Raw genomic sequence first — 60,948 nt, 5'->3', positions numbered from 1 at the left:
ATATCTTCCCTTTCTCGCTTGAGCAGTACAGTCCCCTGCAGAGGAGCGTACATCTTTGTACATCCCCGTACATCTTTGCTCTAGGCCTAAAGGCTGTGCCGGGCCCTGAGCAGAGCAGAGCACGGCAGCTTCAGGCATCACGTTTGCTGAAGGTGTCGCTTAGTGCGGTCCGCACTCGTCTCACACCCTAGTAACAACGTTGTACAGTTCCTCATAAACGTGTACTGTACAGAGTGAAAGAGCTGTGGCTGAGCTGTTGTTACTCTTGGAAGCTTCCAGTTAACAATAATAGCACTTACAATGGACTGGGGCAGATCTAGCAGGATGGACACTGACTGACCTTTAAACTCAATGAGCTTTTCAGTACCTCCCATTCCACTGCCAATTTTTGTCTATGGAGATGGTGGGTTGTTTTTTGTTTTTACACCTGTTAGCAATGGGTATGGCTGAAACACTTACATTTAATAATTAGGAGAGGTGTCCCGATACTTTTGTCCATATAGTATGCATATAAAAATTTACTGTCTGGATTTAGTTTACTTAAAAAAGTAGAAAGGTGTCGTCAGTATTGTAAGGGGTTTTTTTTCTACCTTTTTCTGATATAATTTATTTTCACATTCATACTATGAGTCCCTCTTAAATGATTACATCGGGAGTTATATTGCACACTTTGCTATGAATGTATCTATGTCAATTAGAAGAGGACGTTTGGCAATGAAGATTGACATACAGACTGTACTAATCCTGCACAAAGGTGGAAAGTTAAATAAATATATATAAATAAATATCTGACAGTAATAAAGAATTTAAAAAAACTGGTAATGTTAGCACCTTTTCATATTTCAAAATAATTAAATGCAGGCAAATATAATTTTATATTTTTGACACATGTAATTAATACTTACTTTTGTATGTATATATGTGATGAAAATGTAGGATTTGAAATATGGCTGTTAAGGTTGTAGTTTGGTTTGTATCAAGGGGATCTGGACACATTTTAATTATTCAATTGCCTTGATCTCAATTGGTGTTTAGTGTGGGTCATTATCTTTATAATAAGATCATGACAAGGTTGTTTTCATTACATCCCCGAAATTGTTACAAATAAATGTACATTGAAACTCAGGAATGCTTTTCTAGATGCATCTTTCTTATTTGTATACTTTCATTGTGGTATAATAAGATATTTCTGTGGATTTTACTACCATCTACCACTGATTTCCAAATACAACAGACAACATAAAACACATATATATGATAGTATACATAGTTGTATATTTGAATACATTGTATACGGAACAACATTTGAGTTTATACAGACATTTCAGAGGCTAATGTAAGATTACAAAGTATATTTCAGATCCAGTTCGAAAGAGCAAAAGGTAATTAAAATATCACTGGATTGGTTTCCTTTTACAAAAAAGTGCATTTATAACATAGGTATATAGATGATCACTCAGAACCTGCTTGGCAAATCACTTTTAAAATTAAAATATTTCCAGTTTAGTAAGTGTAAATGATTGATCTCAAGTTAATAACTAGTTCATAATCAAACTAATTGATGAAAAATAATTGATTCTGCAATTAGCAAACGAACATGTTCAGCTGTGTTTTTGAGCTGATACCAGATCAACTATAAAAAGAAGCTACTAAAAAAAAAAGAGTAGCATTTGTTACATTTGGTAATAGTACACATTGAAGTCAATACAAAGTCTTCCATCATATTCTTGAAAAGCAGTCGCTGTCCATTGTGTGGAGTATTAGTAAAGGAGGCTGGTCCAACACCAGCTTAAATATTATTTCCACACCCTGTTTTCAAAATAAAGGGTCCGTCTAATATCATGTAGTATTAGCATTAGAAATGGTACCCATTGTTCTGTAGGTATCTCAAAACAAAGCTTCAGCTTCTATCAAGAATCCAAAAAGGCTGTCGGGTGGTGAGCAAATCATTTATCGGTGACATTGTAGATGTTTGTTTGGACAATAACACTTATTCCCAGACTCGGCAATCACAAAAATCTTGCAGGAAGGGGATGTGCTGTTCTCCATTTCCTTTAATCCTGTAATGCGTCACATTGAGGTATATACTTGAACTACATAAACATCATGATGATCCACATTTAGTGAGGAATTGCATAGGCAAATTAAATGACAAGTCAAACACAAATGCTCTTATCTTGCCCTTTTTTTTAAGCAAATCACAATTGTTTTTAGGTTTCTAGAAGAAGCTTTGTACTGGTCATAAACATGCCACTACATGGGGTCCCTATTTCTGTGAGTCTTTGGATGTATAAAAAGCTGACTACTAGGTCTCTTGGACAACTTTGTGATCTTGGGGTGGGGCATTGGCTTTTTTTTGGTAACCCACCTTCTTCTCTAGGCCAGATTATCTATCAAGTTCCAAAGTATGGTCAAATATGAACAAGAAATCCATACAAGTTCTCTAAAACCAGACATTTTTTTCACAGCTAGTTTGAAAGAATTTGTGAATACAGCTGATGACTCTTCATACATATTTCACATAGTAAAGACTAACAATAGTTTATGTTCCCAAGGATCATGGGGATAATCTTGAAACACACTATTACTCGGAGAAAATTGGTATCGATTTTCTATGCACAGATTCCAGTGGGTTATGTTGTCCCTATTCGTAAAACTTAAAAGTGTTGATTACCAAATGAGGACAGACAAAATATTTATATATTAAACCATCTTTTTTTAGAGAGATCTGTGTTTTTTTTTTGTTAGAATTAAACTTCAATTATTTGGGAAACACTACATTGACAATTTGTAGAACCAGTGCAAATATATCATTAACCGTGATGAACAGAAGACAAAAAAAAAGGAAACATGGTGCCATGGAGTTACTTCTTCCGCATTAGTGTCACTCTGTCCATAGCTGGAATACAAACAAAAAATAAATTATTAATCTTTAAATGTACTTATGGTTCGGTAGGGCCCGGAACAGAATTTTGACACAAAAGGCATGTTGATGTAAGGGTTAATGGCTCACTATGATCCGCCCCCCAGTTATTCAACGTATAAAAGTATAATAGGAGCTTTAAACTAAAGGGATATTATGTAGAATTATGTATTTTGTTCTACAAGCAATGTAGAGATCATATTTTTGTAGAGGTCATGTATGTATTTTCATAGGAAGTAGTACAGAGATGGCCTATAGTATACTGATTCATGGGGTAAAAGCATTCTGCAGAGTTATGGAGCCTCATAATATCTGTTTTATTTTCTTTGTTTAAAACTGACCCATATTTAATTCAACAGAAATATATTAAAACTGTTTGGATAAGTTATAATATTTAGTACATTTGTATTCAATATTTAAAATTAAAATGTCTTATATGAAAAATGTGAAATGCCTAAATAAGCCTTACTTGGCTAATATTTTTTTAAAAAGCCAAGGGAAATACTTGTAATATACACAAACTGTTAAAAATAAATTGAACAATTACTTACACACAGTACATATTTTCTTTACGCAAATGGATTTCCAAATGGATCACCAAATGGATCAGACGTAGTTAACTGATTTATTTTCTAAAAATGGGAAATAGGAGCACATTTTTAATAGAAGAATTATAGCTAGTAATGCACCCATGCATATGGCAGTCACAATTGTACCAATATTAATCATTACAAAGACCCTAAACCCATACCACGGGTGCTGAATTTTCCTGGACACTCCGAAAACCCAGCAGATGCCTGTGCAATGCCCAAATCATTCATGTTATAGAAAACATTAAGCATGTGATGTCACGCTTGTGATGTCACACGCTCTCTCGGAATGGTATAAGTTTAGCTTTAACCTACACTGGTTCACCTTGCTCAAAATATAACAGCCTAAACTATGACAACATGTACCGTCCTACAACCTGTAATTTCATGGACTACAGTCAGGACGCTCCCAGCATGAGAATTTCCGGTTAATAGTTAATAGTTAAAAAAGCTATGGCTACTAAAGAAAAAAAAATAATATATATATATATATACTTACAGAAGTCTGCGAGGAGATATTGAAAGAATCTGATCCAAACGGGTTATCAAACAAGCTTTCTGTATGTTTGGACACTGGTAGCGATTGTATTCTTGGGGCAGGTCTTGGAGGTTCTATTAACAACCAGGTGAAAATAACTTAATCATTTAACATACATAAGCACATGTTTATCAGTTACTTCCTTCACTAAAGGTGATTGTTTAGTTTATGGCATAGGGTTTTCACCCACTGACAAAGTGTTTGAGAAGTGTGGTCCTATGCAAAGAATGAGACATCATGACATCATGTCTGGTGCCTTGGGTTTCTGCTGGTACACAACAAGACGTCAGCTGGATCGTTTTCACTAATATAGGTTAGCCGCTGGTTTTATATGTTAAGCTAGGCAGCAACACATTTCTGCCACTCAGCAGACAAATCTAAATTATTCACAGTGAATTTAACCATTTTCAAATACTTCAATGGGAATTATAAAAATTAGCGGAACTTGGCAGAAACTTTAGTCCCAACTCCTATTAATGAATATGTTCCACAGCAAAGTACTAGTAAATAAGTAACATTGTAATAGTTACCATCAGTTTTAGAAGAAAGCTGCTTAATGTCATAGTCATCATGATCAGCACTCTCTTGAGGAATTCCCACTTTGCTATTAAAGTAATCAGAAAATGCGCCAGATGTGTTGCCGTTGTTCTGCTGATGTCCTCCACGTCTTGCAGGAACAGCTGGGGGCTTTATCAATTGGTAGTCTTTAAACATTTCCTTCACATTTTTCTTTTCTTTTTCACCGAGTGGATCTAGAGCTGTAAAAGCGTCGCATTCTTTCTTAGGTGTCTCCTTCTGAGGTGCTGGTCTGGGTGGTGGTTGAGGAGGAGTTGCAAGAACCGAACCTGGTGGCATGAATCCAGAGGATAAAGTTGGTGGTGTTGGTGCAAACGTGTTGACCTGGAAAGGGTTGCCTTTGTTTTGAGGTTGAGGCCACCCCTGCGGCTGTAGTGATACTGGCTGATTCCATAAGGCTGTATTCTGCACGGGTGGTGGTGCTATAAAATTGGTTGGTTGATTCCAAGATCCCATGGCTGGTGGAGGTGCAAGAACGTTAGGAGGATTAAAAACAGTCTGCGCTCCAACAGCTGGGTTAGCAAGAGTGACGGTTGGTTGATTAAAACCTAAATGAGGGTTCCATTGTGTTTGAGATGAATGCACTGGTAGAGTACCTACAAATATGAAATAATAAATTGTAATATATTAATTGATGACTGTTACTCAAGGATTAATTAAAACATGCAATTTGTTTCCTGAATCTACAATGAATAAAACCTAACTATATGTTTAAATATTTTAAACGCAGTAAATCACTGGAAGAACACGACATATATATGGGAAATTAAGAATTATTTTAATCCTCGTTGTATTCCTTTCTTTTTAAATGGCAACTATCACATTACAGTTAACTCTTTGAAACAATCCACCATATAAAACCACCCATTACTTGCATTATTTTATTTAATATTCTCCTATTATTCTCCTGAAATGTTGGTGGTAATTATCACAATATCTTCAGCAAAGCAGACTTTTAAAATTATTGATGCATCAGCGCTATTCAATGATGGTATCATCACTGCAAAACATTAGCGGCCACTCTACAAAATTATAAAGAATTGGCTAGAGTTGTACTTTGTCCAATGATAAACCTGTAGATCAATTAACTAAACAAAACCCAATTTCGCTTAAAAAAAAAAAGTCTAGTATAAACTTATAAAACACAAAATCTAAATCAATGTGCTGTACTTACTGAGATTCCCAATGACATGTGCGGCAGGTAGGGTAGGTACACTAAATAGATCCAAAGGGTTAACCATCTTTGAGGATGTTTGGGTTGATAATGTTACAGATGAAACTGGTTCAGAATTGGTAACAGTGCTTGATGAAAAGAGGTCAGAGCCAAATATGTCATCAGATGAAGGCTAAATGTAAAAAAATATTTAATTATAACGAGTCGGCCAAAATGTAAATGCTGATAAAAGGGATCGATTCCTCGATAATTATAATATTTTATCAATACGTAAATTTATTGAAACAATAATAAATTAAGGACAACAAAATAAACCTCTCATTCAAATATAAAGTCCATGTTTGTAGGTAATAGGTTTAGTTTAAAGTATTAAGGCATTTTATTGGCAGAGCTGAATATACATCCATAAAAAAGCCACATGGGGTTAAATATATATATGGGACTTAAACTATTAACCAGTAGTTATACTTACCATGTATAAACATGTATGGAAGCATAAAATACAAAGGTAAAATATTGTTAGTTGGATTCGATTAAATACAGGGTATTAAAGACATTTAAGAAAAACATGTTTTTTGAAAACATTTTCTTGTTTGGTTCATTTTTTTTTAATTATTTAAAAAAAATAATGTAATTTTTGCCTTGTAACATGATCACAGCAGTGACAATTAGCCTTGTACAGTGTTAGTACAAACATGGCTTATCTGTTTCTAAATACCACAAGGATTCCAAGAGGTTGTAAACCCCTAGCTACATACTTAGTGCCAGATGATTAATCCCCCACTCTCCTTTCTGATTAGTGTCCAAAAATATATGGTTTGATGGAGTACATTGAATTGATAGAATTTAAAGAGGTCCCAAATAGGACATGAACGCAGGCTGAGCAAGGTAAATATTGGACTATTAGCACTGTCTAACCTACACAGATAAATCTTGGAATGCAAAATCTAAGGTCACAAGTCAAATTGTGTGTTTCTCTGTAGACCTATCTACGGTATCATCAGGGAATTCTCATACCACCTTATACTTTCACCCTTTATAGCCAAATGTTTACACAAATGTTTTTGCTCCAGGTTGTAGTAACACAGTTTCAAGAAACTTGCTGTTGCCATTCTAGTATTGGGTTGTAGTTAACGATGTCTCCTGCCAGAAGAGATGGGGCTAATACAGCGTGGGAATTTAAAGGCAACCGTGGAAGTCATAACTTTTATCGGAGTAATGTTTTGGCGAAACATACTTTAAAAGTAAGGGACCATTTCAGCTCATAGGAGCTCAGATCTGTGGAAGAATCTAGCATTATATACTGAATTTCTTCCAGAAGTTTCCTTCTTCTTATCCCCTGCAGAAAGGCTGCCTGAGCCAATCAACAAGAGTCTTGTTTTATCTTTTAAGGAATAAAGACCTTCAAACGCACTTATCAGATTGCAAGCTAAAATACATTAGTAAATTATACAAAATGATTTGCTTAAAAATTTTGCATTGCGCATGCTGTGTTCATATTACCGATATAACAGTACCATGCAAGTCTTTTAAATCAAATCACGAGAGCAAGATGTAAAAGAATGCAGAAATATGATCTTTTAGCCAAAATTATAGAATGGTTTTATGAAGAGAATGGATATTAAATCTAATGAGGAAAACTATATTGTACCAAGCAATGAATGCCTTCCCTCCTCATTTTATTATCTATTGTCTTCTGCTAAGTAACTAAAGGTCAGTTGCTGTGAGATCTAAAAGACATAAATTTTAAGGCTCATTTAATTAGCCACTTGCTTTATAACCAACGTGTCTCTCTCCCACAAAATCGCTGCAGCGTCTTCTTGTTTCCTTCCCTTGGTTCCCATCATTCCTTCATTTATTATTCTCTCTTTATCTATATCTTTCCTTTTCTATCATTACTACTTCTTCTAGGCTTACCTGGCACCCCAGTTTTGGCACACTTCAGATTGACTTTCTCTCAATAAGCCTATCTTCTCCATTCCTACACATTTGACCCTTCCCCCGCTATGAATTACAAATGGACAGACCCATAATTCTTTTTTGCGACAATTCTGCATAAGGCATAGCGAGACCTTCAAATTCCATTTTTACCAATTAATTTATGCATTATGCGCCGCAAACTCCCCCTTCCTCACCGGGTAACACACCATGACTGGCCCTTCCTAATGTAAATGGATAATGATCACTATAACTCATCTTGAGCTCATGCAACATGCAAGGAATGCATCAGTCAATAACTTTCTTATAAACTGACACCGATGTTCATTGTAAAGCTGCATTATGCTATAAAAAGTGTGTAAAATAAAAATGGGGAACATTTCAATCTTAATGTTGCCAACAAGACCTCCATTCCGAATATACCCATACGTAGTCTATGCTGATAATAATATTTACTTATTATACTACATCCATTGTTGCTGTACCTTCCTGTAATGCCCCATTAAATGAATTATTGTGTTATATGTTATATCTCTGTTAGGGAGTCGTTTATGGTCAGTAAAGCGAAGAAAAGGAGAAAAAATAAAGAAATTCACCTTCACACATCTCCTGCCTCTTCCAGGCTTGGTACTTTGCGGCGGAGGGCTAATAGCTATTGGATCACTTGATTGGGGACTGGTGGTATCTGCTTTGGGGCTGGGATTGCTTTCTGAGTTCCCTTGCATTCCATTTTGCAAATCCACTCCTTTGGGTGTGCATTCAGCAAAGGGATTTGCCCTGGGACTGATCAAGGAACCGTTCTGTCTTTGTTCTAGAACACCATTCTGAGTCCTTGTGTTATGAATTGACTGGTTTGCTTTAAAAGGCCACTGGTCTGAGCTTCCTTCTGACTTAGCAGAATGGTTAGAGATTTGGTCAAACTGCTGCCCAAATTCAATATCACTTGTTAGAGCATTATTGTTTCCCGAACCGTTCACTATAGTTACATTTTCACTCCTATGATTTACAGAGTTTGAACAATTAAGAGCAGAAGAGCAGGCTTTTTGATCTGGAGCGGTGAAAGGATCATCACTGAAGGGATCTGGATTAGGCAAAGGAAAAAAGCTGAGAGTGGCAGAAAACTGATTTTCAGGCGAGAAAGGTGACTGTGCTTTTGGATGAGGAAGAGAAGAACAAGCATTGATGACGCCATTCGATAAGAAGGGATTTCCTTTAACACAGTTCTGATTGGTGTCGATTTCAGTGTTAAGATCCACTAACAGGATATCATTATTTTCCTGTTTGCGTAAAGAGAAATTAAACAAATTGTTAACAAGAGTAGATGTGCAGAGATCAACACAATCATGACACAGAGCAATTTTCCTAAGTACGTTCCAATTTACCATTCAAAAAGCAGACTCTGACAGCAGGCTACATGCTAAAATGTAACATGAATTAGCCATAAATCCAGACGGCAAAGATAGCGCAATAAATAAAATAAATCTTCAGGATTCAGCCTGAGGAAATCAGAATACGGTAATAAGAACATTATTTCAACTGGGACTCAGTCATATTTATGTATCTTTTTAACACAACAGATACAAAAATGAAGCATGCTTTTATTTTTCAAAAAAGTGGTGGTTATGAAAATTATCATAATTGTCGCTATCGTCGAACCATTGGATAGTCTATAAAAACCCTTAAGATTTCAGTATTGAGCTCTTGGTTTAAAACCTAATTCTATAGCTAAATCCAGTAATACTGTTTCCAAACAGGAAAGTTAAATATTACAGCTAAAAATGTCCTTTGTACTGTTTGTTAACAGAGATTTGAGTAATTTTGAACAATATAACCTTGGGTGCTATTACCGGAACACAACTATATATTACACAATGACTAGTTTCCCTTAAATGACGCGACTCACTGTAAATTATCAATACCTAAAAGAGCATTGGCCACTAAAAATTTAATAAGTTTATCAAAGTATAATTGAAAAAATATATGCAATATTATACAGGTTATTCTAAAGACATTTCTGAATATTAGTTATCCTGGTATGTCCAGTAACCTCGTCATGTAAGAACACTTTATTTTTCACCCACTGTCTAGTATGACAAATATATTTATATATATATACACACTCAGTGGTCGCTTTATTGGGTACACCTTGCTAGTGCCGGGTTGGCAGAACTACCTTCATTCTTTGTGCCATACTTTCTACAAGGTGCTGGAAACATTCCTCAGAATTTGTTATCCATATGGACCAATGTACCGCTCCATTACATCCCAAAGGTGCTCAATTGTGCATGATTTGTTGACTGTGGAGGCCATTGGAGTCCAGTGAATTAATTGTCATGTTCAAGAAACCTGTTTCAGATGATGTGAGCTTTGTGACATGGTGCATTATCGTGCTGGAAGTAGCCATCAGAAGATGGGTACACTGTGGTCATAAAGGGATGGACATGGTCAGCAACAATACTTAGGTAGGCTCAATTGTTACTAAGGGGCCCAAAGTGTGCCAAGAAAATGTCCCCCACACCATTACACCACCACGAGTCTGAACCTTTGATACAAGGCAGGATGGATCCACACTTTCATGTTGTTTACACCAAAGTCTGACCCTGCCATCTGAATGTCGCAGCTGGAATCGAGACTCATCAGACCAGGCAACGTTCTTCCAGTCTTCCATTATCCAATTTTGTTGAGCCTGTGAGAATTGTAGTCTCAGTTTCCTGTTCTTAGCTGACAGGAGGGGTACCTGGTGAGGTCTTCTGCTGCTGTAGCCCATCTGCTTCAAGGTTCGACGTGTTCTGCGTTCAGAGATGGTATTCTGCATACCTTGGTTGGAACGAGTGGTTATTTGAGTTACTGGTGCCTTTCTGTAAATCTGGCATTTTCGTCCACAGAACTGACGCTCACTGGATATTTTCTCTTTTTCGGACCGTTCTCTGTAAACTCGAGAGATGGTTGTGCGTGAAAATCCCAGTAGATCAGCAGTTTCTGAAATACTCAGACCAGCCCATCTGGCACCAACAACCATGCCACGCTCAAAGTCACTTAAATCCACTTTCTTCAGCATTCTGATACTCGGTTTGAACTTCTACAGGCAAGTTGTCTACAGGCCTAAATGCATTGAGTTGCTGCCATGATTAGCTATTTGTGTTAATAAGCAACAGGTGTACCTAATAAAGTAGCCAGTGAGTGTGTTTATATATATATATATATATATATATATGTGTGTGTGTGTGTGTGTGTGTGTGTGTGTGTGTAAAATGACATATAGTGAGGTTAAATAAAAGATAAATTGGTTCCATAATAGAAGAGGAGATAAGGTTTTAAATTCTAGTATTTAGCACATAAAAACCACTTAACAAACTGACCCAAGTAAATAGAAGCATCAGTTTCGAAGAGTAGTTACCCAAATAACATAGAATTCTGAGGAGTTGAAATGATGTAAAATAGTGAATAAAAAAGAAATAAAGCCATAAAATTCCAGCTTTGTGGACTAAAAGAGTTTGTATGATGGGAGGACTCACTCTAGCCTACAGACATCCAAAAAAAAGAAGTCTGTAGGTTCTAGAAAGCAGTGAGTACACTTAATGCCACAAGAGGGCGTCACATGCACATAAGAACAAAATACATGTATGTGTAATAATTCAACTTATAGTGAACAGGTATACTGTAACACGGATGCTCGTAATGCACACCTGGACATTTTTAACATGTAGTTTCTCATGACACATGCCGATCAAAACCAACTTAGAACTTTCAAGGCAGGGTAACATTTCCACTTCATATGGGGTACAAGGTATCATGATCATTAAAAAACATATGTGTTTTCATTAAAATTACTTTTGTTTTATTTAAATTAATATCAAATGAAGTAGGTTGATGTTGATGTTTGCAACCCACCAGAGCAGTGAATAGAATGCACCTCATATAAAGCCATACGTACAACGCATAGGGTTCCTCTACCACTAGCAAGTCGTTAACAGTGAAGCAATCTGTACTTACCGTTGGACTGTTGAGGTCGGGAGGTGTGGACATATCACCAAACAAATTCATCTGGTCAACACCCTTTGGAAAAAAATAATCTGTTACCTACTGCGCCAGCGACGGAATTAGGAGAATGAGAATCTAGAGTGAGCACTCACGGCATCTTAACATCAATTTTTGGTTTCCTTTCAAAAGTTTACAAGTAACAGTACTGGATTTAATTTTATTGTGTTTCCAAAGCTGCTGGAATGTATAGATTGCACCCAATTTACAAAGAAATCGCAGTATATTTTAATGTGTACTTTCTATAGCAGAAACCATGAAGATCAATTAAAAGAGCGTGGTGAACAGTATTATGTTGAGTCAAGCTGTGGTTCTTTGGCCCCTATATCATGTTGTTGTGGGGTATTATATTTGTTGTGCCTCACCCTATATAAGGTTGAAGATAGGTATAATTTTCATTTAAAACCTGCCCCTCCCTGTCTATTTAAGAAGTAAAGTGGTGGCCTGGATAATCTAATGTCAATTCTCCGAGTGGGAGAAACGGTAAAAGGATTAGAAACGTCACCAATGGCAGTGAGCCTCTTATTGGAAGAACATAGGACCAGTTGCTACACAAGCGTGTATTCTGATGGCCCTGGGCATGATTAAAGACTTAACAATATTTGCTGGCTCCGGAACCAATAATTTAACTAGACTTAATGCAAAATCACATGTACAAAAATAAATCATTAGTTGTATATTATTTGTAGTCAGCGCTTCCACTACAAAGGGCAGAATGGCAATGACTGGCACTTTAAGGCCTAAGTGGGATGAGCGGCTGGTAGGGGCTTTTTATGATCACGGAGCATGCAGCCAGCGATATACAGCCGCTGGACACACACTGCATGGCTGGAGGGGCAGATGGGGTAAGTATGTAATGCTGTCAGCCACTGGTGTGCCAGATGACCAGTGTGGGCCTGACCGGTACTTACTTTCAATCTGGTTATATCTTACAGGAATTGTCTAAATAAATCTTTTATGTCATACCATGTGAGACAGCTTTTGGCATTGGTGCCATTGTAAATTCTATATAAACTAAAATTCTTACCCTTTTTATACATCAATCTTATGCAATGGTATGGCAAGAAATTAAAATAATTCTTGACATCAGAGAAGGGAATCTCCTCCACCGGTACATTTGCCATAATTATTACTGTAATTTTCACTCCATTACAATTTTTGAATAAATTAGAAAAATCCCCAGAGCTTGAAGTCTACTTATTTTAGTGATATGCCCTATAGGGAGCTGCCCCCAAATATCAAAAATGACATTTTCACGTATAATATAAGCTCTCTAGGAACAGAAACCATAAATATAACACAAGGTAGGCATGCTGTAATTAAATGAAATAAATAAAAAGATGGGAACAACAAAACTGCTAAAATAGATCTATATGCACGACTATCTATTAATACTCGGGTTCTCAAAATACAGTCTCCAAACATATGGATCTTTTACTGATGTAACAGGACGATCTATGAACAGAAGCCTATGTTTATCCACCCATAGTTAATTACAAATTCTCGTTATTGGCCTTTGAAGACTGGCATTTGAGACGTCCAACCGAGACATCGACATATATGCTGCATGAGATATGTAATTGGAAAGGAAAAAAAATGGAGGAGAAATATCATTTTAGCTCCATCCTAAAACATTAATAATAATCGAAATAATAATGGAAATGAGATTTTAAATGTCAGACCTGTGATACACAACGATACTTAGTGTAACAGTGACATAAAAAAAAAATTAAGATCAAACTTTTCTCTTTGATGTTTTTGTATGATTTTCAAGGAGCGCAATTTGGTTACATGTATACAGAATTAATGGCTCCTCTACGTTTACATTTAATTCACAGAATAGCGTGTCTGTGGCGCATGTACATCTAAGTAGGGCCTGGTAATCTGCATACCTGAGAACTTGTATGGGTGTGCTACCTAAAAGTCCTGCCCTAGGCCTGACCCCAGCCCCCCTAACACTTACCACCGTCTATCATGCTGGGCATAGGGATAGGACTTCATATCCCAGCGCGATGCATGCGCGGGGCGGAGGAAGGTCACTATGGATGCTGTTCTGGTTAGACACCTTAGTGTATTTCAGGTCGATTCCAAGGGAGATCCCTGATCTCCTCCAAGCAGCCCAAGGATAATTAGAGCTCCAATAGGGCAATCTGGCATCTGGTTATGCGGCAAAGAGGGTACTCCCCCCCTGGAACTGCCACCCTAGTCCCAAATTGACCTAGGTGAGAATCCACCACTGAGAGGTGGGACTAGCTGCGAATAGGGGTAGAACTAGACCAGATTACAAGGAATGTGGACATTTATAATGGAAATCTGGTGGGGAATGTATGTTTGTAAATCAAAAATTAATTAAATATTATTAACCAATTATTAAAGTGGTCTTCATATTAATTTAATGAGTTGGAACCTACCAGGACTACAAGTAATACGGAAATGATTGCTGAAACTCTAATCATCTAATTAACAAATTATAAATATATATTCTAAGATCAGGGAATTTCAACTTAACTAATATTTAAGTTTCTTTTATATTAGAATAGCTAATATTTTGCTATTCCTACGATGAAATGTTTATGGTGTTGTGTAAATGTTTGTGACAATTATCAAAGATTTTATAAACCTTTTCCTTCTGTTTATGTCACTGTTGCACTATAATGCTAAAAGACTTACCGACACTTAACTCCAGCCCTTAACAATCTTTGTTTTTGGTCTGACAAGGGAAGGAGAGATTCGAATTAAGTCAAGAAAGAGGGATGTGGGTGTTATAGAAAAATAAATGCACCCCGTTCGTAAGAAAAGAAACATAGAGCCATTCCCAATAAAGGCCAAGTACCAATTCTTGAGATGTAAGGCAATATTTATCAAGGCAAACGTGAACAAATCTGATCTGATATGGGCAACTCTTTCCTTGATAAATATGTCCGGTAGTACTTCATTTTTTATATGGCTATGTCTAGTCGTTGTTGATTTATTAACATATGTATTCTCTGCCAGCTGTTTTATTTTTATTGTACATGTTACTGGAATGTCGACAAGCTGTGTTTTTGCTTCTGTCAATAATGTTAGGAAATCCTCCAAACGTGCATAAAATTCCAGAATACGGGACATTTTAACTATGTGTAATTGTAGAGATGACCCATCATCTTCTGAGCAAGTAGATGTTATTTGGCTGATGAGTGAGAACCTAAGATTGGGAGGATAATAACAATGACGCGGGGGAAGAAAATGAAAGAACACGGGGAGCAGGCAGACGTGAACTGAAATGGGTAGATAAAAGAGGAAAGAATGTATAGGAGATTATAGGTTATACATATACCCACGGGAGAAAGGTAGACCTCAGGAGTCAACAGGAACAGGCTTAACTCCACCAGTCTACTTTCCAGTGTACCAGGAATGACTTGGACATGAACAGGTCATACCATGTTAAACTTTAGATGAGTTCTAAAGTGTTTTGGAGAACCTTTATGGTAAATAATACTTTCCTTTTTTGATAAAGCTGAAAGACTAAATCGTGTTATGCATTTAAAATATTTACATTTTTCTTACCAGTTTTAACTTGTCAACATCTTCATTAATGCTGAGCAGAGCATCGCCACCATTCTGTAGAACAGAGACACACTGTTACAAGGACATCAATATTCCAAGCCAAAATCTTTTTTATAGGAACACATCACCTATAGGAGTTCCACATAGGAATACATATACATATATGTTATTACATATAGTATATATATTATATAATATAGTATATAACATATAACAAGTCTGTTGTGATCAGGTGACATGGTCCTTTAAATAAAGAATCTGATAAGAATCATTTGTCTTATCTAGGCTATCTGTTTATTTCTTAAAAAACATGTAAAAACATCAAAATTGAGTGCTTAGAAATCCCTCATGTATTTAAATGCATCTATCACATCCCCTTTATTTAGTTTATGAGCACATTTTTGTGATGGTTTAGAAGGGATGATAATAATACCGACAAGTCTTACCTCTATTGGCTCACTACATTCATCATTCTATAAAAAAATAATAATAATGTCTCATAAATGGGTTAACGTTTCAATCAAAACCAAAAGCACGCCCCACATAATAAAAAACACCAGCTAAGAGTTTGAGAGATTAAATACTTTCTGTAATTGAAAAGGAGGCCCAGGTAGTCGCCCAACAGGGATAACATCTGACATTACCAATAAAATAGCTTTTTTTTCTTAGCGTGCGATGGTTTCGGTTTCAGTCGATAAAACCCCAAATGAAAAATAAATTTGAGGACATATATGTCCATTCAATGATAAATGTATTTTTGTACTCATTGAACGGATTCTTAGTTTTAGTTAATTTTTGATGCCCTTGAATGTCACTATATAAGAAACAGCATGAAGTGAAGAACGCATATATTGCTGCCTACGGGCTCTAAAAAACAGTGCATTTATTTCAGAATATCTCATGTTCTGCAAAAAAAATATTTTTTATCAACAAGGAAATTATACTATAAAAAAATGATTGTGAAAAGACAATTTGATTGTATTTATCACACTTGTAACTAACTACCATTTAAAGTTTATGGTGTTATGCTAATGGTTAAAATATATATAATAAGAATTTAAAACAATGCTAATTTTTTTAAGGTAATGTACCTTTTTCTTGTCTTCATCCTCCTTTTTCTTTACATTAAAGATGACTTGGAAGAGATCCTTAAGATCCACAACTAAAGGTTCTGCCTTGGGTGGATAAAATAAGAATTCAGTCAATGTTAAGCTCCTTAATTCTTCCAGTTTATGAATTACTGAATTGAATGTTGAATAAGAATTGGGGCGAAAAGTTTACAAATAGTCCAGTGCCGAGTGACACAGAGAAATGAAACCATCAGAATGTTATCTCCTGAGCACTTTGTGTCTTGTGATGTCTCAAACAGTCAAACTTATTATTATTATTTATTGTTTTATATAGCCCCATCAAATTCCGTAGCGCTGTACAACGGGTGGAGAGGACATAACAAATAGTATGTAACATAAAAATATGACGTACAGAGACAACAGGTGAGGAGGGTACTGCTCAAAGGAGCTTACAATCTAGAGGGAGTTAGGGTGTATGACGTATAAGTCAGGACGCTAGTTATGTCTACGGAAGCAGACACTAAACCTGTAGAGTTTCTCTGGAGATGGGCAATTTCTCCAGGCATCGGAGTGTCAACATATTATGCTGGGTGATTATATGTGGGCTCAAGCGTAAAGCCTGGCTTGGTAGGAAGGGGTGAACATGAGCAGCAGCGAGGCTGGAAGCGTATGCAGGATCCGTGCTAACCCTCTTCCATTACTGGTTGCATGCGCGCATCCTGAAGAAGACATACAAGCCAGACAGGCCATGGTGTGCTATGTTTCTTGCTTAACTTGTGCGCTACTGAACTTGCATTCAAGCCCAAAGCGTTAATGCAAGCTCAGTGATATTCCCATTGGAAGTCCATGACGTTCCTTTGCCTGTGGCCCTAAGAACCCCGGAAAGGTCAGTAAGTTAGTGGATAAGCCGCAGTGGGGAACCCAAAATATTTTGCGTACAGCGTTCCCGTCTCCATTTTATGCTTCATTAACAACTGAAACTTTTTTAAACCCCTGGGCACAGAATATAAACCTTGCTAGAAGAGGTAGATTTAGTTGCCTGGTTGCACAGCTAGCTAAGCAGGATCTCTCAAGTGGTAGATTTAGTTGCCTGGTTTCTTCACCTACTGCTTATAAAGGGTTAAGTGGAATTTTCATACAAATTAATAAAATCCAGGATGAACTAATGTTTCCTTTTCAAATCATTTCCATCAATTCTGAGGCAATTCTACTTTGCTTGAAAAATAATTGCATTTATTTGCTCAAGCATTTGGGAAGCCTGCTTAAACAAACATAATTTCATTTGTCAAGACAAGTATAATTGAACCATAAGTGGAAATTATTCTCTTCGGCCATTTGTTCACAATTTCACTTTTTTTGGTTTCCTGTAAAAGAAAAAGCATACAAAATATAGCTGAATGAAAAGCCTACCTGCTGCGCTGTTTTTATGGCAAAGAATTGGTGCTGTCCCTCTGCTCCACACACATACCCAAAGGCTCGGTTATCGGTCACATCCCGAGCAATAAATGAAATTTTGTTTACCGGATGTTCATGTTCTATTACCTACAATGACAAATACAATTCAAATGGAAACGCTCGTTTTTTATTCATTAAACAATGAGAATGCTGGTGTTACAGAGACGTAAAGTATTGTAGTTAAACTATGCAGCGCAACGAGGCAAGCGTGGTGGGCTCCTCCAACAAGAAGTACAGGTCAAGCCATAATATTCAGTGAAGTTAGTAGAGTGCCTAGGATGTTCCTTAAATACCCTAGGTATTATGCAGGGCAAGATCAGCCCTTCTTGCAGGAGAAACTCATGAGTATATGTGGGGTTTGACCTGGAGTCTTCTAGTGTCGCTCTGCTTCCCAGAGTCTCCAGGTAACTTTCCTCTTTCTCCGGGCAGGGGGAAGTGACATTCATCCATGCCCACTTCTCACCCATTTACCCCATACTCAAAACTGTCTGAGGATAGCCCCGCGGATAAAGCGCCTTTGGTGCGAAACGCGTTAAGCAGGTTCTCTGTTCTAGCGGCTGGTATATTTATTGCTATTATTTTTTGTTTAAAATGTCACACTATATATTTTTTTATTATAGGACTACAATCCCTAAAAAAGGAATTAATAGATGATTTTAATAATAAATTGCTTCACTCTTTAAGGAGTGCCAGCTTTTTATTATTATTATTTAATTTCGCAGTAGCAGTGGCTGCTCCACATTTTCAGCTTGAGCAACCTTGGACAGACTATAACCGGCCATCCAGTTACTACGTGGTTTGAGATGGTGTTCCACTTGATAGCCCCCCCCCCATACAGAACTAGCCCCAACTACATGGCATCTATACTTGCCTACTAAAGATGATCGATGGAGTTTGCAGGAGAGTTCACTTTTGAACTCCATAATAAAACAATGAATTATAAAGGACAAATCCCAGCGAGCTTCATCAGCAAGACCGGTCCAGCTGGCCCTGCATAATGCATAGTTACATCAATAAAATGTTTCAATGCTCTAGTATGTAGGTCCAGCGCAACCATTCTTGCAGGAGAAGCTCACTGAGAATGGACCTTCCCAATGGATAGTGATATTAGGAAGCTGAAACATTCTCCCACTTTAGTAAATAGAGTAAGTACAGTATGTGGAAATATATCGTTAAATATTTTTTGTTAATTCACATTCGTAGAAAGTGTTCTAGGCTACGATAACCCATGTAAGGTGTCTGTAATGGTTCACAGAATAAATACTGTTACTGGGTTATCATTAGTATGTGTACATGTGAACACTTGTGGCTGTAGGATGTTGTATGGATGTAGTGAATCCATAGATCTAGAAAGTGTAAAAACACTGGCACTTTGCTGGACAGCTGCAGCAGCTATATGATCCCGTGTGTGTCCAGAATGGTATGTCACACATTCACACACACATACCCCCTACGTCAAGACCCTAGGATGAATTAGCAAGAAGCGCTGACAAAAAAGGGTAAAACATGTGAAACGCTAAGTTTATTTCTATGAGCAAACCACCCAGGGGTGTCAGTCCTAATAATATTACTGCAACTCCATTACTGCTATATTGTCTCCTTACTAACTTTGGAGTCCATTCTAAACACCACTATGAGTCCAATTTTCTTATCCCATTGCTCCTGGAACTTACCCTTAACTAAAATGCCCCCCCCCATCCAGTACATAACATATTATCTCCATGGAACCTGGAATCTAATTGTAGCTCCGTGTTCTGCACTGGCTCATTCTAATCTAATTGTTCTCCTGGTCAGCATTTGAATATGGACTAAGGTGTTAAGCAACAGGTAGCAGCTCAAGAGAGATCCATGCAGATGTAGAAATATATGTGCTGTCCGCAGGCCCTCGGGCAGAGTAGTCACACATGGTGCACAATGACCATGCACATAACAGGACCAGCAAGGGTCCTGTTAGCAGCTGCAGCCCCTACAGCCCTTCAGCTTCTTTCTATACAATGTATAGACAGCTGGACAAATATACGTAAATTTTACATCCAAGGAGAGGACACATCCCGAGTGATCAATATAAAACAGAAACCAGATTTACAAATCTAGAACCCAACATAGCTACACGTCCCTAAGGATGTGTCCATCCCTGCTCATAACAAAAATCATAATTCCATCTGTATTTCCCATTAACCCTTGTAGCATTCTCTACTGAAACACTTCAAAATACATTCAGATCTTCAGTGTTCTTGATGTTCTTGAGCAGAATGACTCATAAATTGTGTTTTCTCTGCCGTAGAATGATTCATGAGAGGGAAAAAACGCTATGAAATATTAATAGTTTCAAAATATATTTGTTCATGGACAGACTAGATGGACTTTGGGATCTGGTTCGCTTAATAGAGATTTGTTGTCCTTACATAAGGGGGCAAATTCATTCATTTCATTGTAAGATTTCCTTTCTCATGAAATGATTCTTAAAACAGATCCTACAACCTTGAGCAGTAATATGATTTAATTGTATTTTCCAACAAGGAGATAGGGTGTATTAACCTCGTTATGACACCTCTTAAAAGGTCTCTCTGAATCTGTGCCTTTGGTTAACATGATGCGGATCATAAAACGTGATAAATTGTTAAGAGCAAATGTCTGGACCCAAAAAAGCAGACTTTTCTTTATTGGGACTCCACATGAAATCTACAGGAAGACTGGAAGACCGAAGGAAGAGTGGGAAGTGATATCTCACATAAAGCGTATAACATTTCTATAGCATGCACAGAAATGCTGTCATTAATGTCAACTGCCAACCAAGCATGACAAGCTGAACAAAAAGAAGCTGTTAAGACTACACACAATGCCATATTATTTCAGTAAAAGTAGAGCGTTATACAATACCGTGATAAACATTGATAATGTAAAATATAATATCACATGTCAAGGATACTTACTCCAGTTTTTTCATCAATAATTTTTATACCGGCAAGTGAAATGTTGACCCAGATTCTCTGCTTGTGCTGTCCCTGAGAACGAGCTGCTACTGCCATGCCCTAAAAACAAGATAATCATTACAAAATATAGTGGGTTCCATGGTGGCTAAAATACCATTTTATTCTATGTATTTTAGACACCCTGCTACAGGATCTTATATAGAATGTATGGGGGTTTAAAGTGGCTCTAGGACTTATTTATTAAAGAAGGTACATGAGTTTGTTTGTGAGTTGTGACTTCAGCTCCCTGACTTTGCCATGCATTATGAGGGGCTAGAACCAGTGAGCTTCTATTGCTGCAAAAGGTTGACTGGTCCAACATAATACACAAGTATATTCTCTGGCAGGTTTCCTCATCGTCAGGAGATGCCCAACCGTTCTCGGAGAAGACATTTTTCAGGGTTGAGTTCCTTTTATAATCACACTGAACTGAGGTGAAACTGCAACTCTCCTTCAAACTCATAGCTCTTTTTTAATAAAAACATAACAAATCATGGCAGAAAAATTTCATAGATTGGAAGTCATTGGTATCGTCAGTTTCATGGCTGGCAATGAGTTGAAGTGTGATATTGGTGACTCTTTGTCCAACCACCTTCATTAAAGGAACAGTCTTGCCCCCCCAAACTTTTATTTTTTAAGGCATGCTGGAGTCTATTTTGCATGTATTTTACCGCATTGACTTCGCGGGATACCTTAAATTATTTATGTTCGCAACCAGTGGAAAAATGGAAATTGATTCAACTTTTAGCTGAAGAGGAATTACCTTGATTATTTTTCTTATATATCATATTATGGAAGCACAACCGTCCTACAAAAAGTATAATAATAATAATAATAATAATAATAATATTGATAGAACTGTCTTGTTGGCTAAACCTAAAAAGAGAAGGCTTTAAATTGCATGAGAGTCTCCGTGGGTTAAAATGCCGGGCAGTCCCACTGATTCAACCCCTTGGTAGGCAACATAGCCGTGAAAAATTAGATAGCACTCTCCAAATTTGGGGTACTTTAACAGAGTGGCCGGCTAAGCAGTATTTGGCCATATCGTGTGACAATAGTTATGGCTCAGATCAGGGGTTCTCAAACTGCGGCCATCCAGCTGCTGCAGGACTACATCTCCCATACTCCTCAGCCAGCCCCTTAGCTGAAGGAGCATTATGGGAGATGTAGTCCTGCAGCAGCTGGAGGGCCGCAGTTTGAGAACCCCTGGCTCAGATAGTCTTAAATAGTATTTACTGGGTTGCGTTGATTTGTTGAGTGTACATGCTGGTCATTTCAGCAGCACCCCGGAATCTGAATGCTTTTTAGGTTGTGCTTCCCTTTTTAAAAATGACATCAGAACTTGTGAAGATCATGGTGTTAAATTGCAAAATGGATTAAATAAATAAGACTAAACACATTTCAAATACGAACATAACCATGCGTGTGTTTTGGCAGTATGTTAAAACATATAATCTACATAATTTGATTAAGATATTTTTTTTCAGTGAATGCACCGACCAAGAAACATCTGAAAAAGCTCAGAGAAAATCGTTTTCACAAGCAATATGAGCGAATGGCTTCTTTCCCCGCGGCAGGAACAAATAAACGCCAATCGTTAGTCAACGTACCTTTAGCTTCATCATGGAGTCTTGGCTCATTTTGTCTCCTCTGGCTTCGGGGACATCATCAATGCCAATTAATTTGGCCTTGTATCGTACTCCGTCTCCTTTGAATCTGGCCAGAAGAAATTCATCTGTTTTTTCTGGACCTGTGTGGTCATGGAACAGTAGTCATTAATTAAGCAAGAATTGCAACCTTAAAAAGCTATAGGGAATCTATATGAAAAAAATATACCTATATGTAAATCTAATTCTTTACACCGAAATGCCATCATTTATTTATACATTGTTTAACAATATTTTAAGTTGTATGGAACAAGGCCCCAACTGTGAGTTATGTTTGGTGGAAATGGGCAGATCAGCTAAAGTCACATTCATCAGGTTACGCATAAAGCCCGGCTTCTTGGTTCTAACTTAGACTAGTTTTCCACAGGCTTAACTCGCATTCATAGCTGACTCGAAAACCTTTTCCATCAATAATTACTATTTCAGCAACGAACCCTTGGGTTACTGCAGAGATCGTATTTAGGATTAGAGTATTAGAGTATATAGAATTTTAATATTGTAACAATGTTTTGGGTCTGGGTCTTCAGACATCTAGGTCTGGTGTTCACAGGTACATCTTATTCTAGCAACTTTCGTTATCAGTGGTCCTGTTCTAGGTTCCAATTCCTATTCCCGGGACAGGAGCATAACTCAAAAAAATATTTTATCTTAGAATGATTTGAAGATAAGGTCAGTGACCTGAAAATTTCCAATGATGCATTTACGGATATCCATTTACCATTGGGATAGCTCACTGTAACTAACTAAATCATGTAGAGCTCATTGTGAAGTAGTGAAAAACATTTAGGAATATCATGATCAACAGTACTTATTGGGGATATACTGCTCTGCCCATTGTATGCATTCGTTTTAGTAGCCTGTAAAACTTATGATAAAACAGACGAAAGCAACATATCAATGCATTAGGATTGTGGTTGATGGGAAATATTTTTTTTGCACGTTTGTAGTTATACTCCTTAATGTCTTGCAGTTTACATAAGAATAATTTTGATTTTCAAAATGTTCTTCTTATTGAGTAAACACAAGAGTAACAGTACTCGCCATATGTCATTAAAGTATATCTTTAACCAAGAACAATAATCGGATTTGATCTACCTCTGGCCATGGAGGGTCACCAATGGACTGATTTGTACTAAGAGGGCTTCTGACCAAAAGTAGTTAGCTTCAGACCTTCTGCACCACTGCTTTTCATCTCACTAAAGTACCGGGGAATGAATTGTGGAGCTTTCCTTAATTTGTTATCGGTTAATGCCAGCACTATCTCGTTGCTTGAGCTAAGAGATGTAAAATGAATCCTCTATGATTAGCTATGACCACTAGTCTAAAAATAAGATTTTTACAGCAGACTGTGATTTTACACAAATATCCATATCATTTCATATATAATCAGTGATGATCAGGCATGGCTACATTGAATCATTTTCAAAATATTTTTTTTTAATTTGGATATCAGCTTCCGTAACGGCGATGGACGCTGTAAGATTATGCCATGACGTAAATCGGCAATTACACAAGCAACGGTAACAGAATATTCAAACTATGTGAAGAGTGGCAAATAACCTCGAAAACCAAAACAGAGACTGTAAATCTTCAGAATAAAAAACACATGCTATCACATTTCAGTGGCCACCGTGGGTAGATAATTCAATGCTTTACATGCAAAACAGATGTTTCTGGTTATTGTAAACACTCTCATTTCATTAACAGCTTCACTGCCCCAGTGAATCAGATATGTAATATAAAGGGGGCAATAACCAATAAATCTATTCTTTTATATGAAATCTGCAATTTCTATACACACATATATATATATAGTAAAGGTCAGTTCTTAACAACAAAAGTCTTTGAAGATCTCAGAGAAGCGAAAGAAGATAAGTACGCTGATATGCAAAAGTAACAAAGAACATAGGAAATTTTGTGCGGCCAAAGGTAGCAGGTCATGGTTATTAAGTCCAGAGGTACTATTCAAGAGACCATCAGGTGGGAAGGGTAAATGGAGGAAAATGTAGTTCAACCCCTGGATGTCTACAGAGAGTCCTACAGAAACAAGAGACACATTGAGAATGTCTCTCTGAAAAGATATGCTATTGTACCCAATGAATACTAACAGTTTCCTTCATGAACATTTTGGCTAGCCGAGGAGCAGAGAGGAGGCCTGGGAGGATAATAAAATGAGCCTGTGTAGTAAGTTACATAGTTACATAGTTACATAGGCTGAAAAAAGAAATGCGTCCATCAAGTTCAGCCTTTCCTATATCTGTTAATTTGTTGCTGTTGATCCAAAAAAAACCCAGTTTGGCTCTTTCCAATTTTGCACTAACCAGGGGAAAAAATCCTTCTTGACCCCAAAATGGCAGTCAGATTTCTCCTTGGATCAATAAGCTGTTTACCCATAATTAAAGATTATATCCCCGAATATTATGTTTTTCCAAGTATCCATCCAGTTGCCGATAAAACTACCTCTGCAGGCAGAGAATTCCACGTCCTTATTGTCCTTACTGTAAAAAACCCTTTCCTCTGCCTTAGACTAAATCTCCTTTCTTCCAATCTGAACGCATGACCACGTGTCCTATGCATAGTCCTGTTTATGAACAGATTTCCACACAATGGTTTGTATTGGCCCCGAATATATTTATATAACGTTATCATATCCCCTCCGAGGCCCGGTTTTTCTAAACTAAACAGATTTAAATTAATTAACCTTTCTTCATAACTATAGTGCTCCATTCCTTTTATTAATTTTGTAGTTGGACAGCTATAATTGTAGTTTCCCCAGGTAGGCGGAAGATCAACAATATGAGTGGATAGTGGACGTAGGAGTCTAGGAGGTTGGTTCTTATCCTGTTTGTCGTGGGCACAAATGGTGCAAACTTTAACATAATGTTCCACATTCTAGTGGTTTCATTTCGGTTAAACATATATATATCTTATTTAAATCTGTAAATATGAACAGACTAGATGGACTGTGGTTTTGAGTCCAATTAACTTCTGAAGTTGCTTCATGGGCTCAATAGACTAAGTTGTATCAAAAATGGCTTTAGTGCAGACTCAAATGCAAGAAATACAAAAGATTGCAAGATCCTCAAGATAATGGTATTAAACAAGAGCCTGCGAATCTTTGTACAAACAAACAGAAAGGCCTGTTTGGTGAATAAGGGAAATAGATTTTTTACATTTCGGCACCATACTATTATTATTATTATTATTATCTTTTATTTATATAGCGCCAACAATTTACGCTTATACTAAAAATGGTATAAAAGTAACGATTGGCAAATGACATGAAAAAAGGTATTTAACTGCTTCCACGTGAATTTTAACAGTCTATCAGAAACCTGATTTGCAGATAATTTCAGTAAAAAAAAGGGAAACATTTCCAGAACAAAGATGAAGTCCCTTCTACTCCTATTTATCTTTACTCTGATTAAAGTCTCACGGTCAATTTAACAAAAGAAAAAACAAAAAAACAAACAAAAAAAATAAATTATGCATAAAAAACTCTCCATTCCCAGATTTTGTCTGGAATGTAATTTTCTTCTGCCACTTTTATAATGTGTATTGAATATAAAGTTTCCCTGCCTTTTTATAAAATATCAAGTATAGTAGTATTGAGACAATAAACCAGTGTAATTAGGATTTACAAGATGCTGGTCCTAACAAATCAGAGAAAATCTAATACTTTTTGCTGCAAGACTATATGTCAAACATTTCTACTGTCTTTATGGATATTTTAATCTAAACCAAATATTTTTGTGTCCTTTTGCTAAGCAGATAATATCTACCAACATGGTGCCCCCTATTTCTGTATAGTCCTTGTGTATGCAAATAATAGCATCATCTCTGCTAATTTTCCCATCTATCGCCTTTTATTCTGTGCAACACTGTAAATGACTAAAGATCACGGGGATCGATAGAGGATTAAACAAGTAAATAGAACTCCGCCAAGACTTTATGGATGGGAACCTATTGATCGTTATCGCAAAGGAAGTTTTATTTAAACAAGAATAACGACTATGGAACATACACCCCATACATCATACACCCCAAACATACTGAGGTCATGTAAGAGAGTGACATCATCGTTCCTATGCAAGTTAATACTATTTGTTTACAGAGCACCAGCACATTCTGTAGCTCTATTACAACAGGTAGACTGTTATTGTACGCCCTGCTCTTGCATGCTGATAATCTATTAACCCCTTAATGACAAAGCCCGTACATGTACGGGCTCAAAATACATTGTTTTCAATCGGTTTAGGCACCGCCCATTGTCCTTAAGGGGTTAAGAGATTTATTACTAAGGACCTTCATGATAGTATCATATAAACCAAATGTACTGGGGTAAGTATACCTGGTGCTCTATTTAAACTTGAAGTTATACGTTGACTGACAAAAGCTATTTCCCCAAAAAATCAGCAAAAAAAAATCAGCATATTTTTGGCCAAAAAAAGTTGTGGGACAAAGATTGGTATATGTAACGCAGCAGAGACCCACTACCAGCAGCCACCGTCAGCCAAGTGGCAGCTACTGTCAGCCAAGTGGCAGCTACCGTCAGCCAAGTGGCAGCTAGCTCGAGCAATGGCCGTCTTCTGTGTGATCTCGTTGGGCGTTAGGAAAGTGTGTGACACGCAATAGTGCCGGACTGAAAAACCTAGAACCACTATTCTGAAGCACCCTATTGTGTATGTGTATATAATCTGGTTCTACCTGAGCCTCCTCACTATTGGGGTTATCAAAGCCCTAGGCCTCTTATCTTGGTGCTCAACCCCTCGGTAGAACTCCTGAAGTGTGTGCTCCTGGGTTACATCAGTATCTACAAAGTTTGTACAAGCATTTGAGACACAACCACTGTGAAAAGGTCCTCAAACATGGAAAACCTGTTATTATTACACTATTATATTTCTCTACAAAATAGTGGTATACCTTTTTTCTTTTCCTTCTTTGAAGGGGGCTTTGTAGCCGGTGCCACGTCAGGTGTGGTGCTGGTGGTGGTTTCTACTTCAGTTGACATGTCTGGAGGCCTGCCTCACAGCTTCAGTCTCATTAAAATAATGCAGGTTGATTTGTGATGATTTAATTTCCGGGGAAAAAAAAGAACTCTCAGCAAGAAGTCATTTTCATGTCTAAAAAAAAAGAAAAAAAAATTGTCATTAAAATACACATCACAGATAAAAAAAATACAATTTAGTTTTAACTAAAAATAATCAGTTACTGAATCAACCAGCAACAAAAGTAGTTTTAGATTGGCAAGATAAAAATGAACGTACTCATTTTTAGTTAACCTTGTGCCTACAAAGTCTGAGAACTAGAGCAGAAATGCAGCAATCATTTGGGACAAAAAAAAAACAGAACAAAAAGTATTAAGTCTCAGTATAAATACTCATTCTTGCACACAACACTCATGTATGTGACAGTACACAGCATGTAGTGTGTGAATACGCACACATACCATTGGGTTAAATGCCATAACAATACAAAAGAAACAATCTAGGCATAAAATATACACGAGTCAACACGACTATATTCTGAAAGAGGATCATATGCGTTTTAGTTCACAATAAGTCATCTGCTCTTGTTATTTTAAAACAATATAGAGAAAATAGTGCACTTTTCGCTTTCTGTTTACTTAGGGGAAGGTTGGACAGGTGGAGGGGTACCTGTGAAGTCAGAATGTCTGATCCCTGCACAGATGTTGGAAAACGGATCTAACAATAGAGCAGATCCAAGTCTGCAGTGCTAGTCCTATTTTTTTTTTGTCTGTTACCATGGAAACCGGCAGTTACACTATATTACATGATCCAGTTTGTACTGACAGGGACTGGATCTTTTTTTTGATGATGTCAGAGAAGCCAATGAGCAGTCACTACTAGTTTCTGATTGCGAGGGCAACAGCATCCCTTTTTTTTATATTGTGCACCGTTTATATATAACCCCCTTTAACTCATCTATCACTCCTAATTCCCTTAGGCTAAAAAAACCCGCTGGCGTCTCCTACAATGACATTTTCTAAGTGAAATATGACCTCATTAGGAAATCATGAATTATTTGTGCTATAAATGGTAGTTACTATACAGTTTAAAGGCTCAATACTTCAAGGTTCGATGAATTTTTAAGTAAAATCATTAAAAAAAAAACAGCTATATGTTAACTATATGAAATGTGTTAGCCAAGCTTACGACATCATTGTCCCGTTAACTGGGAATAATAAACCCACAACGTCAATTCCATGAAGCAGCTGTGACTGCTGCTTACAAAAGTACCAAAACATTTTGTATCTCCACCAGAGAACAAAATAACCAAACAAGAGACATTTCGCAAAGAGCGCAAAGTGCTCAAGGAATCAGTTGTGCCACTAGAGACTTCTAAAATATAATGACAAGCTGCTACGTTCTTAACCAACAGAACATTGTGTAACAAAAATATTGAAAACTTTTTGGAATCATTCAAAATGATCTTTCTCTAGGTTGACTGTTGCGTCCGTGCAATCAGTGAAAAGCAAAGTTTAGGGAGCATGTGTAATACAAGAATCGGTTAGCACGTTCCTAACAGATGATAAACAGATTGTTCTAAAGTTGTTGAACGTACTTTGACACTGATGTTTATTGTACACCACCATAGCAGCCATCCTAACATCCAGTTTTAAGTGTCTGTACAATTACTCCTCCTCAGTGTTATCTATGCCCTCTTGGTGAGTTGATGATTGGTTCAGGTAGTCTTTGTGATGGTGGAGATGGAGAAGAAGGAACAAAACATCAGGAGACTTACTGGTATTGTAATAGATCTCTGGATCCTTCACTATTAAGCGAGAGCGGCTTCAGACAGGAGTACACAGCGTAATGGTCTACACGGGTAAAGGTTACGGTACAGTTAATAAGTTTGTGTGTTGGCCGGATTCTTCAGTTTAATGAAATGAGTTGTGATGAACTGACTCTTATTCCAGTAAAAGTATAAAGGAATAGCAAACTAAAGGATCAAGGGTGTCTGAAACCTTTAAGGAAGCCTATTTAGTGGGTGAAACGCGTATGTGCTAATTTGACATTTTTTTTAATGGTTTTTAACCAGAAAGCTGAAAATAAATACCTTTTTTTAAAAAAAACCAAAAAACATTCTTTTCTGCTCCTGGTATCCTTCTAATGTTTTAAACATGCAAGTTCCAACATCTGACCTGCGACCACTATATCCTTGGTGGGGATCATTCCACCTATGCCAGAAGGTGTGAGAAATCCATTTGTTGCTCACCATATTGTGAGTACATAGTGAACTGTTTTTATTTGTTTTATTTATTTTATATATACAGAAAGCACTATGTCTATTTCTGTTTAACTTTTCATGTGCACCTTATCCTGAGAACAAAAGAAAGAACTACTGCTGTTAAAGACATCCCCAGGAGAGGATTGTATCGCCCATGCATTGTGGGACTAATTGCTAAAGTCCCCGAAAAATCTGAGTACCCAACTCTTTACCACATATTATACTACTGTGACTTTCTCCTCGTCTACGTGCAACCACTATCCCCTGTGGCTTCCAAGTTATTTATCAAGCCAAGAAGAGGAAACCTTGGCGAGTGGGCTGCTGCTATTTATGGGACTTTGATTTCACCAAAGTGCATTTTAGGACATTTTATTTTGTCCAAGCGTACTTAAGGACATTTTATTGCTGTTTTTACTGTTCTTAGCACTTTTACCTTCTTATTTTTTGCTAGTCCTAAAATATACCAAACTACTCCTTGCCAACAAACCATATTTACAGGGCCCAGGTTTATCAAAGACATTAATATTTAACTTTTCTAAAGAAAGATAGATAAGTTAGCAGTGAACAATCAATATCACCCGCGTGTCTAAAATATGGTCCTTATGTATATCAGAAATCTAATTTTATATCTTGGGTCTCATCCCACACTTGGCTAGCCCCAAACCTCACAAAGCCACTGCCACAGAGGTGGATGCGTTCCAGGTAGCCGGGCCGTTAAAAGTTCCCAGGTATGGCGATGGCCATGTGTACACAACAGGAGCAGCAAACCTTAACATCGTACTTTAACCTTCTGTACAACTACTCCTCCGGCCTTTCTCTTTTCAGGATCAGCATGCTTACCTCCCGTAATCTCTAACAGAGGTAGTGCCATCAACTTCAATGAAGTAATGGCAGCTCCTACAACGTTTACATAGCCTTGTGCAAAGGGACCCATCAGTGTAATAACATTTGTGATGATAAATAAACTGAAAATCACTGTGTGAGTTCACTGCACAGCTTATCCCAAAGACTATCCATAAATGTTAATTAAATAATATTATATACATGAAATACTTTAAAAACAAATCATGATATTTATGTGCTTGGATAAGATGACATGATGCCGGCTGTTTATTTTTAGATTCTGTATCACTGCTCACGTTTCATGACTTGCTGAGCCCATCTTCGCCAGGGAGGAATCAGATCATGTTACGATATTTCGTAGATATATAAGATCTTTGCAGGGCAGAGGGCCGTGGATTGTGACCCGTACAATTTCCATTAGCCACCCTGCAGAACATTAAGGTGCCCTATGTAATAAGAGAACAGGGTGCAACATAGTTACTGGATGCGGAGAAAGCACCATGACACCCTTAACGACACAGAGATCGTCTGCTCTTCAGTCATAAGACCACGGGAACATTGTTACCATACTGGCTAAAAATAAACCCGTAACCTAAACTTGTATCCAGAACTCATACTCGCATTGACAACTGGAACATAAGCGAAACATAGAATCCAGATTGTAATCAGTCACGCTATATATACTTATTTGATGACGCTAGCACTTTTATTGTTGAAATTATTAAATACAGGTGACAAAGCTAATAGTATTATTGTTAAATCTCAGTAACTTCTGTCTCTCTGAGGAATTGCTTCTAGCACTATTTATTGATGGCAAAGTAACTAATCTATACAAATGGTCTTTGCTATAAGGCAGTAGAGTACCTAGCGTGGGGTGGGGCGGTCCGCCCCGGGTGCTGCTCATCAGGGGGGTGCCACCACACCGGTACCCCTCCAGAGGGGTAAGTGTGTGAGAGTGATGGGTGTTATGCTGTTGGTTATGCTGAATGTTTGTGAATGAGTGTGATAGCATGGATGTGTAAGTGTGTGTGTGTGTGGGGGGGGGGGGTAGCATGGCATAGGGAGGCTGGAATCACTCGTAGCATGCCCAGGTTCCAGCAAGTGCTGGCTGCCTGGGCATGATAGGAGTGTGATTACAGTTAGTAATTATATATATATATATATATATAATATTGCTGCTATTTTCTTTTGTCCAATTTTGGTGTTTTAACCACACTTTTTTTAAAAGTAAGTAACACACCAAAATTGGACAGAAACATTCAAGGTTATAGATCCATACCTAGGTATTTTTTTCACACTAAAAACTAATCAAATCAAATTAAAACAAAGAATCCCTAGTACAATTATCTAAGATATATGTTTATACATGGAATTTCCCCCCTAATCCCATGTAGGCAATAGAAAGCCTATCTCATATCTGGTTGGCACTGGATGGGTTGATGGTCAGTATCCCAGCTGTTTGATGGTAAGATCCATAGTGGCCTAATGTAAAGATTAAGACCGTAATCAGTCCTTGATCTTGTTTTAGATTCAGGAGCCACATGCCTAACCCATGCATGTTTAAATACCCTCAATAAGGCATTGACATATGTCCAGTGATGCATTTATGAGGGGTGCTGCTCAGACTTGATTTAGGTCAGCACCAAAATGCAAAACAGGACTCCTGTGAAGTGGTTCAGTAATGTAAGGATCTTTGGCCTCTGTGTTCAGCATCTGACATCCCAGTGTTCTACTCAGTTAAGGGCCACAGAGAAGCAATAATGTAATCTGCGCTAGTGGAGCACCCAGTGCCTGCCATCCATCTCAACTATATGTCCCTGGTTGCTGACCTTATCCCCTGTGCCTCTAATCTTGTAATGTGGATGCTGTAGGGCTACATACTCTGAATAGTCTTAATTAATGCATATGCCACACCATAACGTCTTAGATGTCCAGTCTGTTACTCATACACTGCACTTTGTATCTCATATGGGTTCCATTATTAATGTTGTGGCAATAGTTTTTCTTTAGCATGATCTTTCCGGAGTATAACCCTCTTCTCACTCAGTCTAAAGCAATTCTCTTGCTAAAGGTAGGGGTATACTTTATAACAAACATTGATTTCACTCCCATATGACTTTATGTAGGGCGTAATGTGTAAGAGTTAGAAAGTCGAGTCAGCTGTGTCCATGTTCTGCATTGTTTGCTGATGACTCCAAACCTCTAACACTGACATGTGGTCAGCCGGTCGATTGGAATCCTTGGAAATTTGTTCTCTAATTGGACATTTATACCACAGCACCTGTCACACGACCGACTTGCTGTCATTAGCCCTACCCAATTCACTTTAATACAATTAAATCTGAATATGCAGGGTTGTTGATGCACTAGGAAACAATGAGCTCGCCAAGTTTGCTAATTCACAATGAGACCAATGAGACTAGCTTTGTATGTCCTTATATTCTTCTACTCTGCTCTGCAATAATTCTGAACTTTCCCCTAAGTCTTATTTCATATTATTATAACCTCCAACATTTCAGGTGTCCAAATCAGGACTCCAGTGTTGGTTTGTGCGGCCAAAGGAGGGGACGGGTGGACTCAGGTGTGGAAATAGGTAGGGTCTGATGTATAGCCACTCACCTACCTTACCCAAATAGCAACATTGCAACTCTCAGCATTGTAAGCCGGCTATGCGAGGGGATAAAGGGACAGTGAGGTGAGTTCAGAACGGATAGACGGACAGTGTCTAAGGATCAGGACTGTAATATGAAAATTAGGAGTTATGTATTATTATCTACCAAATTTACAGTTTATCATGTGTCCACAAACCTCTGCGTGGGAGCCAGCTATCCGTTTGATGTCAATTGATTGCCCACAATGCACACAGAGATACATGGAAAGTGCATACATGTCTTCTGCCATTAGAGTAAGGGATGAGACATTATTTGGTTAAGGGCAGGCAGCTAGTAAATGATTATGCAGAGAAAACATGATGGTTCAAAGCGGATATAGTTCAAAGGGTTAAACAAAGTTCTTCAGACAAGCCTGCAGAACAAGGACATCTCACAAGCTGCAATGCTAAACAATATGTTAACTATGGGGACAAAACATAAATTAGTAGGGTTATCTGTGCTCGGTTTCATCCATGCCCATCATGAAAACGTCCTCTTATCTAGTAACTCCCAAACTCTTTTCTCACGGACTCTAAACAGGTTGACCACATTGGCCACTTTTTCCAGGACACGTAAGATATTCACATATAAAGTGCTACAGTGAAGTATTTGGGAGGTCCACGGTTACCGGCTTGGTGGAACACCGGTCTCCTCCCTTTTCCAGCTAGCACAGTACCTGACCCTGTACTGCATTTACCAGGATAGCCAAGAACAGAGACATAAACCTAGCTGCCAAGACTATCCCACCAAAATCAGGACTGTTAACAGGTATGGAGATATATAATGATTGAAGTATTATTTTCTGTGAGTTTACATTTCATAAATCCTCCCAGATGGCTCATGCGGCAACACTACTTCAAATGGCTTCACGGCCAGACCTGGATTTATATAAAAAGTTACATCTAAGTAAAAAAGATCTCTGTCAGCCCCAAAGCTCTTAAAATGCAATATTTTGAAAGGCTTTATGGGTAGGGAGTGGGTGGAAAATCTTTCCAGAAAAAGGAGTAGGGTGCTTAAGTTGTAATGAATAGAAGGAAGAGTAGAAGGAGCTACTGTTAACCTCAGTCCCATAGCTCCCCTAAAGAAATGGCTCCCTGAACATCTGCCTACGCTGTCTGCCTACAAAAAACCTGTCTCTAACTGCTACTGCTGACATTTTGCTGGGTTGGGGAAATGTCCTCCATAGCTAATGCCAGTTACCAGGTTTGCCCCTCAGTCTTATGGATCTGAATCTAAGACAAGACCAAGAACTGATCAGGAAAATGGACAGACTAGAAGGGATGAATGGTTCTTATCTGCCATCAAATTCTATGTTTCTATCACTCAGAGAAAACTTTTAACTCAAAATGCATCAAATAATAAGCTTGCTTCCTTAAAAAAACAACACTTTTTATGTCTGCTCTCGGCAGGCAACGGACTTCTTTGAAAGTTATTTTACATTTTTCAGTGAAATTTTCAGAAAACAAGGTACATCAATACCAGATCGACTGAATCATGAACTGTCAAGTGAAGCGTTTGCTGCTAGTATTGAGATTTTCAAAATCCCACATACCTCTCTCGCATTAATTCAGCTCATGTAAAACCCTGGCATCCGTATTCATCCCTGTGAACCAAATCAGCTGACTTCGAGGCACGTTAAATATCACAATAATAATATTGAGGAGACTTGCTAATTTCGACAACCAAATGGTTGACATTTGTCAGGAAGTACGTACGTCCTGAGTGAAGTCACCTGTTTTCAAGCAGGATTTCAGCAGTGATATGGCAGTGAGAAGAGCACCTGCTGTTAAGATGGAGATATGCTGAGATGAGAGGAGAAAATGAATCAGTTCTAGACTGCGTGAGCACAAGAACCATAATTGTCAAATAATATTGGTATTGATCATTCAATAACTTGTTTAGTGAAATCATTAAATGATGTATTGTCCCGGATAATAGACAGGCTGAACAAGGTACACTGCAACGTAAATGTCATACTAATGCTATTAATATATGATAATGGTGTAGTCAATAGATGAGGGGCTGGGTTAAAAATATTATTACCTCATATTTTCACATCTTGTCCCAAGACCATCCCATGAAAGGGTATGAGCATGCTGTCCTTGTGCACACCTCCCAGGTGTCACAGAGTTCCAATTTGGGGGCAATATAATACTCTCCTGCTAAGTAGCCCCACTATTTTTGCTTTGACGGGCGGGGGGATCATGGGCTAGTTGCCAAGATCCTTGTGTTCTCCTCTGACCAGCACACTGAGTTGTGAAATTGACCCTGAGAATCTGCCCCTTCACCCTGCGGCTGCGTTATTGGGGCAAGAACCCTGAGACTCAGGATCAAACCTTTAGAGTTTCCAGGTACGGTTAGAGGCATAAATCTGAATGCTGCATCTCAGCCTTTGATCGTCTATATTTTTTGTATCTGGGCCAAAAGTTTTCCCTTCATTGAATTTATTTCTGTCCTTCTCACTCTTTGTAGTACCAGCGTTGCTTGTTTATCTGTCTTTGTTCCAAGTGAAATTGCACATTCCACATTTATACCCCTATCTGAACCATTCATCATTTCAGATTTAGATTGTAAGCTCTGTGTGGCAGGGAACCCCTACTCATTCCATGCCCCCAGACCTACAGTACATTGTGCTAACACAGTATCTCTATACAGGTGCTTGGCACATAAATAAAGGATAATTATAACTCCTTAACTCATACATAAAATCATTTAACTCCCTATAGTTAATAATAATTAATGTTTTTTTTTACTCCTCATACAATGTTGATTAAGGAATGGACTTTTTCGAAGACATTTTATCACCGGTACAGCCGGTACAAATTGCATAATTCCCTCAATCCAAATCATTTAAGGTCCCGCTAGTCTGTTAATGCTGAATCCATAAACATAATCTCCGCAAATGTACGACTTGGACGGGGTATGGTAATTAAATGCGACAAGAAACACAACCTTTAAAAAACAGATCTATAAATTATGGGGCAAATTGACTCATTTTATTTTAAAAGAGCCATTGTAAGTCAATCGAGGCACTGGCTTTCACTTACATAAACCACATGAGCCTTTTCTGTAAGGAATTCACTAAACCCAACATTCTATACGTTAAAGTATGCCGTCTTAGCTGCTATATGACAATCTCTTCTTTCAGTAACGTGCTTTGCTTCCCATACAAAAGCACATTCAGAGACGTCACTGCAGGGCTTGACCCGCGTTGACAATTTACTCGCAGGAACCAGGAAACATCTTTGCTTCTTGGCGAAATTCATGGCTGCATATGACCCCCAGCCAAGTCAAGTCCGACAACAATGGTAGTACAAAACCAGTTAAATAGAATATTTAATACACTATTGTGCGAACCTTTTAGGCAAGTGTGAAAAAAAGGCTGTAAAGTGAGAATACTTTCAAAAATAAACGTGTTAATATTTTTTTTTATCATTTTACAAAATACAAAGTGATTGAACAGAAGAAAAATCTAAACTAAGTCAATATTTGGTGTGACCACCCTTTGTCTTCATAGCAGCATCAATTCTTCTCAGTACGCTCGCACAGAGTCAGGGATTTTGTGTTTACATTAATTGTGATTATATCAAGCAGGTGCTAATGATCATTATTAATTTATTATGTAGGCGGAAACAATCATTAACTGAAACAGAAACAATTGTGTAGGAGGAATAAAGCTGGGTGAAGAACAGCCAAGCTCACTGACAAGGAGCGGTTGCGGAAAACAACACGCAGCAGAGCAACAACACACAGGGTAGTTATACCTTGTCAGCAAGGTCTCTCCCAAGGTCTCATAGCAGACAGGTGTCTCCATATGTGCTGTACAAGCTCTTCTTCAGAAGCACATAAGGATCCATTGTAATTAATGGACGTCACGGGGTAAGGTTACCTCTGAGATGTCCAGCAAAAAAGTGTTGATCTCAGCATCTAGATATATACGTTTGCTTCAATAAAAATTCAGCTTTGAAAGTTTTTGTATTTTTTTTTAATATCAAAAATTCAACTTTCTCTTACTCGCTGGACAAAAATATTTGGGGAGATTCTGCAAAACACAAATGTTCTACGGAGTCTTCAATATTGTGCGATAAGGAGCATCCCCGAAACAGTGTTTTACCCTTTGGAAGAATCCACGTAGGCTCTAGAGTTTATAACTTAAGCAAGTTACATACACTCCGCCAATGTTTTTCTATATAATAATTATCCCTCTGTCTGCCTGAAATGACAGGAATGTTAAATAGGTGTGACGGTAACCAAGTTATTTCTTGCTTTCACGAGAATGGAAAATCTTACAGCTTTCGTTTAATGCAATCCTGGAAATATACAGATGCCTGCCGTCTGAGACATCAGTAACTACCAAACACTGCGATACTCTGTCCACGGAGCGCTGCGTGTATCCACACACCTTCAACTCACATATGTAGTTACCGGTAATTTCGTGTTTGTTTATTTATTTACTCTACATCAAGCGTTGGAGACCCGTCGCAAGTTTCCTCCTTTGCACTGAGCAGTAGGTAACTGCTACCTCAAAGATGGACAAATATTACACCAAGAGACCATGATCTAAAACTAGAGGAAGTTTTACTTTGCTGAGGTGGGGGTAGATAAATGGAGCAGGCTCCCAGCAGAAATGGTTGAGGCTAATACAGTGGCCCAATTTAAACTTGAATGGGACAGGCACAAAGCTATACCAATGACTAACTAAGGAGTCCTTACAACAGCAAAAATAGGCAGACTAGATGGGGAGAATGATTCTTTACTAAGGTTGCCAAGATTCATCATATAGAATCGTAGGAGTCATATTTACAAAGGGTTTTTGGTGCAAACATGGTCGTATTGCCATAGCAACTAACAGTTCTACACATTAAAATGGATGAGTGCCCAAAATGCCCGTAGCACATAATAAGCTCTCCAGTGGTGAAGCTGAAACTTGTTCTTATAAACAGCTTTGGATCGTGCCAAATACAGGCGGTTTCCTTGTTTGTTTTGTGTGATTAATGCAATGTAAATATATTGATTTTTAGAATGTAAAGGACTTTGATCTCAGATTCTATTTTAGCTAATTTTTTTTTTTTTTTTTTGCCATTTATGTCCTCAAGACTCTCTCCATCTAATGTATCGGTTTGTCTCAGTCTGTCAATTCTCGTCTTGTCAGACCCCATGAATATATGTATTGTATTAACCCCTTAATGACAAAGCCCGTACATGTACGGGCTCAAAATGCATTGTTTTCAATGGGTTTAGGGACCGCCCATTGTCCTTAAGGGGTTAAGCGTTTCGTAAATTGTTATATACATAAAAGATAATAATAATAATAATAATGATAATGTTTGTTTTTGACAATTAGCTTTTATCTCTCCCACACAGCTGTTTTGCTCTTAATGCTTCCTCCTTGAATACAAAAACACTTGAAACACTGACCCCGCATTTTATGAAAGATAAGCAAAAGTGTTCAGACAAAAGGGGTTAATAAACGGCCAGGATATCCCCTGAATTTCCCATTCCTGAGTGGGTTGAAGTAAGCCGTGTTGAGAGATGCTGTACCCCGGTAAAAACGCCTATAAAAACATGATTAAAATACACAATTATTATTATTACCTTTTATATTTTAAGAGCCAACAAATTACACAGCGCTGCGCAATTTAAATGGGGCACTTAACATATACATAACAAATATACATTAATACATACGGACACATCAGGAGTTGAGAACCCGGCCCGTAATCTTGCCATCTAGCCTAATGGTACTTTATACAATAAATATATATGTTCTAATATGACCTATACAATTTCAAGGGAAGTACTGAGCGACTAAGATCTACTAAGATCTACTCTACTGATTTGGCAGGGGTGTCCAACCTGCGGCCCTCCAGCTGCTGCATGACTAAATCTCCCATATTCCTCAGCCAGCCCCTTAGAGCATTATGGGAGATGTAGTCCTGCAGCAGCTGGAGGGCCGCAGGTTGGACACCCCTGGTATATGGTATAACATGCCTGAGGAAGTGACCGAAGTAGCCTTGAAATTTTGCCAATTTTGCCCAGAGGAGGGGGCAGCAGGGTCACACAGCACTATGTTATGTTACCCTGCGGTTTTATTACAACTGATAAGGGAGAGCTACAGCCAGGCAAGTTAAGGGTGTTCTATGTGGAGTGATGAGGAGTGAGGTGTGGTGATAGATGATGTATGACTGATCAGAGTGAAGTATGATGGAGTGAGTATATTTTAGTGAGTTTTAGAAGGAGTGTATATATGTGTGTTAGTGTGTATATGTGTGCTACTGTGTGGGGCCGTACCTGTCCGCCAGGCCAGAAGGTACCAGCACTCATTCTTAATCAAATCTAATGCAATTTAGCTACCAAATGTGTTCTTTTTTTCCACGGCTAGCAAAGTAGAATTCTATACATTTCTCATGTATGTCGCAAAAACAATGGACCCTGTAAGCGCATGAACAGGGTGCTGTCAAAATGAAATCCGTATGCGCAGAGTGCAGTGAAAACGGACCTGTGACATGCAGGGCATAGCAATAATGAAAAACGCATGCACTGGAAGTCGTATCATTCCACCAAGAGCGGCATTCATCCCAGTGACTCCCTTGCACTTATACATTATATGCTACATGTGACGTTTAATGCTATTTTAAGAATTAAGTCGTAAACTATGCAATAAATTGTGCTTCGCAATTTAACAGATATATTCCTTTCCACCAGATCCTTTATTTAATAGTTCTTTATAACAAATACACGGATGGAACACACATAATTAGGCAACTGAATTGACTTGGTAACATTGTATACACCCAGAGAAGCTAAGTAAAGAAGAATGACATCATTTTTAAATATTTCACAACTCTACCTCACGTGCTATTGAAATACTGTTTTGTGGCTGCAGGTCGTGACATCTGGCAGAACACTTTTATCCTAGGGTTGTTGTTCCATAATACTGTCTATTTCTCGCTCTCATACCTGGAAGCAGAGCTCCCCCACCTCAAAGCTCTCCCTTTGGTGCTCCCTATTGGTGTTGTCAATGGTGTATTCGGACCTAGGCCGCCTAGTCAGCTAGGGTGGCACGGGTGGATACATATGCCACTGGGTGGCATGATCAAGGGTTAAACACACATAGGGGCAGGACTCGCCGCAAATAGACTTAAAAGGGGTGGGGAATGGGTGGACCCTGGGTGGGGAGTAGGTGTGACCAAACATTAATTATCTGTTCAATAAGGTAAGACCTTACATCTTCTACAATATCAACAGGAAACATATAGGGGTGCAGAGGGATTTGGCTCTTTCACGGACAGGTCCCTTCAGTAAAAACAGCTACAACGAAGCCTCTTGCTACATACCCTGGATCCTTGGGAACTCCTATGACATGTTAAGCTAGATGTTATTCGTGTTCTTTTACATCATCCCATAACTTATTGTTTGTCTAAGAATCCATAACACGTCTCCTTAAATTATTACACCAGAGAATAGTGGGGGTTCTTTACCTCTTCTTAGGCGTGAGGATATTACCAGGAAGTATCTGGAGTTATGAGGATCCAACAGTTCCCAGAAAACACGGGCTCTGTCCCAAGATTCTAAACATGGAACCTCCTAAGGAAACATTGCGACATGGAGCTGGGGGAAAGATAGCACCGCGTCTGAAGCGACAGATAGATAGATAGATTATTGAATGTCAATATTTTGCAGACTCTATAGAGTTAAAGAGTGATTAATAGCCATTTTCTGAAGGGATTAGACAAAGTGTGTCTCTATGAGATTAGCAAACACACTTGGACTAAGAATCTTTGTGTAATTGGGTCAGATTAAAAAGGCGCTGCTCGAGTTCTTTTGCTTCGAACATAACAAGACTGTACATATAAACTTCACAGGGTGTGATCATTCAACGCTGATCGCAGGGTGAAAGAATGACACAATAACGAGGGCAGCAAGCGAAATAAAATATAAGCGTGTCAACACGAGCATGTCCGAAAAAACCTGCTCTGAATTCTTATAATGAAGAGACCATGGCTGTTTGAGACGGACTTTCATACACTTAAAGGTGCTGTTCCACTAGTGTGTTAACCAAATAAACATTCACATTTTACTCTTCACTGGCAGAATAATCTCATCAAAGAGACAGAAATTTGTAAGAAGATTTTTTTTTATTATTTCTGTGGCTGCGATCTATCAGCTTTTGTGTCACATGACAAATACATTTCAAGAAAACATCAAAATTAGGTAATACGTTACGCAATGAAATGTTCACGTCCGAGCACGGATTACAAGAATGTAGTAACTGCGTGGATTTTGGAGGAGGAGAAATGTTAGAACAAGAGGTCATAATCTAAAACTAAAAAGTCCCTCCTTACCTGTTTATGTATGTCATTTTGTTATGTTATATACTAATTGTTAAGGCCTGTCTACCGTTTGTACAGCGCTACGGAATCTGATGGTGCTATATAAAGCAATACATAATAATAACGACTGATTAAGCTCTGAGTCTTTACATCAGACTAGATGGGCTGAAAGGTTTTCATCTGCTGTCAAATTCTGTTTCTACATAAACCGCATAACCTGCTTTCATTTTATCAATATCAATAAATATTCTTGCACTCTTACTTTAGATTGAAGCAAAACAATAATTGGATAATAATGAATAGATGTATACCACAGAGAACCTCTTTGTCAGAGAATGATCTATAGACTGAGCTGAGCCTGTGATAATCATTGGGCAAAGCCAACCTATGGTTTATAAGAAACACTTTAAATCGTCATATAATTAAAATGCGGAAACCCCACACTTGTTCTATGATGCCGTCCCTGTTACATGAGGCTGTAGTGTTCAGTGCTGTTTAAAAAATCGCAGTTGTATATATTCCGAATTGAATTGATTTATTCACTATACATTCTCCTGTAAAATCCTCTTTTTGTGCAGGAAAAGCCTGTTGTGAATCATAAGCTCCTCAGACCCCCCCAAAATTAACCCTTTCGATGTCAGATGAATTTGTACATTTTCGTAAATGGAATTATGCTCATCATAGGACAGCCACCTGCATACAGTACCTCCCAACGTGCCCACCGGCCATAGAGGGACGCAGAGTATCCCAGTTTGAGATGATAGAGGGACATCAGGGAAGGGAAGAGAGATTTAGGGCGGAAAGGGGAACACTTGGGAGGTTTGCATCTACAATGCTGTGGAGGCTACATCGTTTTTGCCATTAGGATAATTGAAATTCTGTATTTTATTGCATGTGATGCGGGGTAACATAGTTGCCTTCTCCAAAAATCTTTCCAGACACCGGGCACATATTCCTCTCGAAGTCGTACTATACGTTTTTCCTAGTATGGGACAGAGTCTGAAAGAAGCGTCTGTATTTGAAGGAAATGTAGAAATGGGTGTATGGTGTCTAGTATTTTGGGTTATTTGCAAAGGGTTGTACCTGCGTATGTCAAAGCAGCTATTGATAGTTCTGGGGAAAGGTGTTAAAACCGTGGCAATCACTATCGAAATATTTTTGTAAACGTAGACGTGCGCCCAGAATTAATTCTGTTGGTTTCAAAGTGGCACTAGTGACTTCAAACGAATATGTCTATTTACGGCTCCTGATATATGTAAGTTCTCCCCTTCTTTTTATGTTATGTGCTTGTTTCTGAACAAAGTAAGCTTATTAGTAAAGAGGGACTGTTGTGGACTAATCAGAGACACTTGGGAGGTATTCATGGGGGGATTAACCTCAGTCCAGACTTTCCTTCCTCTTGCACGTACTCACTTCATTGCATTTAGTTCCAATCACAGTTCTTCAACTCCAGTTCCACAAATGCTTTTCCTGTCTAAGAGAAATCTTTCGTGGCCATTGTACTCACAGACTTTTTTTTTCAAAGTAAAATAATATTTTTTTTTACTATTTAATGTGATGTAATTATCACAGATCAGTGTAGCTAAATATTTACACTTAAAATAAACTTGAAATGACATGTACTGCAAGAAATAAAAATGAGGGGATCCTGAAACAAACATGATTAAAATAAAATAATTATAAAAATATAATAATAATAAATGATTAATAAATAAATACATTAAGACGCTTGTTTAAACCATGACCTGGCTGTAGGGGTTGCTGTGAGACTTTTTTTTTAAATGACTTCTTGCATAGTTAAAAAGTAGTATCAGACTTATGTCGGTATTATTATAATTGGATTTAATTATGATTAAATTATGCAAAGCAAAACTGCAATATATACAAGACAAAATAAACACAATAAGAAAAACATTGATCAGGAATCAGAACAAGGAGGGAGATTGTTCTTTATTTATGGAATTGTAAACTGTGATCTGAAGTGACAAGTTCATTGTTAGACTTTTCCTTATTTTTTTTTTTTTATTCTTTAATTACTATTAATTGATGCACCAGCGCTGTGCTGCGGCAGTTCTGCACATGTGCAATCAGTGATACATTAACTGTAGCGCATGCATCCACGGGGGTAAGGAATGTCTGCCTATCCAGCTCCTGTGGTTATGAAGGACTTGCCAAAACAAAGCTTCCTTCTTGACGATCTCAGAGCGACAGCAAGCAATAGGCTGCAAGCAATTAGGCTGATTCAAACAAAAATAACCTGTTTTCTAAGGACACGGCGCATTTTGTAGGATACAAGATTTTCACAATGTAACAGTAAGAATGGAAATGTGTTTAAACTTGTTTTTAATGCTAAACTTAATGGAGTATTTTTATGGTCAACTTCTAATATTGATTTAAAAGCTATACATAACATGCCCCCCCCCTTCAGTGACAGAATTAGATCCACATTCTACTATGAGCATGCCGCAAGCATGTGCGAATCTCAGCAATATATTTATTACGTGGTATCGAAAAGTCAATGTGGCATTGGTAATCACTTAGTATAATACAGATTATTAATTGGATATATAGCAGTCTCATATTAAGAAGGCTGGTTCAATAACAGGGTTGGTAAGCTGGGCTAAGGGGCAAAAGTCCCCAGGGCTGCTGGTATTTTAAGATTTGGGGCCAGTGCCTGAATAACCTTGTGTTCGAATTGTAATTCCACATATAACCACCAGGGTGTCTAAAATTCCAGCTTCTGGCAACATTGACACCATGACTGGATCTTTTGCTTGGCAATTTTTCTGTGGGCTATCTATGCAGTCCTATGTCGGCTGCCATATGTATTTGTACGGCTACTACGTTGTTGGGTTACTTAATCAGTTGTGGCTTCCAACTGTTGTCGAGCATCATAGCTGCTGTATAACTCACCACTTATTCAACGTCCATATTTCAGGGTATGACGTCATTTCCGACGCTCAGATGTAGGCAGTGTGTGAGGATTGCAAGGGAGAAGAAGACCTGTCACTGACCAATGGGCAATGTGTAAGTATGTTAGTAAGTATGTGTAAATGTATGTGTAAGCATGTGTTATAGTGTTAGTATGTATGTGTGTATGTTAGTATGTTGCTGTTTTTGTTATGCCACCAGTGATACATTAAAAATCAGGTTTTGTATCACTCTCTAGGACTTTCATCTCAAAACTACTGACGTTCCTTACAAATGATTTTGTTCTAATTATTGCTTAGGGGTGTAGTAGAATATTGATCAAAGTACTGCTGTGCCACGACGGGGAATACTGTAATATAGATTAGAAATAATTAGCATTTCGAAATTCCTCTCCAGATACCATTATTTCCGATGTGTGCAAAACGTTTATTAGCAAAAGGAACAAGATAAAGGTTGCTGAGGAATCGATTTTTTTGTTTGGCAATGTCCTGCTAAGTATCGAACTCTCCGACCATTAATCTCTGGCATGAACTGTCATGTGACACATAACATAACAGTATATACATAATTCACACATGAAATAAGTTTATGTTATTGGATCTATCCAGGCTAAATATAACCATTCATTCAAGTCTAACATCTACAAATTTAACATTTGACCAAATTCTTTTAGGTTGGTTTTCTTGATTTGCCAAGATCATGATGTCAGAAAACATGCCTCTGTATTGTGCTAGTTAATGGCCAGATGGAGAAAGGAAGGTGCAAAATGACGACTTCATGTCCTTGGTGCAAGGACCATCAACAGAAGATGGTCAAGTAGGCTTTGGAAGTATAACTCCAGTGCTGTGGTTAATTTGCACAAATTTTCAAAAACTCAGTGATTCATAAAACTTGCAGAACCTTACGAGTAGAAGGATTAAAGTGATTAACGCATTGACTAAATGCAGAACAACTCCTGGCATCCAAGAGACGTCACACCTTCTGCACCCAGTTGACCCATCTCTGGAGCATAATTCAGTCAATCAGTTGAATGGCTCTTATCTGCTATCAACTTTGATACAAAATTCAGTCTCTTCTAATGGGGCTTTTCAAAGGGTAAACTAGAGAGGGACCTCGGATGTTTGTGGATACCCTGATAAGAATAGGGTTGTTCATAGGCGAATTAACCCATAAGTGAATACAGCTAAATCTTACAGAATGATGGAGCTACTCCAAAACAAAAAGACATGTTCTACTAATCAATATATATATATATATATATATATATATATATATATATACCGTATAGGCCACCAGTGATTTAATATGAGTGATGCTGGGCTATATATTTTAACATTTCAGAAGCCTGTAGCTCCGCTCCCAAACAAGACACATTGAGTCAATATTCTACTTATTCCAAAGGGTTGATAGCGATGGTAAGAGTTGGAATGTTGAACAGATCACTTGTTTTCTTTGCATATTTACCATAATCAGGAATAATAATGTATTTCTTGTTTGCTATGTTTAATGTTCCTTTTATTATTATTGTTTATGGGTAGACTAGAATATCACCTTTATCAATGCAACTCAAAATCTATAAGTTCTATAAGATCTTCAACCATTCGCTTTTCCTTCCATTCTCTATAGATTGATTATCATCCTAAACATGCAGACCCTATAATAATTTGAGTGAGTCGCGACACATTGATCAAAGTATGGCCAGTATGTGCTGATGAGGTGTTTATCGCGTGTGTATGCGATGTTGTGTATGGACCACAGGAAAGACGGGAAGCAAGACGTGGCAGAATCTGCCTTTAAGTCACACACGTGTAGTGTGTAATGTTGTTAATCTGGAAATGGCCCTGTATATGAAATAGTGTATTATAATAATACATGGTACTTGGACTAAGGGTAGATTGTTGGCAGCGTTGAAAGTCGTCTCATTTAACCCTTTACACAATTTAAAAGCAAAATAGTCCAGTACCACTCATCAACTAAAGCAAGGCATTTGATGAAGTAGCTTCAAGCGTTCCTACAGGGCCCCTGTCTCCGACCAAGGATGTGACCCCGGTAAAATTATTTTAATGGAACATATATTTGGTGATGAGTTTCCAATAAAAAAACAAACAAAAAAAGCTAACTTTTTTATATAATAATTACAGGAACCTTAAAAGAATTTACACCTTTGACCTTTTACTATACATATGTATGGGTTGCACTCATTTATGATCTCATACATATCAGATAATACTTCGTTTTAATATAGAACAGGACGATTCAAGGCAGATTCCTTTTTTTGTCATTTGTCATTGAATTCAATGCAAGAGGCAGACAGCGGAATTTCTAGCAATTTATTTATGTTCTCTTATGTATGTCACTTGCTTTCATGAATCACATTTATAAGGATTACTAGATACATTCTAATTAAGAAGTCGCTGATGCGATCGAGCAACCTGGAATGACACCCGGCACATCCACTGAACAATCTACTTGCGTATAATAAACATACAATAAATAGCCAAAAGCTACTATCACTGCGCACAAAAAAAACCATTTGACATATGACTTATGTCTAAGATTATAACTGTATTAAAAAAGCATGTTAGAGAAAACCTACTGGGATTTATAAAAAAAATATTTTTTTCCCCTTCATGATGATTTACAGGTCTGCGGTTTCATGTTCCCTAGTGGGCAAATCACAGTGCTCTGCTATATATTATAATGCCATGCGCTACTAAACCCAGTGTAGCTCTTATCCGTTACATATCAATAAAATATAATGAGTGCTAAAAAAATAAGAATGGTATCACACTTGTTTCATACTAAAATGGTTAAATGGCAGGCAACATGATAAGTATACACCATTGTGTGAGCTGTAGACCCATGGATAAGGTCCTTTCTTCAGGGACTAGGTCCTGAGTTTAAGGGTCACACCATGGATGCCAGGGGATTCGCATCATGAAATACTTTGGACTGCAGGTCATTACCAACTGCAGTTGAGAAGGGCTGGCTGGAGATTTGGGAGAATAGACTTCTCTTTTCCTGCTTTTCATGAATACCAGACTAAAACTGACATTGACAGAAGAAGAACGGTCTCTGCTCTAGGAGGCACAAATCTCAACTCTCCATGATTGATCACCAGAAACATGGCTTGAAGGGGGTCTACTGTGGCTTGGGTTCCTAGGTTTGGTCATAGCTGCGCCACTATAAACCATATTGTCTCTCCACTGCTAAATCATATATGACCCGTTATCCCCACATCGCTGTGAGGCATATGACATCATACCCCGGTGCTATTAGGGCCAATCTAGAACAACAATTGTGGGAAAAGGGCCACCAAAAATGATACAGCAACCGGCCTCTCTTGGGTATCTAATGCTACAGGCTATTGTGGATCATTCTATGAATACATCTGAAGATCACTGCAAGCATGCAGCTTTATACTGAATGACATGGTATGAATTTCTCCAATCTGTTTCTTAATACAAAAGATCCGAACAGCATAAATGACCAATAAACAAATATAATAAACATATACATGTATACAAACATACATACACACAAAAACATTGCCTCCTGCACTCATAGGAAAAGGAGCCGTCTTTATATACCCAGGTGCTGTAGCGTGGATAATATACAAATGACCAAGGATAAGGACTAATAGGATTTTTCAAAAAATATTAAGTAAATTGACTCTCTGGACATTATATATATATATATATATATATATATATATATATATATATATATATACCGAATATATATATATAACATTTTAAACCTCATAAGACATACCACAATGTATTGTATCACGCATGAACAATGTCACTGTCATGAGCAGAATGCAAATTTCCAGGAATAATGATACATGGGTTACAGAGATTCATATTCCAATGCTAGTGGCAGCCCCTGCTTATATAACTGCCCCCACTGTTCCCAGTACTATACTGGAATGCAGAGGGATTGGACACATTAGTACAGAAAAAAAGGCCATTTAAACCATTTAAATCCTGCAGGCTGCCATGTTTAAGTGCACCCCCTCCCATATCCCCAAAAGGGTTAAAAGCCCAGCTTTGCACGCAGGGTAACCTAGCTGCAGGGGTGCGCTGGCTGAGTGTGATGGAATGCAGGGGGAGTGATTCCTTTCCCCAGCTCCACTCATCTCACCTCTCATTACATTATACTGCCAGTCCTTTTAAATCCCCTCTCTAAATACAGTCTGTGACACCTAGAACAACACAAGCCATACCCACCCCCAGTCCCTTCTGAGCTGTCCCCACCAAATGCTTTTTGGGTAACCATTCCCCCCCCCAATAATTCTCAAAATCCCCACTTTCCCTTTTTTTGCCCAATTTCCCCCGCGAATCAGGAAGAGAAGCCCTGGGTCGCCCATGTCCCCACGGATCAGACGTACTCACTGGGTAGCTGCAGTGTTTGGAGATGTCCTTGATCGCGGTCTGACAGATGAGTGTGAGTGCGTGCTCCCTTCTGGCTTCTCCTTGGAGCGCTGCTCCGGCTCTCCCAGCCCCTTGGATACTGTATGTTTCTAATCAGATGCTGGCAGCTCACTGAGCCCAGGAATGCGCTCCGATCGTCCTGCTGCCTTAGCCTGGCTACTCCCCCACTCTCCTCCACCTTAACACTTTCACTGCCAGGGAGAGGGGCTGACGCTTGCCGAGCAAAGGGTTAACCCGAGCAAGCTCTCCGGGCTGCAGCCTCTGGAATGTGTGCTCGGCGCTGACATCGGATCGTATGTTAATAATCTGTTTCATGACTCAGTGGAAAAAACACCCTGCATCCTGTGCATCGGCCAGCTGCTCCATCTTGGTCCGTAGACTCCTTCACGGCTCCCAGACAGCAGGCAGCCTGGCAATGAAAGGGTCCTGGGCAGCCACTACATGTATATCGCAGCTTGTAAAATGCAAGCAATTTGACATTTTTAAGTAATCATGGGGGGGGGGGTAATATAGCCTCATCAGCCGAATGCAAGCATTCTGATACCAGCCAGCAGAGTCAGCGATCCAATCCGCAATGATGCAGCCTCTATAATCATAGAACCGTGTGATTCCGAATTGGATCCGTGTGTATGTATATACAGTATATATATATATATATATATATGTCAAGGCGCTGCTAATTATTGCGCTGGTGACCTGGAATGGTTTACGTACCACGGATACTGAAAAAATGGCAAAACTGGTTTGCACAAAGGAGCTGTCACTCTCTTTTGAAAGAATAAAGAGTTAATTTATTAAAACATACAAAAAATTGTGGTTGATGTTTCCGCTGTCCCCTGCAGAATGGCTCTCCAACCTCATTATTTATAGATCATTTTTAGGACCCATCTGTAGCCCCTCTAAAGGCCTGGACTGGCCATCTGGCACATCAGGCATTTGCCCAGTGGGGCAACAGCACCCCATACTTACCCGATCTGCCGCTCTAGTGGCAGATCAGGTGCCCCAGTGGTGCAGCCCCCGGCTGGATATGCCCGGCCGCACGCTACATGGGTATAAAACCATAACGCACAGGTGAGGTGGATATGATATTGGGCTGCTGCAGGCCTTAAATAGGGTCGTCAATTGACCATCATAAAGGCTACAAGGATTAGCCAAAATATTGACCACCATTTTTTGTACATTTCAATAAAATAAACTATTTATTTTATTATTATTATTCAATTATTATATTATTATTATTAATAATAATATTTTTGTTTTGTCTGGAGATTGCTAGTTCCTTTGTGCAAATCTACATAGAGAGAGGACCAACAGATTCTGCCCTTTTTGTTAGACATTCAAATACAAACCTTGTAGTAGAAGCTGCTATTATTAATTTTTAGTATTTATTATTCTTAATAATACAGTAGCATTCGTTTTCATAACCATCATCAATCATGATCAGTAACCTTAATTGCCTCCTCTTTTTTCCCTCTTCCTTTTCATTTTCTCATTAGAATACACGTTGGAGGTTCTGTCTCCCGTTGTACATTGTTATGGCGTATGTTAGAGGTTGATAAATAAATCTTAACAATAAAGCCATTGCCGGGTTGAACTTTATTCAGCTGAGGCGAGGAGATAAGCGAGGTGATTGGCTCGGCTCACATGTTGCCAAAGGACCTGCAGCACATAGATTAGCTATTTAGCTCAAATACGGTATGAAAACGGGGGAAATGCTGCAGAAACCGAAAGATTTTCTTCTCCGCGATGATAGGTTCTGTGAAATGCATTGTTTGTATAATCCGGGCTAGGAAGGATGGCATCTCAAAAGCGGGCTCCAGGATTATCCCAGTCATTCATCTCTCTGGCAGCCGTATCTCAGGGGTCCAGTTATTAATATTCGGGCTTAATATGTGTTTATTTTTGAGGGCAGGATTAAGAAAGCAGCTCGCTCGCAAGGCCCTTTTATTCTTTGTCTCGAATCTTCTTAAAAGTGGAAAACGTCAACATTCTGATTTTTAAGAAACACTCGTGATAGATTATTTCTGCCAAACATAATTGTTTGTAGGTTGTAAAGAAGTTACGTAGTTATTCCAATTAGTGATACAACCGCATTTTTGTTTAAAGTATTATTTTAACCCCTTAATGACAGAGCCCATACATGTACGGGCTCAAAATTCATTGTTTTCAATGGGTTTAGGGACCGCCCATTGTCCTTAAGGGGTTAACACCTTTTTGCAGACCTTTGCCATCTTTCTTTGGCAATAGAATCTAAGTAGCTCTGCAGTTTTTTTTTGTGCCAGGACCCCCTCTGTGAGAATTATGATGGAGGTCCCCAAGTTTTGAAACAAGATTACTCTGTGTGCGGGGATTCTTAGCCATTATGTTCATCGAAAAAGTCTCCTTCCGGCCAGTGGTTGCTTAAAAACGGGTAGGTGCCATCATTAGAGTTCTGTATTCCACAACCCAAACGCTAGCAGTCATCTTACTTCTTAAGCTATACAAAATAGGGGAGCGCACAAGATTCCGGGGTTGCTGCTAGGATAATAATGACCCAAAGGTACAAAAAAACAAAGCAAGAATTCAGTGCATACCCAGCAAAAACCAAAAAAAAATCTATCTATATATAAATACTTGTGATTGCGTCACACTGTACGGCCATATATTGGTAAACCCACTACGTCAAAGGACCCCAAGTTCGGCGAGTCCTATCTCATTTGTCATGGCTATATAACCCTGCCACACAGGTGCATCAGATAGAGGTGTTTTTTGAACCCAGGAATCGGAATGGTTAGACCTTTAATGCCTTCTAGGTTATGCGCTCCCCTATTCTGTATATTTTTAGTGCTGTGCATATTTGCAGGTTCTGACCGAACCTTAGGGTCCAGCAGCCCCTCCTGACCCACAGGAGTCTCATGAATGGAGTTCAGAGAAGCTTTTAAATTGTTTGAGAGTCTCAATGGATTAAAATGCAGAGCAGTCCCATTGCTTCAGCTCCTTGGTAAGCAATATAGCCATGAAAAACTATACTGGTCTCACCAAACTTAGGGGAATTGGACGGAGTGGTGGGCTTAGCAATATATTGCCATACAGTGTGACGGAATCCACGATATTTATGCCTTAGATAGATGTTTTGAATTGTCTACGCTGGGTATGCGCTGAATTCTTACTTCTAAACCTGCTTGCTCTTTCCATTCTAGTATCTGTCACTATCCATTCTTGGAGATCGGAGTCTTTTGATATTCCTACAACTTTTGGCATGGGAGTCTCCAAGAGGTAAATGGTATACGTAGGCTACACATCCATCTGCAAAAGAGACCTCTTTTATTTGTCTATAAAAGATATATTTGGTCTATAGACTCCCAACGTCTTGAGGTTGATAAAGAGATTTGGACCAAAAGAAGGACCTTTCCTAAGGAAGGACGTTTGATCTCCTGCCAAAGATCTCCCAAAAGCAGTAGATATTCTACATGCCGATATGTAAAAACAAGGGGAAAAATGCTTTAAGCACTTATTTTATTTACATTATAAAGCCCATGATCGTAAAATGAATGGTAAATATTATGTTTTTGAGTTTTTATTTTTCATTTTTATTCTACAGACTCAGTAAATGGAAAAGGCAGCCTTAAGATATATAATATATTTAGTATCATACAGACGAGTGCAGAAAGCAATGGCAACAAAGCCGCTGCGCTATATTAATCTCATTATAAATATCTAACTTTATTACTATAAATAAACATACTTCATACTTCAAGGATATGGTGTCCTGCATCATAATTAGACTTCCCTTCCTTCCCAGGGTCATGGTAAGTTCCACAGCCAGGCAGCGCATGTTTCAAGGGAAAAATAAAACATTTTATAGTCGTTTTATATAATCATATCCACAGATTAAAATCTTAAAATAGCATGATTTGCGTAAAAAAAAACAACATGTTACAGGAGCTACTCACATACATGGAATGTGCTTTAGACAGCCAGCCTTCAGAGCCTACAATTCTATAGCCGTTGCAAATCATATAACGCATTCTCACATGGATATTATTATGTAGCAGTAAGTAATTTGATTATTCTGATTCAGAACATCATAGTTTACTATATATTTTATAATCGGGGAAAAGAAGAAATGTCGGTGCGCAAAGCTAGTCACAGGCTCAAATAATACAAATGTATAATACGAGGCCTACCAAACAGGTGTAAGCATGCTGCAAAAACAGTGTATTGGCTGTACAATGTATACAAAAAACAAAAACTGTCTGCGCTTCTTACCCTAATAAAGTTGGCAACAAATATATAAACATAATGTAAATGAGAGGTTTTGGTTATATATGTGGCGGGTGAGCTTAATTATGCTTTGGCCAATTCATATAACCAAAACCTCTCATTTATATTATGTTTATATATTTGTTGCCAACTTTATTAGGGTAAGAAGCGCAGACAGTTTTTGTTTTTATTTTATAATCGGGAACACAATTTGTGATACTGCTTAAGACGTGACCCGGGAGAGCAAAACATCCCCCTTCCATACAGTGCTGTGAAAAAGTATTTGCCTTCCCATTACTATTTTTGCATATTTGTCACATTTATGTGTTTCAGATCATCAAACTAATTTTAATATTAGACGGATAATACAAAATGCAGAACTATCCACCCGTACCTGACAGTATTGTGGAAAATTAACTGCCCCCTTAGTTACTAAATCAATTAACCGAATTTAATTGGGTTCAGTTTCACTAGACACACCCAGACACGATTACTGCCAGCCCTGCTGAATCTAAATATCAATTTAAAAGAACCTGTCTTGCGGAGTGAAGTTGGCTAAAAGGCCTCAAAAAGCAGCACATGATGCCGCGATCTAAAGAAATTCCACAACAGATGAGAAACAAGGTCATTGACTCCTATTAGTCTGGAAAGGGTTACAAAGACATCTCTAGGGCTCTGGAACTCCAGTGCACCACGTTGAGAGCCATTATCTAGAAATGGAGAAAACCTGGAACAGTGGAGAACCTTCCGAAGGTTGACCGATATTCTTCCAGAGAATTCATTCAGGAGGTCACAAAAGAACCCAGACTAAGATCTACAGGCTTCGCTTGTCTCAGCTTGTGACAGAGGAGTTTACCCCCTTAAGTGACTGAAGAGTTTTTGCCATTTTTTGGCTTAACTTTGTTCAATCATGATTTCCCATTTTCACGTTTACGACGATACTTGAGCAAAAACGAGCTGCATGGTCGAGTTGACAGGAGCCTTTACTGCACCAATGCCACAAAAAAGCCCGGTTACAATATGCCCGACAACACCTTGACGCGCCTCACAGCTTCTGGCACACTGTAACTTGGAGCGACGAGACCAAAATAGAGCTTTATGGTCACAGCCATAAGCGATATGTTTGAAAAGGGTCAACCAGGCCTATGGCAAAAAGAATACCATCCCCACTGTGAAGCATCGTGGTTCCTCACTGATGTTTTGGGGGGGGGGGTGCAAGCTGTAAAGGCACAGGAATCTTGTGGAGATTGATGGCAAGGTGAATGCAGCATGTTATCATAGAATACCGCCAGTAGAATACTTGCATTCTCCCGCACGAAAGCGGAACTTTCCAGCACAACAATGACCCTCAGCACAAGGCCAATTTGACCCTACAGTGAAAAAGCTGAAGCTTCTGGAGTGGCCATCACAATCTCTTATCCTTAATATCATCGAGCCACTCTGGGGAGATCTCAAACGTGCGCTTCATGCAAGACGGCCAAAGACTTTGCATGACCTGGAGGCATTTTGCCGTGACCTATGGGCAGCTATACCACCTGCAAGAATTTGGGGCATCTTAGACAACTATTACAAAAGACTACACATTGATGCTAAAGGGGGCAATACACAGCATAAAGAACTAAGGGTATGCAGACTTTTGACAGGGGTCATTTTTTTAAAAAATGTTTTCATTTGTTTTATGATTGTGCCGTTCTGTTATAACCTACAGTTGAATATGAATCCCAAAAGAAATAAAAGAAATGTGTTTTGCCTGCTCATGTTTTTTTTTTTAAATGTTACATATATTACATATATTGTATAAGGGAGTAAAATACCGGTACTTGCTTTCACTCTACATTATTTATTCTTGTTTTTGAACTTTGGACTGGGGCAAGAAATGTTTCTTTTTTTTTGTTTTTTTTTCCAGTAGGAGGGACATAAGGTGTTTAAGCACCTATTTTTACATTTTTTTTCACTTTAAATTATTATTATTATAATTTTTACATTCTGTGACTTGCTTTATTTAAGTACCCCAGAGAGAATTTTTTTGAGACTGTATGGTACCCCTTATGTCATGGTTCCATCATTGGAGTCTTTAATTATGTATGATTCAATTACTTTTTATCAAGGATGATAAAGGTTGTGATCAACTATTTACCTTCAAGAATTAAAATGATCATTTAAAAACTGCATTTTGTGTTTAGTCGCCTTGTCTTCATCTTATGTTAAAATTAGTTGGATGATCTGAAACATTTAAATGCGACAAAAAAGAAAAAATAGAAGACATTGGGAAGGGGCAAATCCTTTTTTTAAAGCACTGTATTTATTAATCTCATGTTATCTGGTCACTTATATTTAGAGAATCAGATGTTATGCCACATTAAGCCGCCCAAAATACAAGCTTATTCTCACTCATTTGCCTTGTGGGAGACCAAAATCCATGAAACTTCCAGGATAGGTTTGGGAAATCAAAAACTCAAACTGTGCAAAGTTTCAATTGGTTAATGTTTGTACACTTTTTACACATTAAGCTATTTTAAGTAATTTTTACATTAAATGTATTAGGCTGTCCCCTATAGCTTCACTTCCAAATATTAATTGGAAACACTGTATAGATTGTATCTAAAATCTATGTAATTTATTGTAAAGTCTGAATAATGTTGCATTTTCTTATCCTGTAAATATGTAAATAATAATAATTTATGAATATCATATTTCTTGGAAAACAGCTGAGAACTCCGTGAATTGATTGTAAGCTTGTTTGAGCGGGGTTGAAATGTTGTGTTATTTACTACTCGTTATGTCCTGTTTATCCATTGTACAGCGTTGCGTAATATGGTGGCACCAGGGCCTGCCTTAGGGGTGTGCGACCTGTGCGACCGCACAGGGCGCCATGGTAGCAGGGGCGCCTGCCCGGGACTTAACTTGAAACATCCCGATGCTTTAATCTAAGTCCCGGGCAGGGGCGCCGAGCAGTTGCTCGTGAAGTTCTCAGCAGCTGCTCGGCGCCCCTTACTCTCCGTGACTCCGTCGCGGTGCCGGCATCTCATGTTGAGCGCTGGACTATTCCGGCGCTCAACATGAAATGCAGGTACCGCGGCAGAGCGAGAAGACGGATGCCTCCCGCTCCCACCGCAGGACTCCGGCAACAAGGTAAGTGTGTGGGGGGGTGTAGTTTGAAGGGGCAGAGGGGGGGTGTAGTTTGAAGGGGCAGAGGGGGGTGTAGTTTGAAGGGGCAGAGGGGGGGTAGTTTGAAGGGGCAGAGGGGAGGGGTAGTTTGAGGGGGGTAGTTTGAAGGGGCAGTGAGGGGGGCGCCAGAGGAGTAGTCCGCACAGGGCGCCATAACACCTAAGGCCGGCTCTGGGTGGCACTATATGAAACCATGAAATAATAATAAATATAATTATATCGGCTTTTGACTCTTTCAGTTGTTTAACACACTATGACAATCATAGGATGTCAGATCACCTATAAAGGCAGGAGAAAATAAATAAGATAAAAGTGGCAGATAAAGCTCTGTATCCATTATCCGGTATAACATGCTGGCACGTATCCTTTTCTCTACCTATGTTTAACGTCTTTTTGGAGAGAGAACAACGTGTCTCTTGTGTGGCGCACACATTTTGTACGCAAACCTAAAATTATAATTGTTGCTTTTGGAAAATCTTTGAGCTGACTTCACTTAACTGGGATTTTTTTCCCCCCTAAGGAACATCCTTACCACCCACTCTGTGTATAAAAAGTTATTTTCATGACTGCCTTAGATAGCTATTTTGTGATGCAATGCCAGGATGTACTGCCTCTCCTCAATAACTAGAACAGGGAAATAACCCTTGGCCCAGGCACTATATATATATGGGGCCACGCTACCATCCCCTCGTTAGCCATAGCGGTAATGGAAAGAACAAACAAAGGAGAAAGATAAATCTTTGGACTGTGTAAATAGCCCACTGTGACACCCGTTAATTCATTACTGTCCTTGTAACAATACCATGTTCCTATAGCATATCATTAAGGGTATTAGGGTACCCTATAATTATCCTTAACTATATGTCATATTTGCTCTTTGTTCAACTTGTAACCTAAATACGTAATACCACTCAAGGTACTCAGTACCAAAATTAACCACGAGCCATAACCCTACATCCCCACACCAGCAGATGAGTTGGTATCCTGGTAAAGATTTTCCCATTGGACATCCATAAAATTTACCAGTCCTGGTTCCTGTACTTTTTATGCCAACATCTTAAATTATTAACAAAACTGAGCCAACGTCAAAAGCCATGGACCCTTTCACTACTCTAGCCCAATATGAACAGGATGATGGGTGAGGGATTGGCTTCTTTCACCTGCTGGTTGAAAATGATTGTGCCCACAGGACATCTTGGCCTTAAAAAAATCTTTCCTTTATCTTCCCCTGACCTTATCCCATCCACCGCCTAATACCTTTCAGTTACCCTCCATTTTACCACCATGCAGGCAATGCTCCAAAATGAGGCCTGGTCATGCCTGCCTTACCATTAAGAGAAAACTTAAAAATAAAATTCCCAGTGAAGTCAATGAATTAAAACAGTAATGTATTTATTCCCTTAAAAAAACCAAACAGATGCCAACATACTTCTCCACCCAACAAAATCAGGGTCTTCGTTGGGGCAAAAGTTAAAAAAAATATATTTTGATCCTTGTTGTTTGTGAAGGCATGCGCCTCTTACTACTAATTTCATTTATCCTTATGAGGGCCTGTCCAAGAGAGCTGAAGTTCATAAATCTGAGGATACTCCATAAAAACATGGTATATACTCTCTTGATGAAAAAGACTCGATAGAATGCTGTAGATGACAGCATCGACAAATATCTCCAATCAACCTACCGCTGCTGAAAACGAACTATAGTAACCTAAACATAAGTCACATAAACCAAGCTACAGAAAACACCAAATGAGAAGTTTCTGATTTATTACCCTCATTTATAAGCGATTTGGATATACAAATCTAATAACATAAAATTGGTCAGTTTTACAAGATGGAGAACCACACCGAGGCAGGATAATGCAATACAATTATTAGGAAATACTAGTCATCTCGTTCATGAGCTTGTTTTGCACATAGTAATCTTGTTAATTAAACCTGAATAACTTGTAGAAAGGCTTTCCCCATCATGCAAAGTTTAGGTACATTTAGTTTATTTTTACACTTTTCCTGTTTACATTATTATTATTGTGTCACTGGACTTGTTGGAAAAAACCCCAATGGGGCTGTTTTAATCCACACCATTAAATCACAGTATTGAAGATATGTCATTTCTGTTGTAAAATTGTAACATTTGGGGATTTTAATTTTAACTATTTTTGTTTTGTGCTAGATATAGTTTTAAAAAAGGGATTAGTGAAGGAAAAACGTTTGTTTACCCTTCAGAAATGGCATTATGTGAGAACATTCAAAATAGTCAGGAAATTGATTTTTGTGTAAATATTTAGTAGTTTCTCAGATTTTTAGGAATCTGTGGAACCCGAGGAAGATGAATAAAGAGAGGGCCCAGGTATTTTCTTCCAGAGGGTAAGTATTAGGGATTAAGAAGCATTGGTTCTTGGAAATATATATGGAATGGATCAAATGGTATAGGAGAATGGTGCCTGGGTTGAACAGTGAAGTAGAACCGGTTATCTTCGCAGTGATGTTGATGACCCTCTGTGGCAGGATCAATATTAAATCAAACAACAAGCATATGACATGACCAAAAAGGCTTCAACATGGCTTCTCGGCTACATTGAGACCCATTTGTAACTTTATTCACTAACTATAATAACTGTTTATTTAATCAAGTATTTCAAAGAAGAATGCATTTTATTTACAAATTCTGCTCTTTATGTATACACCGATCAGCCATAACATTATGACCTGGTGGCCTAATATTCTGTCTGTCCACCTTTTGCCGCAAGAAAAAGCCCTGACCCGTCGAGGCATGGACTCCACTAGTCCTCTGGAGGTGTGTTGTGGTATCTGCACCAAGACATTAGGAGCAGATCCTTTAATTACTGTAAGTTGCAAGGTGCGGCCTCCATGGATGCGTCCTGGTGCCGTGTGTTCTCGAGTTAAGCGACGCACCCACCATCCACATGATGTAAAAGAAAATGTGATTCATCAGACCAGGCCAGATTCTTCCATTGCTCCGTGGTCCAGTTCTTATGCTCATGTGCCCATTGTAAGCGCTTTTGGCAAAGGACTGTGGTCAGCATTGGCCACAAGAGCTGCAGTTATGGAGATGCTCTGACCCAGTCTTCTAGCCATCACAATTACGCTGCCCATTTTTCCTGTACACTTGCTGCGTAGTATATCCCACCCACTGACAGGAGCCATGATAACAAGATTATCAGTGTTATTCACTTCACCTCTCAGTACTCATGTTATTGTTGAGCGGTGTATATTATTATTATGTGACAGGATGGAAAAAGGTTTCATATGGATTTTGGACCCAAAGAGAGACAACTAGAAATTAATTTAGGGTATCAGAAAGCTACATTTTAGATGTTTATTTCAACATGTGTGTGGGTGAAAAAAAACATTTACATCTAGACAAATAAACCCCAACAAATGAGAGATTATTCTATTTGCATTTCTTCATAGAATAGTCATCACGACAACAAACATGAAGTTCATTTCAAGAAGTAGTATACTGGCCAAAAATGTAATAACGAATCACAATCTTTTCCATTTTGTCACAGCCCGCAGTTAAAAATCAGTATGTGATTACTTAGTTAAAGTCCACGCGATTCATTTACATTCCTTGTGGAAATCTTACGTTGGCAGGGTGCCTTTAATAACATGTCTCATTTAAGTCTTTTGAGACAAAATGGAGGCGGAAATAAAATGCGATTCTCGGATAACAATCTCCGCTACACACCTCCATTGACGAGGGACTGGGATTAACCCCTTAATGACAAAGCCCGTGCATGTACGGGCTCAAAGTGCGTTGTTTTCAATGGGTTTAGGGACCGCCCATCGTCCTTAAGGGGTTAAAAAGTACACAGTAACACATCTTACAAACAATGTAGCATTTGATTAATACAGTAAATGTTATGTTTCCTACCCACACACTGTAGCATGCCAAGAGCACACATTCTATTTTAGATCTTTGCCATATCCTTTTTTTTTTTAACGTCTTATAATTCATCATTATCACCGTTATATTATAACTGGCTGGAAACGTGCCAAATGGGTATGGCAATTCTGTATTTTATTATTTTTTTTGTTGAAATGCGACCCCCACTCCAAGGATCAGAGATCACGTCGCACATGGTTCATTTTCTTGGCTCTTGGAGACTAGGTCCCTGGGTTTCATTTACTAGAATTTCACTTGGTAATGACTGCATAGAAAGATATTATTCACTGAACAGCTTCCATTCTCTATGCCAGGATAAAGGCAACATTATTTTGTTAAAGAGGCTCTGGGGATATTTTAGGCAAGACAGGGGCCAGCTCTATTATACTAGCGGGATTTGTTAAGAACAAAATTGGTGCAATTAATTTCTAAAATAAAACAGTAATTATAAACAGCAACGGTAAATGTAAAACACAGCTCTCTATTTGCTTAGTGCGTTTAACCCTTGACTAGAAAACTTCCACCTCGATTGATACCGTTATTATGGGTTTTATACTTAGGAGGTGGCACTGCTGAAAAAACTGCTCATTAATACCCCCAGCATTACATTTATGTATATAGAGATTTTGTAGCGCTGTTAAAATAGGGGGATTGAGAAAAATTTTAACAAAGACAATTTAACATTGACAATAACTAA

General features: G+C 38.4%; 1 protein-coding gene across 2 annotated transcripts; it reads right to left on the bottom strand.

Moving 5' to 3' along the window:
• Nucleotides 1–1,253: 1,253 nt before the first annotated feature.
• On the bottom strand, nt 1,254–49,083 carry DAB2 (DAB adaptor protein 2). Of its 2 annotated transcripts, XM_053448104.1 has the most exons (15): nt 48,894–49,083; nt 27,411–27,610; nt 22,431–22,570; nt 20,782–20,880; nt 17,804–17,935; nt 16,415–16,498; nt 15,770–15,796; nt 15,324–15,377; nt 11,733–11,795; nt 8,336–9,016; nt 5,802–5,973; nt 4,582–5,223; nt 4,013–4,125; nt 3,475–3,555; nt 1,254–2,899 (listed from the first exon to the last, which is right to left on the bottom strand). In XM_053448104.1, exons 2-14 carry the CDS (start codon nt 27,496–27,498, stop codon nt 3,493–3,495), a joined length of 2,358 nt encoding a protein of 785 aa, XP_053304079.1. In that variant the 5' UTR covers nt 27,499–27,610; nt 48,894–49,083; the 3' UTR covers nt 1,254–2,899; nt 3,475–3,492. The 2 variants fall into 2 exon arrangements, with proteins under 2 accessions (XP_053304079.1, XP_053304080.1); XM_053448105.1 differs by lacking the exon at nt 8,336–9,016 and having other exon boundaries at nt 48,894–49,075.
• Between the last annotated feature and the right edge of the window lie 11,865 nt (nt 49,084–60,948).

This window comes from Spea bombifrons, chromosome 1, assembly GCF_027358695.1.
Source record: "Spea bombifrons isolate aSpeBom1 chromosome 1, aSpeBom1.2.pri, whole genome shotgun sequence".
Lineage (NCBI taxonomy): Eukaryota > Metazoa > Chordata > Amphibia > Anura > Pelobatidae > Spea > Spea bombifrons.
This window is presented reverse-complemented; position numbering and strand designations above follow the sequence as displayed.

What these genes read in the sequence shown, in the direction of transcription:
- DAB2 (XM_053448104.1), bottom strand. Translation starts at nt 27,498, where the DNA reads ATGTCAACTGAAGTAGAAACCACCACCAGCACCACACCTGACGTGGCA. An exon ending in AATGTAGTGAGCCAATAGAG is followed by an intron (nt 15,378 to 15,769) that starts GTAAGACTTGTC and finishes TCTGTTCTACAG; the next exon opens with AATGGTGGCGATGCTCTGCT. An exon ending in GAGGCAGGAGATGTGTGAAG is followed by an intron (nt 5,974 to 8,335) that starts GTGAATTTCTTT and finishes TTTTACATTTAG; the next exon opens with CCTTCATCTGATGACATATT.